At 38.5% G+C, this 72,089-nt stretch overlaps 1 protein-coding gene across 1 annotated transcript; it reads left to right on the top strand.

The window, feature by feature from the left end:
• Positions 1-36,988: 36,988 nt before the first annotated feature.
• On the top strand, positions 36,989-62,467 carry EDNRB (endothelin receptor type B). The gene is made up of 8 exons (XM_068526697.1): positions 36,989-37,088; positions 37,870-38,405; positions 52,926-53,038; positions 53,174-53,378; positions 55,067-55,216; positions 55,619-55,752; positions 56,949-57,057; positions 59,929-62,467. The coding sequence occupies exons 2-8, from the start codon at positions 37,920-37,922 to the stop codon at positions 60,061-60,063; spliced, it is 1,332 nt and encodes a 443-aa protein (XP_068382798.1). The 5' UTR covers positions 36,989-37,088; positions 37,870-37,919; the 3' UTR covers positions 60,064-62,467.
• Positions 62,468-72,089: the final 9,622 nt, after the last annotated feature.

Below are 72,089 nucleotides of genomic sequence, written 5' to 3'. Positions count from 1 at the left end.
GAATCCAAATCGGAAAAGAAGAAGAAAGCTGTCACTGTTTGCAAATGACATGATACTATACATAGAGAATCCTAAAGACTCTACCAGAAAACTACTAGAGCTAATCCATGAATTTGGTAAAGTAGCAGGATACAAAATTAATGCACAGAAATCTCTTGCATTCCTATACACTACTGATGAAAAATCTGAAAGAGAAATCAAGGAAACACTCCCATTTACCATTACAACAAAAAGAGTAAAATACCTAGGAATAAAACTACCTAAAGAGACAAAAGACCTGTATGCAGAAAACTATAAGACACTGATGAAAGAAATTAAAGATGATACAGATGGCGAGATATACCATGTTCTTGGATTGCAAGAATCAACATTGTGAAAATGACTATACTACCCAAAGCAATCTACAGATTCAATGCAATCCCTATCAAACTACTAATGGCATTTTTCACAGAACTAGAACAAAAAATTTCACAATTTGTATGGAAACACAAAAGACCCCGAATAGGCAAAGTAACCTTGGGAAAGAAAAGCGGAGCTGGAGGAATCAGGTACCCTGACCCCAGGCTATACTACAAAGCTACAGTAATCAAGATGTATGGTACTGGCACAAAAACAGAAATATAGATCAATGGGAGAGGATAGAAAGCCCAGAGATAAACCCATGCACATATGGTCACCTTATCTTTGATAAAGGAGGCAAGAATATACAATGGAGAAAAGACAGCCTATTCAATAAGTGGTGCTGGGAAAACTGGACAGCTACATGTAAAAGAATGAAATTAGAACACTTCCTAACACCATACACAAAAATAAACTCAAAATGGATTAAAGACCTAAATGTAAGGCCAGACACTATCAAACTCTTAGAGGAAAACATAGGCAGAACACTCTATGACATAAATCACAACAAGATCCTTTATGACCCACCTCCTAGAGAAATGGAAGTAGAAACAAAAATAAACAAATGGGACCTAATGAAACTTAAAAGTTTTTGCACAGCTTTTAAAGGAAACCATAAACAAGATGAAAAGACAACCCTCAGAATGGGAGAAAATATTTGCAAACGAAGCAACTGACAAAGGATTAATCTCCAAAATATACAAGCAGCTCATACAGCTCAATATCAAAAAAGCAAACAACCCAATCCAAAAATGGGCAGAAGACCTAAACAGACATTTCTCCAAAGAAGATATACAGATTGCCAACAAACACATGAAAGAATGCTCAACATCACTAATCATTAGAAAAATGCAAATCAAAACTACAATGAGGTATCACCTCACACTGGTCAGAATGGCCATCATCAAAAAATCTGTAAACAATAAATGCTGGAGAGGGTGTGGAGAGAAGGGAACCCCTCGGACGCAAGATGGGGGAGATATGGGGATATATGTATATGTATAGCTGATTCACTTTGTTATAAAGCAGAAACTAACACACCGTTGTAAAACAATTATACTCCAATAAAGATGTTAAAACAAAAAAAAAAGATCCACATATAAGTCGACCCATGCAGTTCAAAAAAAAAAACAAGACAAAAACAAAAAGACACATGCACCCCAAAGTTCATTGCAGCACTATTTACAATTGCCAGGTCATGGAAGCAGCCTAAATGCCCATTGACAGGTGAATTGTTAAAGAAGATGTGGTGCATATATACAATGGAATATTACTCAGCCATAAAAAGGAACGAAATTGGGTCATTTGTATTGGCATGGATGGATCTAGAGACTGTCATACAGAGTGAAGTAAGTCAGAAAGAGAAAAACAATTATCGTATATTAATGCATATATGTGGAACCTAGAAAAATGGTACAGATGAACCGGTTTGCAGGGCAGAAATAGAGACACAGATGTAGAGAACAAACGTATGGACACCAAGGGGGGAAAGCAGTGGGGTGGTGGTGGTGGTGGGATGAATTGGGAGATTGGGATTGACATGTATACACTAATATGTATAAAATAGATAACTAATAAGAACCTGCTGTATAAAAAAATAAAATAAAATTCAAAACAAACAAACAAACAGTAATGTCAGTAGTTATATTGCCTTTTGCTTAAACTCAGCCACTACTTGAATTCCACTACCTGACTTTTTCGTTGTCATTTCAACAGTCAATTGAATAAATGTTTACTGAGGGCCTGCACTTACAAGGCAATTTCACTAGTTATAGATGGAAGTTTCTTACCTGTACTTAAGTATTGTGTAAAATAGTGTTTTGGATCCCAAATAGGAGAAACTTAAGCCATTTTCTTGAATTATTCAAAGTTTTTCTGACGTAGCTAGATCTGACTTAACAGGTTTATTAGTTTCTTCATTTCCAATCTTTATTTAAAATGTACCTATGCACCATGAAAAAATTAACTTATTTTATAGCATTAAGTTCCAAAAAATAATAAAAATGCAACTAGATTTTGAAGTAAGCTTAATAAAATTTATCATGACCATTGCTGAATATTAGTATGACAAATGATATATAAAAATAAGGGGAAATAAGTGGGGCTATAGATAGGGGCAGGGTTGGTTTCCTGTTGATTGTTGGGTGCATTTGGGGCTTATTATAATATTGTATCTATTTTTGTATAGGTGTGAAATTCTCCACAATATGAAGTTTAAAAAATACTACACATTAGAAAGGGTTACCATATATTTTTTACTTAATGCCAATTTAAAAGAAAGTCAGAAACAATTTTTTTTCTTTGAATTGATTCTTAACTTTGTCCTCTCCTCTTCATTTTCCTTGTCCCAGCTGCCCTAGTTCAGACATTCATTACCTGGTCCCTGGATTCCTGCAATCAACTCCTACCTAATACCTCTTACCTCAACATCTCCCCAAATTCATCCCTCTTACCATCGTCATGCTATTCTTTATGCCATTCCAACATTCATAAACTATTCAAGGCCATTCTGCATGTAAATTCCTCTGTCTTATTTTTAAATGTTTCCTACCCTTTGGCTCAAACTCTTTATTTCACTTCTGTCTAATCTACTAGATTCTAGAAACCAGTCTCTTCATTCATCTAAAGATGCCATGTTCATCCTTGTTGTATATGAACAATATTTCTCTTCTCCATGTAGTCCGATTCTACAAATCTTTTTAAGATTGATTCATTTCCCTAAATAACTGTTTTATTTTGGGACCTTGAAATAAATAGATTTTGAAAGATATATAACTTTCATAATCTTAAAAAATATACATGTATCTTAAAATACATCTGGTCTTTAAAAACACATATATAATATACATGTTTTTCATCTTAATAAGCCTATGGTGTTTACTTAATTGGACCAACTTGATAGTGTCAATTACAAAGGCGGTGATCGTTTGAATATTCACAATGAAAGTATCTAATAGAATTCTTTGCTTCCTCCAGTCTAGTTTTTGGCTTTAAATCTAAACCAAATTTGAGAAATTCTATCATTTTAAGGTATTACTTAGAGGTAATGTTTTACCTTTTGGTTGGTTCAAAGTATCTCTAAAGATAAACAACCAAATGATAAAGATGATGAAAAATATACGATGGATATTCTTCCTTGTTTTTCTTACAGTTTGGAATCCAGTGCCCTTTTGAGATGCCTTTGCCTGCTGTGGACTAAGGCTGACTAGAAACTGGTGAGCCAGCTGACTCCCTAAGCATTTCCTCTGGGGCCATTGTCCCCCATACAATGATTTCCATAAAGCCCTGTTTGGGTTAACCTCAAAGGAATGCTGTTTGCCTGGGGCCAAGACCTCTACAGAACATCCTTGAAAATCAGCAGTGCAGCAGGGGGTACAATATCAATCTACAGAGCAATACAAGGGCCTCTTGATGGGATAAAAACATCTTAGGTCCAAGGCATCATGAGATTAGGGGTAAAATTGGATTTCTACTTTTAAAAAATGCAATCGTATTATCTAATAGAGGGTCTCTGTTCTCATTTAAACATTTTACTTTGCCCAGAATATTTCTACTCTAAAACACTGAATATTATAGTACTTTAATTTCTATCAGGTTAAATTAGATTTTTGCAGACGGACCTTACCACTCTTTTTGGTTTTCTTGAGGTCTTAGCTACTCAAATAAACAAATATCTAGCAAAATTTGTGGACAGCCTTCCCACTGATGTGTGAGTAGTCCACTTTGAAAACCTCTATGTAGTCCTGGAGTGACTTCTACATGCAATTTAATGACCCCACCGTTCTTAGCCCCCCTTTTGTTTGTAAACTCTTCCTTTAGCGTCCTTGATACTACTCTCCTGGTTCTCCTACCTCTTCGACTTCACAATCCTTTCTCAGTCCACCTATTCATGTTGATTTTTTAAAAATGTAGTCGACACATGCACAACAAACTCTCTCGCTCTGTTCACTTTTAATTACTTTTCTACATCTTCCAGTCACCAGCCTCATTTTCTCCCAACAAGCTCTCTCCTGGTTTCATTCCCTGCAGTGTTCTGTCTGGTCACGTCTGAGATACTCTCTTAGCCTCAACTCTTTTCTCAAAAAAACAACTCTTTCTGGCAAGGATGTGGAGCAAAAGGAACTCTCCTCACTGACTGCTGGTGAAAATGCAAAATGATACAGCCTCTTCAAAGACAGTTTGGCATGAAAATCAACAGGTCAGATCTTGTCAACTTCCTTTCTCACTACCTATAACCGTATTGGCATCTGTTCCCACTCCACCCCCTTATTCCTTCCATCTACATGAAAGAGGGGCCCCTCCTTCTGTCCAAGGTCAGCCTCTCTATCGTACTTTAGGTCCCATCCTCTTTGTCTCCAGTGGCCCTACCCCATCACTCATACTTAGTCTTCTAGTATGTCCTTAGTCTCTCCCTCTCTCAACTGGTTTCCCCTCTTAGCATAAACATGTTCAAATTGTTTCCCATCTTAAAGGAAAAAATCTCATCCTTGACCCCATCACTCTTCCACTGATTGGCAAGCTATAAGCATCATTTGGCTGTAGTGGTCAGGACATTCTAATTGCAAGTGAAAGAAAACTCAAACTGAACTGGCTTAGACAAAAAGGGGAATTTACTTACTCCCATAACACAAGAAAGTGGTGAAACACCAAAGTATGAGAAGAGCAGAGATTCGGCCAAGACTCAGGAACAATCAGAGACTCATTTGTTGCCTGGATTCTCTACCTTGGCTCTACATCTCTCTGCATTTGACTTCATTTTCTCTTAATACAGTTGCACTTTCTTCACATTTTAGGACCTCGGGTCGCTGAATTTTACCACACACAGCTTCTATCATCAGGGAGGGTCTAAACTCTATTGTCTGAATCTCACATTAAAATCCCTAGAAAAGGCACCAGTTGACTTAGTTGGGCTCCAGGACTCAACATGGACAAATCACCGTGGCAAGGGTAATGTCCAGGCAGTCAAGAGCCTGCCTCTAGGTCAGTCAGCTGAGGTCAGGAAGAGGTCATATGCTACCGTGGCAGCCCTGTGGTAGCCATGTGAAAGGTGGCAATTCCAAGTAGGATAAGAGAAATGCCAGCAGACAGTATCACAGATATCCACCAGAGGAACTTGCCCTGAAATATAACCTTCCTTCCCACTCAACTGAAACACTTCTGATGAAACATTACCTCTACATTACTAGTTACAATGGAAAACTTTTCTTCTCTTAGCATATAGCAGCTATCATTTACCATTTATCACTGTTGACAGCCCCTCCCCCTTCCCGAAAGTCACTCATCCCTGATTTATGTGAAACCCTCTCAGGAACCTCAACTCTGGCAATTCCTCCACTCTGTATATTATAGACTTCCTTTCCTCTGCTTGTTCCTCTTTCCCCAATAGTCCCTGGGACATATAAGCCCTTTGGTTTATTGTAATAGCTTCATATGATTTGCTCTGGTTGGATACTAATCTCCCTTAATTTATCTTAATCACTGCTAATAGGGTGAATATTATAGAAATTGGGTCCAAATCTGTGTACTCAGAGAGTTGTTCTCTATAGTTTTTCACATAATACTCAAATTTCTGAGTTCAGCACACTTCATGGTCTGGACCCCGCTTACTGTCTCTTTCGCCCTTTTATTCCTGCCCTTTTTATCGTCACTGACTGCAGTTTTTACACCTCTCTCTTCTCTGGGAACAGAACCTCTCTGCTTCTGCTTCTTTTTTAAAGATTTTCTTCTAACTCCCAGTTTTCCTTCAAAATTTAGTTCAACAGGAATGCATTATTCAACATATGATTTTGGGGGGGAAGACTATATTTAAGGCTGAAAATTAAGTTACATCTTTACCTTTTAAAAATCACTACAATCAATCCCAGATGCACCTAGAAAGATTTTAAAATTTTGAAAACAAAGGAAAATGAGAAAATTAAGAGTTTGTTAGTGAATAGTTACATTTATAAATGTAAAGATATATAAAGATTAATTATGTATAAAATTGATTTTTAAAATTTAAAAAGACAATATTTAAAGATTTAATCAAGTAATAGTTTAGATTTTTGTTAGTTCAAACAAAAAATATTAAAAGGCAAATGACAAACTAGAGAAATATATAAAACAGATCTTCTCTCATTATTCACAATATATAAATAGATTTTGAAAATTAAGGCACTATGACCTAGGAGAAAAAAACTTTCAAAAGACATAAATGAACATAGATATTTTTATTTTGAAAATGAAAATAAATAGACCAAAAATTTAATACCAGTTACCACTAAGTGGCTAAGGTAGAGGTGATTTTTAGTTTTTATTTTATTCTGTTCTGTACTCATTTTTCCATAATTAAATTATATTTTACTGATAAAAATATAAATGTAAACTATGCATAAAATTGTTCTGACTGCAGTATTAAAAAATGGTGAAAAATTGGAAAAAAACCAATGCCCAAGAAGAGTCAAGGACTAAGTCTTCTCAAAAAGGTTTCCATCACATGCTAGATTAGGTTCTAACTTCCCAGCGTGGCTAAAAAAGTACTTCCACTTACATTAATTTTATCTCACCAACTATTTAGCTGTGGTTTTCTTTGTAGTAAAATGTAGAGATGTGACTGCTACAAGTCCTAAGTTTGAATGAAAAAACCAGAGTATCAATACCCTTATAGTGAAGATATCACGTTCATGTAGACAGGGGCACAACAGCTACTCTAAACCTTCATTTCAGTCTGCATCATTAGACAGTCTTGATAAGCTCCCACTTTAGTGAGAAAATAGAAGCCATCAGGTGTGAACTCCATCAGATTAACTCATTATTTATCATCCATTTGATAATCTCCTTAAAAACCACTATATGAAGGCATGGAGAATTGCAGAAGCAGGTTTTGAGCACCTTACCATGTACAAAGCACTGCCCTCTGCAATGATCCCCAAGCTCCAATAAGAACATGGACTTCAGGGAGCTATCTGGGTGTGCAAAGCCAAGTTAAATCCTATTTTTAGAGCAGAGACTTGAAGCCAAATTTCTTTGACTCTCAAAACCCAAGTATGTTATTCCCACAACACCATTGACTCTAGCTTTAAAAATTCTATTTGAAACCAAAAGAAATCTAGTTCAATCAAAGGCAAATCTCTCTTCTGCTTTTCTCAAAGATTTTTGTCTAGCACATCAGAGACTTTTGGGAGAATTAGACTAGTTGATCACTGAAAGCAAAATTGAATGGGTCTTGCAAGACACTATTAAGTAGTCTTGTTAAGGTTTAGATATTTTTAGGACAAAAGCATTTACGTATTCTCTCACAACCAGTACCCATTCCTTTCTAATGGCTATTAAGAAAGTTAGAAATTCACCAGATGTATTTGACAGAGATATGTTTAAAAAGTTTTCTGGAGCTGAAAATGAATTTAATTGACCTTAAAACTTTTGAGGTGGTCATCCAATAGGAAATACAATAATTAAATTAAATTAAATCCACCCCTATTCTTAGATGAATGCAAAGACTGTATAAAATCTATGAAGTTATCATCAGTGTTATTATTACTATACATGTGGTTATTATAATAAAAGCCTCAAATAAATCCCCAGTTTAAATACACATTCTTTACACACATTACACATATTTGTTACACTCAGAGTTGTAAGCGATGTTGAAACTTTAATAAATTTTTTTTTTAAATTTAGAAAAGCTTACTTAGTTATGTTAAGGCTTTTAAAGAATGGTCTTAGATTGTATTCTCCATCCTGTAACCACATAGGACTTGTTTAAACATTTGCTCAAGTAAATGCTCGCTTTAAAGAACCATTTCTCACCCTTGCAAATGTGGAAACAAATCATTTGTATAAACTTGAAACTGCCTAGTGTGATTTTTATGGAAATAACAATGGCAGTTCAACAATGGAGCTGAGGGTGGAGGTGCCGGCAGTTATAAATACATCACTAATAACGTCAGTGTGTTTCCCTTGTCTTCCCCACAGCTATCTCTGGGGAAATAAAAACTCTGCTCCATGCTCACTTGAATTCCTGTCATTGTACTCTACACATTGGTCTCTCTGGTCTCAGGCTTATGACCTGTGGCTGAGGTTATCACTTTGTGTGTCACACACAGCCCCTGACATAGAATTGAAATCAGTGGAGAAGGGATTTTTTTTCTTCTTCTTCTGTAGGAGAGGCAAATGATTCATGAGCTCAGCAATAAATCAGAGTGAACCAAAACAACTGAACAGTAGGACAAATCTTAGCTGGAAAAACTGGAGGTTTCCAGAGGAAACGATATTAAATATAAACGCTTTCCTATGTGTTGATAACTATATTTGCTTCAAGTTCCTAAACCATTGAAAGTGATGACACGTCTAGCTTTACACCATATGCCAAGTGGATCATTTCCTTCCTTCTCCCCTCTGCACCACACCCTCCCTCTGCCTAACATTTAAGAAAAAAGCTGAGGACAGCAAACTCTTCAAGATGATACCCTTGAACTTCAGTCTGACTTATCCTGGGAGATTTTTGCCCTTTTCTTTAGATAACACCTGTTCTAGAGAGAAGCAGGTGTGCAGTTTCTCTGCAGGGCTTCTGAATTTGGTTTCTCTGATGTTTCTACATGGGTATAATAGCTCAGATACTTGTGGCTTTTAAGAGAGTCTTATTTTGTAATTATTAGTGCTTCAGACCTGAGTCAGGATTTGTGGCACGGTAAATCTCAGGAGATGACTAATGGTATAAATCGTGGTAAAGCATGACTCTCTTTCTCAGATCGTTCCAACAGCTGTGTCATATCTGAGTCTGTTTCTGATGCCTGCTTTGCCTCCTCAGATTGTGTTTTTTCTTGGCTTTTTGCATGACTCGTAGTAGTTTGTTGAAAGCTAGACATAATGTACCAGCTAATAGGAACTGAGTGAAAAAGGCCTTTAATGTGAGGTTTTCTATTGATCTGCTTTAGAAGTTGGGCTGTGTTTAATATTTGCTGTAGCTGTGGGTTCCAGAGACTTCAAATTCCTGTAGCATCCTTGATTTTTGTCTCGTCTATTGACTTGGTATTTCCTAAGTACTCTTCTTTAGAGAGTCTGAGCTTTGCAGCTTTCAGCTATAACCCACTGTTGTCATATGAGAGCCCAGTTTATGTGGCTTCTGTTCCAGGAGAACAGGTATTGGCTGCTTCCTCTCTGGATTTGCCTGTCTCTCCAGATTTTGGTGTGATAGTTTGCCCTGTGATTTCAGTTCTCTTATGGGTCCAAGAAAAGGTGTTGGTTTTCAATTTGTTAGGCTTTTTCTTGTTTTAAGGAAGGCAGTAATGACTTCTAAGCTCTTTATAAATGTTCGAGCAGAAAACAGGAGTCCACATTTCTGTCTTAGGAATCAGCAAGTAGGTGTATTTGTTTAATTTGTTTAATCAAAAAGAGCCCAAATGATTGTCCCAAGATCTTCCTGGGGTTTTTCCGTTTTTCTTTTGTTTTTAGCAACATCAGGAAGGATCTATATATTTTTAAAGCTAAAAATTAAGTCAGTTATACAAAACACAAAACGCACACACACATCAATGAAGCCATCAATCCCTGAGATCCAAGATATCAACACAAGACAGTACTACCACAGCCCCCAGCTCTAATGCAGCAGGCTTCTAAGACAAAGAGCATTGAGTTCGCAGTAACCCTAAGGTATTCACTCAGTCATTCAATAGCTGCAACTTCTCCAAGATCTCACACTTGGAAATTTTCCTACCAAATCTCAACCTTCAGTTTACCAACTCCACTTATTTACCCAAGGCAGCTATAGCAAAAGTGGTTTATTCCTGGCTTTTTAAATCCAATCCCACAGCCTAGTAGTTCGGCCAAATTCATCCTAGCTTCTGAGATTGGCTCCCACCCAACTTGCAAGCACCAATCCTCTAAGATCTAGCTTAAGTGGATGACTTGCTGTTCACTAAAATATGCTTTGGCACCTTTATTCATACTGCTTCCACTGCCTGGGAATACTACTCCTTCCACTCTACCTTTTCAAATTCCGTTCATCTTTTAATTAATGAAAGCAACTTCATTAATCTATCAACTGTATGTGAGTTTCTGTCTTTGAAGAACGCAGCCCTTTATTTATACCTCTATTATGCACTTACCATACTCTCTGCCTTTTATGTAAATTTAGGTTCACCTTCTTTATCTCCTCTGGTAAGTGAGCTCTAATTTCTTTTAAAATGTAATTTATATGTGGTGCCTTGTACGTTGTAAAAAATTGTCCATCTAATGCATGAAGGGAGGAGATTAAGTTTGTGCTGGGAGCAGTGAGTTCTTAAAGCCCACTGAATGATATAATCTCAGAGTTGACGGGAATCTCACATGTCCGAGGCAGCATATTAGATGGATGCATTCAGAGAATGGATCCTACTGATAACCAGGCCCCTACTTTAGATTGACTCAATATCCAGGGCCAAGAATTCTCTAACACTTTTTGAATAACACTCCCTTCGGAGCATCACGGCTTATGCTGGGGCTCATTGGACATCTTTCTGCCCACTCATACAACCTGGTAAATATTCCAAAAGTTTACTCCCATAAGATTGGTATTGAGTTTGAAATTTTCTGGGAGTTTGAAATTTTACAGATGTCACTTGCAGTCTGTCCTCCTGACTGTTTAAGTGTGAAGTGAGACAGATCGTTCCATGAGCTTCACTATTTAAATTCTAAGTGGCCATTTAGCCAGAGTTTGACCATCTCCAATGTTAGGGCTTCACTTTCTCAGGTTTTCTGAAATTTCCTGTGTCTCTCCCAAACTTGTTTCGATGTAAAAGGACTGTATTACAGAAATTTAACAAAGTGCTGGTGGCTGTCTCTTTAGAAAACAATTTTCTTAAAATTTTCTAGAGACTTTCTAGAAAAATCTATTTACTTATTCAAAACTCTAGCATCCTAACTCAGGATAGTGGATATATTTCTGATCACTGAAGTCAAGAAATAAATAAATAATGAAACGTAAAACTCCATGGAGGAGAAACTAAGATAATGAAGGGGAAGTTGAGGCTTCCATAAGGAAAGGTCAAAAATAATTAGAGCTCATAAAATCAGGAATGATAAAGCCTGAGAGGAGGATGAGATAAAAATGTATAAAACCATTAAGTTATTGAATAGAGAAAAAAAAAAAAACATGGCTGAGTGACTAAATTTTAGAACAATAAAACTAGGGAACATCCTTTAAAGTTTGATTAAAATCAAAAGCAGTACTATTTATGAAATACTTAAACTGGTAAAACTACATCAATACACCTCCATGAAAAATTAAACAGGCTAAAGAAAAGGAATAGATGAGTTCCATGGATTATAAAGAGAAAAATGAAATCCTTGAGTATGTAAGAAACTTCCATTGTCATGGAAATTACCCGAACAGTAAGACTCCTTTAATGCCATGAGTTTTAACAATAGTCAAGCCTCTACAGAAGATTTAATATGATGAGATATGTATAATCTAATATGTTCAAGTTTGTCTGTATATTAGAGATAATTTAGATAAATCACTGTTTCTCAATTATCATATCTACACAGCAAAATATTGCTCTACAGGACAGGGTTTTGTACATTTTCAGGCAGTTAAATCAAAGAATAGCTTTTGTAAAAGAAAGAGGAATATTTAACTAGAGTGTTAAACTACAATATGTAGCAGTTGCAGAAGTCAGGAATTGATTTCTATTTTAGACTGACTGATGTTGCCTTAAATGGCAGGCAAACCATTTCCAGCAAAAAAAGAACCTTTACCCTAGCAATAACTATTTAAGCAGATTTTTGCAAAAGCGTAATACTCCCTGAACTAATATTATTCATATAATTAGTGTAAAATAATTTAAGAATAATCAAGTCTGTTAGGAAAAAAATTTGTATAATTAGGAGAACAAATAATGTTTCCTTAAATAACAATGTTTCTGAAAACACCTTGATTCTCAATTTCCTTTTTCCACTGATTTCAATTAATAGGAAAAAAACCTTACTGATATTTTTGTTTTTACCTGCATGTTAGATGTGGGTAAACATAGTCATTACTAAGACTGGGTGCATTATTAATTCTTTGTATAGTGATGTCAGTTGGCCTTTATTTGCTGTAAACATTACTGAAAAATTATTCAGATTTTCACCCTTATTAATCAGTGCAATATGATCTAATCAAAGAAAAGGAGAAATATTATGAAAAGCCTGTTTGACTCATCTGAAACATATGTATAACCTAGTGGCTAACAAGTAGGCACTGGACTCAGGTTTCTTGGGTTTTTTTTGTTTGTTTGTTTGTTTAATTTTTATTGGGGTATAGTTGCTTTGCAGTACTGTGTTAGTTTATACTGCACAGCAGAGTGAATCAGCTATATGTATACATATATCCCCTCTTTTTTGGATTTCTTTCTCATTTAGGTCACCACAGAGCATTGAGTAGAGTTCCCTGTGCTATACAGTAGGTTCTCATTAGTTATCTACTTTATGCATAGTATCAATAGTGTATACATGTTAATCCCAACCTCCCACTTCATCCCACCCCACCCCACCCTTGGTATCCATACGTTTGTTCTCTACATCTGTGTCTCTATTTCTGCTTTGTAAATAAAATCGTCTATACCAATTTTTTCAGATTCCACATATATGCATTAATAAATGATATTTGTTTTTCTCTTTCTGACTTACTTCACTCTGTATGACAGTCTCTAGGTCCACCCATGTCTCTACAAATGACCCAATTTCGTTCATTTTTATGGCTGAGTAATATTCCATTGTATATATGTACCACATCTTCTTTATCATTCCTCTGTTGATGGACATTTAGGTTGCTTCCATGTCCTGGCTATTGTAAATAGTGCTGCAGTGAATATTGGGATACATGTGTCTTTTTGAATTATGGTTTTCTCTGGGTATATGCCCAAGAGTCGGATTGCTGGGTCATATGGTAGTTCTATTTTTAGCTTTTTGAGGAATCTCCGTACTGTTCTGCATACTGGCTGTATCAATTTACATTCCCACCAACAATGCATGAGGGTTCCCTTTTCTCCACACCCTCTCCAGTATTTATTATTTGTAGATTTGTACATATGTATAACCTAGTGGCTAAAGAGTAGGCACTGGACTCAGGTTTCTTGGGTTTTTGAAGCCAGCTTTATCTCTGTCCAGCCTTGGGCAAGTTATTTAACCTCCTTTCCCCTGAAATTTCTCATCTGGAATTAGCCATCTCTCAGAGTTGTTGTGAGGATTAAATGAGATAATACAGAACAACAGAAACAGGGCTTGGTTCATTATAAACACAGTAAACATAACTAGTATTATTATAGGCTTTTCCTGTTAATATTACCACACAGTAATGAAGTCCCTTATACAATAATCTTAAAATTGTGTCAAATTGTATCATAACATTGACAAAGTCTTTTATTCTTCAGTCTCTTTTCATGGATGTTCATGAAACCACAACTTAATACTTAACTGACCTTATAACTCTATACTCAAAATGGTATTGTACACAATGATGTTGTATTCCCAGCAAGGATTTTTGCTTTATTTGAGCATGAGTTCAACAAATATTGATTGAGCATTTACCATGTGCCAAATGGATTCCAGGGTGTAAAACAATTGTCCCTGTCCCTACTGTACATACTTAGAAGGCTTCCAATAACCAGCAACTCTTATCCCTTTAAAAAATTTTTAAACCATGGTTCTTGTGCACTGAATTTTTGTGCCCCCTCACCCCCGAAATTCGTATTGAAGTCCCAACCCTCAGTGTGATGGCATTTGGAGATGGAGTCTTTGGTAGGTAATTAGGGTCAGATAAAGTCATGAGGGTGAAGCCCCCATGATGGTATTAGTGCCCTTATAAGAAAAGGAGGAGACACCAGATCTCTCTCCCTCTCTCTCTCTCCTCTCTCCCCCCACTATGTGAGGATTTGGTAAGAAACTAGCCCTCTGCAAGACAAAAAGAAAGCTCTTATCTGAACCCAACCATGCTGGCACCCTGATCTCAGACTTCTAGGCTCCAAACTCCGAAAAATAAATGTCTGTGTTTAAGCCACCTGGCCTATGATATTTTGTTATAGCAGCCTGACCTGACTAAGACATTTCTGTTCCAGCTTTCCTAACCCAGTTCTGGTAACCTGTGCACCCTCATTTAACCTGCTTAAGAGAAACATCCTCATCTATAAAATAGAAATGAGATTGCTAGGAGAAAAATGAACTAGCAAATGTGAAAGAATCTTGTGAACATCATGCAAGTATTAGTTATTTGATATAACACTAAAAGAATTTTGACATTATATAAATTAAACATCAACCAATTAAGATAGTGCAATTCAAACAGTTGTGTCTCCTCGTGAACGTTGGTCGTTTCTAGATATTTATTTTCCTCAGAGAGAATAGACAAACCCACCATGGCACCTCTCTCTCCTAAGAAGTTTTTCTTCCAGAAATAGTGAGTGTCTATAGAGGCTGAAAACAAACTAAATTTTCTCCAATGGACTTTTCAATTACCATTACACTGTGCCTCGGGGCTGCTTCTTCAATGTCTTCCTTCCCTGGTCTTCTCTGACTACTCTCCTTCCTCTCGGGCCATCCCTTCTCAGTCTTTTTGTGGGCTGGCTTCAGCACTCACTTCCCATAGCCACCCTGGATGAAAGCATCCAAATTAAATGCTGATAAGTCTCAAACATTTATCTGCATCTAAGATGTGAGCTCCAGACTCACACCTCCAATTTTCACCCAGACATCACACCTGGATATCTCCCAGACATCTTCAATTAAACTAGTCCAAACCTGAACTTACCATCTTTCCCCCCAAAATTCCTGGGCTTCCTCTCTTAATGAATAATGCTAAACATGCACCCAAGCCAGAATTACCTCCAGACTCCTCATTCCCTTCAACTCACATACAGAGAGCACATCTTGTGAGTTCTGAGTCATAAATGACTTCCTCAATTTCCATCCATCTCCTCTCCAAATATTTGAAGCCAAAGTCTCTTCATCTTGCTCAGGGACTGTGATAATTTTAGCCGAAGTCCTTTCTGTGCATCCTCACTTACCCCCTCACATACACACATCCAATCCGTCCTTTACTTGGCTTGGAATGAGATTTTCTGATACTAATATGCTCATGACACCAACTGTGAGTTCACATGCTCCCCAAGTCTAAAAGGTAAACCATAGTCTTCTTAGGTTGGTGTATTGGAGCCTCCATGATCCTTCAAATCTCACACTTATTGCCCTGAATGCCCCTCTTCTATTCTCTATTCCAACCATACTGACATTGAAGCTCTCCAGGTACCTTTGGAAATTTTATATCTCTGAGAATTTTATCGAGTCTCCATTTTTCTGAAATTTCCTATCTTTCTTTTCTGCCTGGAACTCAGCTCCATTATGATTGTCCCTATTAAAAAAATTCTCATACCTCTTTCTGTTAGAATTAACCATTCTCCCTTTTCTGCCTTCTCTCTGATGTTTCACACCTTTATCACATGCCTACCATGAATCTCTTTTATGGCAATAATAACATCTGATCCCCCTCTGTATGTTCAACCTCTGGTGCCTAGCGTAGTACCCAGAACCTAGAGGTTAATCAATAAGTGTTTGCTTATTCATTGCTGGAGTAAGTTAATGATGAGATAGCTGTAGTAATGGTGAATATCAACATGAAGTGCATTACATAAGAACATGAGTCTGTACACAATTTTAAGTCCAACATGTTACCGTAATTTAAAAGAATGCCTAACAAAGAGAATCATGTATGTTTGTTGAGTGCTCACATTGTGCAAATCCTTTACCATCATCATCTCATTTAATTTGCACAGCAATTCTTTAAGATAGACATTTTGGGGCACCTAAAATATACAAAGCATTTTTTCTCATTCATGACTTTATTTAATCCTCCCAACAAAGTTGTGAAGAAGGTATTATTTTGACAAATATACAAATGATAACATTAAACTCAGAGAGATTAGAAAATTTGCTGAAGGTCATAGAAGTTAAAAGTCCCCAATACAGTATTCCAACCTACTTTTCTACCCACCAGAATAAATGTTCCACAAATTAAATTTTGAAGTTTATCTATCCACGATATCCACGGGTGTTTTGAAATGGGCACAGGAGCTGCTAGCATCTTAAGATCACCACAGAAAAAATATTTCCATAAAAGGACATTTGCAGAACATTTAAAACAGCCCTGTCACCAACACTTCTTAAATATATATAATGCCACTCAAGGGAAATTTGCATGTTTTAATACGTGGCAAAACATCAAAGTTTGCTTCTTTAATGTGATGTATTCTTTAGTTGGTCATGACAGATTTATTACAACTGAATGTTTTCCAGAAGTCATTATGCCTCCTGACTTATTCATTTGCTTTAATCTTGGAGAGATTTGAATTGAACTCTAAATTTGTGTTACTAAAACATTAAAGTTGAGTTCCGCCTACAAAGGGATTAAAAGAAAAACTGCTTTGACCAACACCAATCATTGGAATGATTCACTTAGTATTTTTGGTTTTGATTGTATATATTGTCTTTTTCTATAAGTATGTCAGTGGAAGCTGTGAATAGACCTTGACATGCACTGTCAATATGAGCATGATCAAAACCTTTGGAGAAGAGGGTGGGATTGCAGTCAGATGGACTTAGTCTCAGATTCTCCATCCATCACTTACTTGCACTATGTCTGTAGGCCCAGACTTACTTTCTCTTTGCATTCGTTTCCTCATTTTGAATGCTGGGAAATACCTACTTCACAGGGTTTTTAAATAAGATTTTAATAAAGTCATACACATAGAGAAATTAAGTAACTGATATGTCATTAAGATTTCACTAAATAAATGAAAACTATTGCTACTAGTATTGTTTTAAATAATAAACCTTGTTAAGTAAGTAATAGAGATTGATATTTCTCCTATCTTTTTCACATGCCACTATGTAGATATGTTCTGATAAATTAGATCCAAGGAGAGACACTGAAAAGATTAGGAAATAGGTGAAACTGTCTATGATGTGCACTTTACTTCAGAGACTTTGAGCATCTTCAATCCCCGGAATCCTTGTTTCATCTGTTCATGTTTGTACCTTCTTCAGCCTTCCTTTCTGAGATGGTGTCAAAAATTCAGGACTTCTGTCTCCACCCTTGGGTCTATTCCTTCCCTGTTCTTAACTGACTCTTTCTTCACATTTTTCTGATAATCTAATTTGCCAAGATACTTATGTCTGTGTTATAAAATTGGAATCTGATGTTATTTTGTCTTGTTTTTATCTATACAAACAGAATTGAGTCTTTCAGGAAACAGTTGTATAAAAATTAGTCTGTGAGCTAATGCTTCTTGTTAAAGAGAACTTTTATTATATGATTTGACCTACTCTAGCCAATGTATTTAACCAGAGATAACTATTATTAGATGAAAGGATATTTAACTCCTATGTAATAATAACACAGAGACTACTTCACTTCAAGTAGACATAACTAATCATCTTATATTTTCAGAACAGACAAGCCCCATGTGGTCGATTCATTTTTTTCCTTCAGCTCTTAGGAGAGGAATGGGCAGAGAAGATACTGAGAAAGTAGTACAGATTTCCTAAAGATCAGAAACCTGGAAGTGCAAACAAATATCATCTGTTTAAATAACTCAGACAGTCCAAGAAGGAAAATAAGCTGCTTAGAGTAGCTAAGGGAAGTAGTCTGAAAGTTTGATGCTAACTTGCTCCAAAGACTTGGCAGCTAAATTCTAATCATGACAAAGATTTGGCTCAAAGACATGTTTCGGGATGAGTTAATAAACAAACATCCTGATGGACAGAAAAAAACTAAGATTATGGTTAAGTCTTATTACTAAGCTAGGAATTAGTGACCAAGTTCTAAATACTGCCTACATACTTACTTCTTTAAATATTTGTTTTATAAGATGATATTCTATGCTCTTTATTATTTTCTCCGTTCAGATTTTTAAATGAGTTTATTTTTCAATTTTATAAGCAGAAGACAATTTACTGTTGTATTTTGTATCTGCGAAAAATCACACACCTTGTATTGTGGGTCACAAAACCTGTACAGTGTGTGTACTGAGAATTCAGAATAAAATTCTAAGATGATAAGGAAAATTTCCACCAGAAAATTACTTAATATAACCCTTTGTAGGAATTTTCACAAGAGTTCCCTGACAGTGGAATTCTCAACATCTCACACGCAGACCAGAATTTTCCAAATGTCATTTATATGCTGAAATTTTGTGACAGGTCAGGTCTCTGAACCCTCATCACACCCTAAGTATAGCTACCCACTCTTCAAGGTGGGCCCTGATCAAAGGCACCAAATTTGTGATTAGACAAAGTTTTCCACCACAAGTGAAAAGGAAAGATACAGATAGAACCTTCAAAATCAAAAAATCCAAAGGGAAAGTTTCAAATATAGGACCTAACAAAGAAGTTGTCAAACACAAGGATATTTGGCATCACATAAACTGATTACCTTGGAGATGAACTGACATTTTTCATCAGCATATTTTAGTGAGTAATCAGAGAATACACAGAATTCAGGCCTGGAAGAAATTCTCATTTAAGTCAACATGTACCCAAATTCCATAGCCAACAGTAAGAGATAACTTGCAAGCTAGGTTTTCCCAGATAAGAAATGATTACTCCAAATGACATGGCATATACTCTAACCTAGAACAGGTAGAGAGAAAAAGATGTGAAAGGAAATAGGAAGTAGTATTCAAAGAAGTAGTATTCAATGAAGAACACTTGCATAAATATTTACAGTCTGAAGAGACATTCAGAATGTTGTGGGGTTTTTTTTTAATATATATAAATGAATGGATGAGTGAAATGAATGCATGAATTGTATTCAATTCAACAAGAATTTTATTAGGAATTTAAGCATCAAGGAAAAGAATTATTATATGGAGGAAAAGTTATGAATAAAAAGTGTAGCAAACCATTCCTCCCTCAGATATTAGATGTATTTTAAAAACTAGTAACCAAGCACCATCGCCACTGCACTGCCTGCTGGCCCCTGCCCCCAATCAGGGCAACCCAGCATCAAAGCAAAAAATAAAAACATCTTAAGAAAATATTTTCCCAAATAACAAAGTAACCTGAGCATTCGTTTCTAAAGAGCAAAGTCAGTGTCTCATGACAGAAGTTTCCCTAAATCCTTGTAAAGCAAATTCTTTTCTGGTAATAGATATATTGCTATTGTTTACTAAATGTCTCTTCCCCTTCACCCACATCAGCATCACTGACCAGTTAACGTGGTCCTGTAAGCCAGCTGAAGATGTTTACCCAAAGTACCTTGGTTTTCTATGTATCCAATAAACACTTAGCTGTAAATAGGTGGGTTTTTCTGAATGTAACCACATACTTCCTTAATGAGAAAAACATTAATATATAATGTATTTTCACTGTTTACTATAATTTGGACTTCAGTTTACATTTGATTGTAAACAATCTAATTTCTATTAGCATGTCAATTATGTGTATGTCTATGTTACACACACATATAGATACACAAATGAGTATATATGTTATAAATATTTATATATGGCTATGTAAAAAATAACTCACTTTAAAAAAGGGGTTGCTTTTCTTTGAATCTAAATCAGAATCACTTCAATTTTATAAACAATAGTCTACAACAGTGTTTCTAACCCTTTCAAATATGATATTAATACTTACAATGTTAATATATGTCTTAAACACTTCCTCCATATGACAGCAATTTTGCTTCTCATATCTGTGGATTGAGACCACACATAATGACATAGAACTGCCATGGATTCAATGGGTTTTTGTTTTTTTTTTTTTTTTTTTTTTTTTCCCCCCCGCCAGCCCAGGTCCTGCAAGGCAGGCAGTTTTTTTTGTTTGTTTTTTGTTTTTTTTTAATTTATTCATTTATTATTTATGGCTGGGTTGGGTCTTCGTTTCTGTGCGAGGGCTTTCCCCAGTTGCGGCAAATGGGGACCACTCTTCATCGCGGTGCACGGGCCTCTCATTATCGCGGCCTCTCTTGTTGCAGAGCACAGGCTCCGGACGCGCAGGCTCAGTAATTGTGGCTCACGGGCCTAGTTGCTCCGCGGCATGTGGGATCTTCCCAGACCAGGGCGCGAACCCGTGTCCCCTGCATTGGCAGGCAGATTCTCAACCACTGCGCCACCAGGGAAGCCCGGATTCAATGGTTTTTAAAAGTGGTCTCTCATTCTTTGAATACAATTATATATTTTTTGAAATCAAAGTTAATTCAGGTATTCATTCAATAAGTACTTACTAACTGTATTAGTTATCTATTTCTACGTAACAAATTACCCCAAAGTTTAATAGCTTAAAATATCAAACATTTATTATAGCAAATAGTCTCTGAGACCAAGAATCTAGGAGTGGTACAGCTAGACAGTTATGGCCCAGGGATTTCATCAGCCTGTAGTCAAGCTGTTGACTGGGAAGTTAGTCATCTGAAGCTCGACTAAGTTTATGAGATCCACTCCCAAGCTCTGGCTCATGGCTGTTAATAGACCTCAGCTTCTCATTAGCTACTGGCCAGAGCCTTCAGTTTTTCTATAGGAAGAGCATCTCTACATGAATGCTTGTAACATGACAACTGGCTTTCCTCAGATCAAGTGAGGAGTGAGACAAGAATATGTATGTGTGTGTGTGTGTGTGTGTGTGTGTGTGTGTGTGTGTGTGTGAACACAGAGAGAGCGAAAGAGACATAGAAGAGAGAGAAGAGAGAAGATGCAGGGTCTTTTATAACCTAAACTTGGAAGTCACATACTATGACTTCTGTCACATTCTATTGATAACACAGATCAACACATCAACCCTGGTACAATGTAGGAAAGGACTGCACACAGATTTAACACCAGGAAGCAGAGATCATGGTGGACCATCTTAGAGACTGGCTGCCACAGTAACTAACTGCACACTAATTAAAATATATTCTAAACAACACATACTTCTAAAACCAAAATATAAGAGTCCTTCATAAGCTTTCTACATACTTCACACCCCCAATATAAATATTATAAATGATTTGTTGTCTATAGTTTTAAATTTTTCTTTCTGTTTTCACATATATGCATGTATGTGCATGTGTGCATACACATGTGTGCATATAATTCATAAAAATATTCAGGAGCTATACATTCTGTTCTGAAGCAGACTCTTCCATACAGCAATCTATTGTGAACATCTTTCCATATAGATCTATTGATACTTTATTCAATCATCAATGACTAAACAGTATTTCCTACTATGGATGTAATAAAATTATGTTGTAACCAATTTTTTAATGGTTGCATGTAAGTTGCTTCTAATTTTTTCTCCACTGCAGTTTACTTCAATAAATTTTTGCGTTACATTAATCACAATAGCATTCACATACATTTGAAATAGAAAATCAGAAAATTCAAGTAATATTTCTTCCAAAAGAAAAAACTTCTAGCATTCCATGAAGGGTTTTTTTCAGTTAAGTTTTAGAGACATTAGCCATATATTTCTCTGTTTCCAACCTCTGATACACACCTAAGCATATTTGTTCAAAACCTACCCTGTTTGTATGTATGCACATGGCCCCTGATCTCAAAGGACCTACAATCCTTGGTGATGGTAGTGATGGTGGTGGTGATGACTTGGTGGTGTTGGTGATGGTGGTGGTGATAAGGGTGTGGTGATGGTGATTATGATGGTGGCAGTATTAGAAGTAGAGAAAATTGTTGGATACATTGAGGCAGACAAGCAAACAACAATCTCAATATAGTGTAATAATTGTTGTGATAAGAAAGCCCTTAAGAGGCCTAATCTATTGCAGCTTTGGAAAGTCTTCCTCATTAAAAAATTTCGTATTAACAAAGACATGAAGGAGGTAGGTTAGCCAGGTCATCTGAGTCAGCCATCATTCACTGAAAAACTAATTTCTGTTTCCAATCCTCCTACTATCAGTTCACACACACAAATTCATTCTTCAGTCCCCTAATATTTGACAGAGATAAGCACCTCCTCTCTGCCACCAGGAAAGAGATACGCTGATGGCTAACCATCTTTAAATTTTGGTAATGTATTCACTTACCAATATTCACTGAAAACCTACCATGTGTCTGTCACTGTTTAGGCACAGTGAACATGGTAATGAATAAGAAAGGAAAAGTTCTTGTCTTTGTAGGCTTATATTCTAGTGGAGTGAGATAGACAACTGTCAAACAGAAAAGTGTACAATCTGTCAGAATAAGAGGGGGCAAGTCATAGAATAGAATTTACTTTTGTATCAGTCATAACTATTTTTGACTACTATGCTTCCTGAAAGATGCTCTACTGAACATAATTTGGCAAAAAGAGGAATTTTTTCATGTTCCACTATTTTAACCCTAAGGAAAGGGAAGATTATGGCTAGACCTCAAAAAAAAAAAAAAAAAAAAAAAAAACAACTAAATGGAGGGATTCAAAGTCAGTAGAGCTCTTCCCCACCCTTCTTGGGTAGCTGTGAAATTCTCCAACTGCGCACTGACCCCTGCCATTTGAGAGACACCACTAACATCTGCTGTGAAAAAATGTTTCCCTGACATACTATAAAACAAAAACAAAAAAACTATGAGAAGGACATTGATAGGACAGTAGGACAGCTTGGGTCTGGTACCTCCCCACCAATCGGCTTTGGCCAGCAAGGCTGTCATATGGTACAAACATTGGTCTCATTGCGGGTACAACGCTGCATAATTAAGACAGAGGAAGAAACCTCTATGGGTCAGGAAGCTTCTCCAAGAGTATCATTTATAAGCAGCTTGATTAAAAGTTGTTGTTTAATATAACTTCTTATATAAAATTTGAAAAATTCCTCACCAATATAAGGAAAGGAAGATTTGGGGGCATGACTTTAAACATAAACTCTAATAAAACGGAGCCACTTCGTCAATGGCCTTACAATACTTGAAGTTTCATTTGATTTTAGTGTCAATTATCCATGTAAGTATTTTAGATGTTGTATTAAAAAATAGAAATCTGGCTTTACCTAATGGCTTTAGGAAAACAGGCTGGAATTATCTTAGTCAACAACAACATCAAGACATTGGGCAGCAACTATTTAGATGCTGCTTTTCAAAAATAGCATCTGGAGACTGAATTTCTGTTTATCTTTGGCTTGCAAAAATCAGTATTTTGCTGCTAAATATAGGCCTATGTATAATACACATTTAGAGTTTGGGTCTTTACCTTATAAGGTAAAAATAGGTGTAGAAATGTCATAAAATAGTGCTCCAAATTCCACTGGCACCAATAACAAGACCCAGCTGTGCATGTTAAACTCCTCAAAGACTACACTTTAAGCACTGCCTGCGTTTAGCCAAGTCTCATTATTTCTGAGAACATCTCAGAACTGCTAAAAGTTCTATTTTGGCACATAACAGATGTATCAATAAATGCTGGATTTTTCTATATAGCGTTCTGCATATACTTATGAAAAGTTAGTATGTTACAAACTATCAAAATTTCTGACATGATTTTGGTCTCAGATCTGCACTGATGGATAGTACATGTCCACCAACATGGAAATTTCTACCCGAAACCATTTCTCCATCACAATGCTATTGTCTTCCAGAGAACAAACAGCCAAAGAAAGTAGAAATCATTTATGCTAACTTGTGGTGCCATGTTACAGATGTTTAATAATATTAAATATAAAATGTTAAAGTATTCTGAAGTAAAGCTTAGAACTGACAGCCCAATGAACCAGTTATTTATACACTCCTCTCCAAAAGTAGCTTACTGGAGCACACTTCTTATATGAAAGTACATATTAAGAACTTACTGGAATAAACAAGGCAACTGAATCTATGTAGCTCTAACTCTGTAAGTGATGCAAAATCAGCATCTATATAACTAATTTTCACAGTTTTCAGTTTTCTTGGCCGGTTTTCAAGTGGTTATCATTGAATTGGTCATAAAGACAATGGCCATGTCTTTGAAGACCAGTTAAACTATCACTGAGATGGTCAGACTTGCTCACTTCTGGTCATCATATAGTTGACCATCAAAAGAAAGCAATTCAGCACAACAACCAGGGATTGCATAAACTCAGCTGTCAAGCAATCATACATGTGTCAATTCTGTTAGAAGCAAGCCTCGCCAGAGAGACTCCATCATGCAGTGTCCCCACCTTAATACTTACCTTCAAGCAACCAGAAAATGTATTAATAATAAAAATGATCTCTGATACTTCTAGATGGTCAGTTTATCCCAAGCACTATTCTAAATGCTTTACAAACTGTAGAATTTAAATTTTACAGTGGAGTCACTATTCTTATTCTCCCTTTTACCCAGGAGATACATCGAGGTAAAATGATTCACGTAAGGCTTTTCAGCTAGGTAAATAACCAGGATTCAGAGTTGCCAAGGTCCATGCTCTTTTATCTTTTCCAGGCTACCTCCCGTGTAAGGGGACATGAGTCTCTCCTTTTTCTAATCCAGAGGTTTAAAAAGAAGATTGTTATCAAGAAGGTATTGGAAAATTTGCCTGCCATGTACAAATATGTCTTCAGGTCATTAAGAAACATCTAGCCCATATAAGAATTAAGAGAGTTGACACCTCATGGTTCTAAGATAGATAGATCAATCTCAGCCAAAAAATAATAGCAAATAAACCAAAGAAGGGGAAGTCTTCTAATGTACTTTTTAAAAAATAAAGCCCACCTAAAGAGAACAGGAGCTGTGTTATTAGACCAAGCTGAAGCCAATGTAACATCACTAAGTATCAAAGAATATTCACACATATGTATAGATGAAAGGTACACCTACCATGACCAGATCTTAGATATTTATCTTACCCTTTTTCCCTACATCATATTAGTGACTGTTTAGGGAGATCGAGTCCTGTATATTTTGGTCATCTCACTCATATGCTCTGAGGATTTCTAATAATCAAAACAATTCATGGTACTAGGCCCACATTTCATTTGCTCATGCAAAACAAACACTCCCTTTGCATGATTATTTCCATTGTCAGTCACTTCCAGAAATCTGTTGTAACAAGCAGCATAGTGACAAGTACAGGAAATGAGTCACTCACCTTTTGACCTTCATCAGTGTCTGCACCTAAAATTTCAACCTGATACATGTTTGAATACAACTGAAAATGCTTCAGTCATTATTGCTTTGTATCTTCTGCTAATGGCCTGGGCTTGAAGTAAATTTGATACTTACAGAAATTAATTTAACAGTTGGGGATTGGAAGATGAATATTGTTAAATTAAGCATTAGAAATATTTTAGTTCTTCTTAAATAATTTGGTGAAAATGTTACCAAGACAATGACATTTTGCCTTTGCTTCTTATCCCTCGAGCAAATTCAGCTTATCCCTAGAGTAAAGGTAAGGATCGCATTGTTCTCAGACTTGATCTTCTCTAGACTTCCAAGAAGCTGTATTATGTCTGGAATTCCAAGGGAAGGGGCCATTTTTGTTTTTCAGGCAAATCCATTTGCATTTGTATATTTCAGATTGAATAACTTAAATACGTGTTTTTAGAGCTAGTTTTAAGCCAAACACATTGTTGATGCCTTCAGTGGTAAACCTTTTCAGGAAAAGACATTCCTTTTGGAAACAAAGCTCCTTAAAATATCATGTACTTTAGCTAATTTTACACCAGAAAACACTGTCATGAAAAAAATATATAAAATATTTGGTAACAATACCACCCTGTGGTAAACAAAAGGGATGAAATATTTCCTCAGAATATTTCTTGGTGGTAAAGATCAGGACGTTTTGTTCTTGACATAAGACAGTGGTTAACATTACAGCTTTGAAAATATGATGATATATTATAGTCATATATAATATTAAATCCACACACACATATATATATATATATAATAAAAGTGGTATTTTATTTACCTCCCAAATTTTATAAGACAAAAGATTAATTTAACTGTTGTCTTCTTGCTTGCATATAAAAGACTGAATATACCTGAGTAACAATAACCTTTTTCTACAAATACTTGACTCCTTCACAAGGTATGGATTATTCATTGTGAATATCTAGATGGATGGATGGATGGATAGAGGGATGAATGGATGGATAGATGGATAAAGTTAGAAGAAAAGAAATTGTGAAAGTCTAAAGATGTTATAGCTCTTACTCAGGATAAATTTTATCCAAAGCACCGCAGTGATAATAATCATTTACCTACTTTTTCAACTACCTTGGAATTGGAAAAATATCATGAAAACATTTCTGTGAAGTTCCTGATTGTCTATTTCACCTAAATTCCACGGCTAGTCTCTTACCAAATGGTCAAAAAGGGGAAATTTGTCTTAAATTTGTCTTGAGCACTCCCACCCTTGTTAACTCTTGACCTAGTTTCTAGACACAGACTTCCCCAATCCTCACATCCCCCCAGATGGGTCTGTTAATACCCTTCTTGTGCAATTTCAGGCCTGCCCAGCTTCTACACGAATCCAGAACAAGTTCTGAGTCCAACAATACAGTTCAAGAGTCCAACCCTCAACCTACCTCAACTTGAAAATCTCTGAACTTACTCAAGCTCCCAGATCAAGGACCTGAGGGCTCAGTGCTCCCAAAGTGATCATTGAATCTCTGACTTCTACCACCAGGAATACAGAACTATGCAATTAAGAACAACATTTCTTATGAATGAAATAATGCCATTGGCAGCAACATGGATGGACCTAGAGATGATCACACTAAGCGAAGTAAGTCAGAAAGAGAAAGACGAATACCGTATGATATCATTTATATGTGGAATCTAAAATACGACACAAATGAACATATCTACAAAACAAAAACAGACTTACAGATTTAGAGAACAGACTTGTGGTTGCCAAGGGGGAGAGGGTGTGGGGGAGGGAAGGACTGGGAGTTTGGGATTAGAAGATGCAAACTATTACATATAGGATGGATAAATAACAAGGTCCTACTGTATAGCACAGGGAACTATATTCAATATCTTGTGATAAACCATAATGGAGGATTGGTTCAAGATGGCGGAGTAGAGGGACGTGTGCTCGCTCCCTCCTGCGAGAGCACAGGAATCACAACTAACTGCTGAACAATCATTGACAGAAAGACACTAGAACTCACCAAAAAAGATATGCCACATCCAAAGACAAAGGAGAAACCCCTATGAGATGGTAGGAGGGGCGCAATCACAATAAAATCAAATGCCATAACCACTGGGTGGGTGACTCACAAACTGGAGAACAATTATACCACAGAAGTCCACCCACTGGAGTGAAGGTACTGAGCCCCATGTCAGTCTTCCTAACCTGGGGGTCTGGCAATGGGAGGAGGAATTCCCAGGGAATCAGACTTTGAAGGCCAGCGGGATTTGATTGCAGGACTTCGACAGGACTGGGGGAAACAGAGACTCCACTCTTGGAAGGCACACACAAACTGGTGTGTTCATCAGGACCCAGGGGTAAGGAGCAGTGACCCCATAGGAGACTGAAGCAGACCTACCTGCTAGTGTTGGAGGGTCTCCTGCAGAGGCGGGGGGTGTCTATGGCTCACTGCAGGGACAAGGACACTGGCACACTGGCAGCAGAAGTTCTGGGAAGTACTCCTTGGCATGAGCCCTCCCGGAGTCCACCATTAGCCCCTCCAAAGAGCCTGTAGCCTCCAGTGCTGAGTCGCCTCAGGCCAAACAACCAACAGGGAGGGAACAAAGCCACACCCATCAGCAGACAGGCGGACTAAGTTTTACTGAGCTCTGCCCACCAGAGCAACACCACGCTCTACCCACTACCAGTCCCTCCCATCAGGAAACTTGCAAAAGCCTCTTAGATAGCCTCATCCACCAAAGGGCAGACAGCAGAAGCAAGAACTACAATCCTGCAGCCTGTGGAATGAAAACCACATTCACAGAAAGACAGAAAAAATGAAAAGGCAGAGGGCTATGTACCAGATGAAGGAACAAGGTAAAACCCCAGAAAAACAATTAAATCAAGTGGAGATAGGAAACCTTCCAGAAAAAGAACTCAGAATAATGATAGTGAAGATGATCCAGGACCTCGGAAAAAGAATGGAGGCAAAGATTGAGAAGATGCAAGAAATGTTTAACAGAGACCTAGAAGAATTAAAGAACAAACAAACAGAGATGAACAATACAATAACTGAACTGAAAAATACACTAGGAGGAACCAATAGCAGAATAACTGGGGCAGAAGAACAGATAAGTGAGCTGGAAGACAGAATGGTGGAATTAACTGCTGTGGAACAGAATACAGAAAAAAGAATGAAAAGAAATGAAGACAGTCTAAGGGACCTCTGGGACAACATTAAGTGCACCAACATTTGCATTATAGGGGTACCAGAAGGAGAAGAGAGAGAGAAAGGACCCAAGAAAATATTTGAAGAGACTATAGTCGAAAACTTCCCTAACATGGGAAAAGAAATAGCCACCAAAGTCCAGGAAGCGCAGAGAGTGCCAGGAAGGATAAAGCCAAGGAGAAACACATCAAGACACATAGTAATCAAATTGACACAAATTAAAGATAAAGAAAAATTATTAAAACAACAGGGGAAAAATGAGAAATAACATATAAGGAAACTCCCATAAGGTTAACAGCTGATTTCTCAGCAGAAACTCTACAAACCAGAAGGGAATGGCACAAAATATTTAAAGTGATGAAAGGGAAGAACCTACAGCAAGATTACTCTACTGGGCAAGGATCTCATTCAGATTTGACGGAGAAATCAAAAGCTTTACAGACAAGCAAAAGCTAAGAGAATTCAGCACCACCAAACCAGCTCTACAACAAATGCGAACGGAACTTCTCTAAGTGGGAAACACAAGAGAAGAAAAGGACCTACAAAAACAAACCCATAACAATTAAGAAAATGGTAATAGGAACATACATATCAATAATTACCTTAAACGTGAATGGATTAAATGCTCCAACCAAAAGACACAGGCTCGCTGAATGGATACAAAAACAAGACCCATATATATGGTGTCTACAAGAGACCCACTTCAGACCTAGGGAAACATTCAGACTGAAAGTGAGGGGATGGAAAAAGAGATTCCATGCAAATGGAAATCAAAAGAAAGCTAGAGTAGCAATACTCATATCAGATAAAATAGACTTTAAAATAAAGAATGTTACAAGAGACAAGTTAGGACACTACATAATGATCAAGGGATCAATCCAGGAAGAAGATATAACAATTATAAATGTACATGCACCCAACATAGGAGCACCTCAATACATAAGGCAACTGCTAACAGCTATAAAAGAGGAAATCGACAGTAACACAATAATAGTGGGGGACTTTAACACCTCACTTACACCAATGGACAGATCATCCAGACAGGAAGTTAATAAGGAAACACAAGCTTTAAATGACACAATAGACCAGATAGATTTAACTGATATTTATAGGACATTCCATCCACAAACAGCAGACTACACTTTCTTCTCAAGTGCACACGAAACATTCTCCAGGATTGGTCACATCTTGCGTCGCAAATCAAGCCTTGGTAAATTTAAGAAAATTGAAATCATATCAAGCATCTTTTCCAACCACAGCGCTATGAAATTAGAAATCAATTACAGGGGAAAAAACGTTAAAAACACATACACATGGAGGCTAAACAATACGTTACTAAATAACCAAGAGATCACTGAAGAAATCAAAGAGGAAATCAAAAAATACCTAGAGACAAATTACAACGAACACACGATGATCCAAACCCTATGGGATGCAGCAAAAGCAGTTCTAAGAGGGAAGTTTATAGCAATACAAGCCTACCTCAAGAAACAAGAAAAATCTCAAATAAACAATCTAACCTTACATCTAAAGGAACTAGAGAAAGAACAATCAAAACCCAGAGTTAGTAGAAGGAAAGAAATCATAAAGATCAGAGCATAAATAAATGAAATAGAAACAAAATAATAGCAAAGATCCATAAAACTAAAAGCTGGTTCTTTGAGAAGATAAAATTGGTAAACCTTTAGCCAGACTCATCAAGAAAAAGAGGGAGAGGACAAATCAATAAAATTAGAAACGAAAAAGGAGAAGCTACAACAGACACCACAGAAATACAAAGCATCATAAGAGACTACTACAAGCAACTCTATGCCAAAAAAATGGACAACCTGGAAGAAATGGACAAATTCTTAGAAAAGTACAACCTTCCAAGACTGAACCAAGAAGAAATAGAATATATGAACAGACCAATCACAAGTAATGACATTGAAACTGTGATTAAAAATCTTCCAGCAAACAAAAGTCCAGGACCAGATGGCTTCACAGGTGAATTCTATCAAACATTTAGAGACGAGCTAACACCCATTCTTCTCAAACTCTTCCAAAAAATTGCAGAGGAGGGAACACTCCCAAACTCATTCTATGAGGCCACCATCACCCTGAAACCAAAACCAGACAAAGATACTACAAAAAAAGAAAATTACACACCAATATCACTGATGAATATACATGCAAAAATCCTCAACAAAATACTAGCAAACAGAATCCAACAACACATTAAAAGGATCATACACCATGATCAAGTGAGATTTATCCCAGGGATGCAAGGATTCTTCAATATACGCAAATCAATCAATGTGATACACCACATTAACAAATTAACGAATAAAAACCATATGATCGTCTCAATAGACGCAGAAAAAGCTTTTGACAAAATTCCACACCCATTTATGATAAAAACTCTCCAGAAAGTGAGCATATAGGGGACCTACCTCAACATAATAAACGCCATATACAACAAACCCATAGCAAACATCATTCTCAATGGTCAAAAACTGAAAGCATTTCCTCTAAGATCAGGAGCAAGTAGTTGTGGCTCACGGGCTCTAGAGCGCAGGCTCAGTTGTTGTGGCGCACGGGCTTAGTTGCTCCACAGCATGTGGTATCTTCCGGGACCAGGGCTCGAACCCATGTCCCCTGCATTGGCAGGCGGATTCTTAACCACTGCGCCACCAGGGAAGCCCACAGGTATTGCCTCACAAGGATAAAGGTGGAAGCTTTCACATGGACTGAAACTCAGCTTCAAGTTGTGTGCCCAGCAGCGTGTGTGCAGAACACCCGGGGCTCCCACCCTCAGGAAAGTTTTGCTAAAACCCCAGCATATGGTTCCTGCTCGCCAGTTTTGGCCCAAGGCTTTCTGCTCATCAGTCCCAGCCTGTGTTTTCCTACTTGCCATCACACTGAGGATTAGGTTTCTACATATGAATTTTGGAGGCACACATTCAGTCCACAGCACATATTCATTGCAACGTTATTCACAATAGCCAAGAGGTAGAAGCAACCCAATGTCCATGGACAGAAGAAGGGATATGCAAAATGTGGTATATATATATATGCCTCCCTGCCTATATGTATACAATGGAACATTATTATTATTATTATTCAGCCTAAAAAGGAGAGGAAATCTTGTCACCTGCTACAACATGGATGAACCTTGAGGACATTATGCTAAGTGAAATGAGTCAGTCACAAAAAAGCAATTACTGTATGGCATCTAAAGTAGTCAAATTCATAGAAACATTAGAATGGTGGCTACCAGGGCCTGGGAGGAGAGGGAAAAGGTACAGAGTTTCAATTTTGCAAGATGAAAACTGGAGATCTGTAACAAGGCCTAACAGCAGTGCACTGTACACTTACAAATGATTAAGATGGTAAATTTTATGTTATGTGTTTTTTATCACAGTAAAAAAATAAACTAAGTAGATTTTCAAAGGATGAACCACTCTTTGGATTCCTTATTGCTCTATCCTGCCTGCCTCCCTGCCTATTACTTGGTATCCACTGCCTCTGCAGTGGCCCCTCGAATGCCAGCCTTGCATCTGGACCAGCAGCCCCTGAAGGGATACGTCTTTTGTGCATTTCCTATGAAAGCATGTGAGCGATTTCAATAATCCACAGCTGATAAAACCATTTCAGAATCCCTGTTTCCACAGGTAGAAATAACTGTTCTTCCTCGAAGGCCTGAAAGACAAGAGGCAACTCTCTGCACATCCGTCTCTAAGGGAGATGACCAAAAACAGCCTTATGAAATCGGGCACCGCTTTGAAAGCCCCTGATGATCCCTCACCTTAACAAAGATGCCATAATTCTGAGCTATTTATTTTAGTTTGGACTGGAGATAAAATTATTCATCTTATGTAAGGTGAGTGAACTTTCAGGAAATTCACTGTTTCCCTTTACATTTTAGTTCAGGCAGTTCTATTCTTCTACTACTAGATCTCAACGGATAGGAAACTTTTTAAAGATGTCAACAGAATTTGATTGGAAAGATTTTCATTAAAATCCAGACCTTAATTATTAGCAGAAGTGAAATAAAAGTATCTCATTGATGAAATACAATTTTTTTTAAAAGCCTGCTGTGGAAATTTTTTCTCATCTCCTAGCACACTCTATTCTGTACTGCAAAGAACTTTTCCTTTCTTTAAGAAAATAGCAATTCTCCTTTATTCAACAGGGTATTGTTAAATCCCCAAGTTTCTCTCTCTCCTTTCTTTCTAACTTCCTTTGACTATTTCACATCCTTTTGGACACACCATTAGGATATTAAAAGAATGGAAATAAGGAAAGGTGAAAATTAAAGAGAATAGAGGGCAAGATCCATAAATTCATCATAAATTTTATATCATTGAAATAACAGCCCCCAAAGGAGTTCCTGACACATGATGGGATTATTCTAATATCAGAGAATGGGAGTGTTTTGTCCATGACTGAATGGCCTAAGAATAATTTCCATAAATGTCAAGTGTGCACTGGCAAACTAAGTGAGCCAGGTTGGACTGCTGGCTTAAAAGGAATTTCTAATACATTTTTAAGTTGTGCTAAATAGTTCTTGTGAACAGTTTTAAGGATTTTGTAGACCAGGTTATACTCATTTTTTCTTTTACTGACACTGGTGTTGAAAAAAAATACATCAAAGAAAGGAATATAAAAATTACTTAAGCCACAAGCAAGAGAGCAAATCCTTTAATTAAATCCTTTAATTAAAGTAGACTGTAGCCTAAGGTAGCTGAACTACACTGCTTTTCTCAAACAGAAAAAAAAAAAGGAAGTGTGGCCTTGCTATTTCTCATATTTTCTATAAGCAGAAAAGAACTAATTATGTCTTATTTCTAGTTACTATAAGCCTATCAAATTTTTATTACTTTAGGGGCATTATTAAGCAAACATCAATAAAGTTTCAAATCTTAGGTTCTTTCAATTACAAGCACACCTCTGATTTATGAATCATGTTTCAGTTACAGAAACTGATAATATGTATAAAATAAGTTAATAGAGCAGAAATAATATCTAAATAAAAATTTTAATAGAATAGTATCCAAATCCAAAATATTCAAATGTTGCTACTTTAGAAGAATAAATGCATTTTCAAAAATCCCTGTTAAGTATGGGTCATAGGGAGGCATTCATTTGTCAGAACTCTTCCAAAAGTGCAAACTGTGCATTTAAGCCCTGTCCATTTAGCTATATATGAATTATACCTTAACTTTAAGAGACTTAAAAAAGCATCCTTAGCCAGAAGGCCCAAATAGCTACAGTCACTTAATATATGAGAAAAATCCCAAAATAGAAAGTCTCAGGCTGTTTGCTATTGACTTGTACAGTCACTTTAAATCCTCTATCTGCTTTTCCTTCAACCACTATTTGATCATCATGTGTGGAGAAGCAATTGAACCAACGCTTTCTGTTTTTTACACACCGTGTTCCCCAGCATTCATGATTTAGAGACTGCCAGGTAGATTTCGTAAGGTACATTCATATCAAGGGGATCACATGAAAGTATTAGGGTTTTTTTATGACTAAAAGGGCTTTTCTTTGTTCTCTTACCAGGGAAAAGGTTTGCTTTGGGCAAGCTCCCCATGGCAAACGTCTCTGAGGAATGAATTCTGAAGTGCATTGTTGAATGTGCATGCCCTCAAGACCTTCTAGTTAAAGCATTTCAAAGGATTGTGGGACATTGTTCTTCACCATGCTTTCTGTCTTTGACGGGTGATCTTAGCCAATCTAGGATTTTGATATACTTCCTAGGACACTTCAAATAGTGTCTTCGTAAAAGCAACTTTGTAAAAGTTTCCACATTTACGAAGTCAAAAAAATATCCTTCATCAGTGCTAACAGCAAAATTAGTTCAAACCCAAAAGTTTTCAGGAAAGGGTTATTAAAACTTGATCCAACTTTTTACTCCTATTTACAAATGCCGTTTACACAGCACTTTAACTACTGGCGAATTTACAAATAAAGTTTATCAATAAGGGCTTTTAAGTCATCAGGTGAAAAAAACCTCTTGTATCTGTAGTAGTAGTACTCAAAGCATGAGTAGAGAAAGTACAAAGAAGAAAACTAAGGTCTGGCATATGATCTCGCCTTGCTTCTTTGCTTTTCAGGCCACTTTTACAGGATCAGTTAGCTTATCTGTTAAACTGATGTATTAGAGTGAGACAGCTTTAAAGATCATCTAATCCTTTCCCTCCACTTTACAAGAGGGGAAATTGAGACATTTCTTGTGACTTGATTAAGGTCATTCATGAGGATCAAATAATAAATCTTTCACATGGTTACTTTTACATTTTCACTCAATTTAAGGTTAAACTTCAATTAAATATTCTGATGTCTAAAATACTGCCTCCTCAAATTAGGAGAAAAAAAAATCTGTTTAGACTCTATGTAATTAATCGAAAGCACAGTCTATGTAACCAGATAGGTTCGGATTCAAATCCTAGCTCCAAATCACAGTCTCACAACTAACCAGCTATGTGACCTTACATGCACTTCTAAAGCTCCATTTCACTATCTGTAAAGTCATGAAAAACAATTCCTAACCTAAAGACTACTGGGAGAGAGTAAATGAGATCCTGTGGGTGAGGTGCCTAGTAGGTCCTGTAATAGGTAGCCAGTACTGTATTTTAAATTCCAGATGAGGAATGTGTATGTTTACCTTAAAATTATTTGGCTTTGACCCTGAGACTTATGACTAGAGTTACCAAAATATAATTCAATTGAGTAACCTAAATGTAATTATCACATCTATAAAAATTATTTCTTGAGCTCCCCTTGTGGCAGGTACATTGTGATGGTCCAGAAAGAACCTATCATTCTGTCCCTGTCCTGAAAAAGAAGTGAATACACATGAAATCAATATTGAGCCAAAAAAGCCTCAGTGGGATCAAGTGCTCAGTTGTATTTAACAGTCTTAAAGTGCTAAGAGAAAAGAGGAGAGTGAGATCTCAGTGATGGCCCCATCTGTCGGGCTCTAGGTACGATGGGAAGAAGGGCAGGTTCAAAACAGGGCAGAATATTCATACTCCAAATGCATCCGTGTAATTCCTCATTCACATAACACTCTATATTGTTACTCGGCTCGGCTTTGAAGCGACAGAATGTTGACCTTGTTTCAACCAAGACAAGAAGGATGAGTACTGAGATCAAAATAGCCAGCACTGGAATTAGCACTCATAACCCTAAACCATATTTCTCATTCCTTTAGCATTAGTCCTTAATCATATTCTTTAGACCACATTTCAAACTTAAAGTTCACCTTTTTAAAATAGAAATTGATTTTCTACTTCGACTTTCCCAGAAAGCATTGCATAGAACACAAAAAATCCAAGATGCTTGTCCCACCTATGCCATTAACCAGCTGTGAAGCCAAGAATGACCCACCTGGACTCTACCGTGAATTGCTACAATGAGTGGCTCCTCCTGGCTCTGAAATTTCACAGATCCAACAGGGACTTAGCTGACTGGAGGACAGCAGAGTAATTTCCAGTGTACATGGCGCAGCCTGGATTTCTGACTTCTGTTTTATTCCATCTCTGGCCAAAACTGTCAGGCACTATTATTCTTTCTACCCCTTAAAAATTGAGTTCAAGTATGGATAGGAGGAGTTTACTTTATGGCTCTGCCTCATAAATAAATATTCTAAATTTGAATAGCAGCTCTCTGATGATTTTCATGCCCCCTATAGGTATCGGGTCCTTCGACAGTAATAAAATCCAGAGATAGGCTGACAATAACACTTCAAGAGATCGCAGGAAGAGAGAAGAGCCTCTGCTAGAGAAAAGGAAGGAGGAATTTTAGTTCTCTCCTAGGGCAGTGACAGGGCTTGAGAAGAAAGGATCGTGCTCTTCCGTGTGGGTGGGGGCCGATGCGAACTTGAAACTGAAGGGCAAAAACAAAAGCAGCTTCTCCCCCGCCCTCCCAACAACTAATCAAGGTTTAGGTATCACGGCGGGATACTTAACTTTTCTTTGAAAAGTCCTAGCGGGCTTGAAACACGTTTAATTCAGAGCCCGGGTCTAGTCTGAAGCCTCGAGCGTCGCGGGGTGTGTGAAAACTTGCCCTTGGTTTGGGCTCATCATCTGAAGACCTGAGAAGCATGACAACTCCGCAGCCTCTCAGGACGCGTCGCGGGCCGAGCACTGCCCCCTGGGGCAGCGGGCAGGTCCTGCTGATGCAGTCCAGGCGTCGCTCAAGGGGAAAGGTTGCCGCGCGGTCGCAAGGGGCGGGAGGAGTCTGGCGGTGATTGATGGGGAAGGGACGAATGAATAAAGGTACTTGTCTAGGGACAGCAAGGATCCCGAGCAAGCTGCGGAGGCTACACGGTCAGGCATTCCCTCAGCGTTTCGTCAGAGCCAGATCCGCCCGCAGCTGAAGGGAGGCGCGCTCCGCTCCAGGGTAGCCTGGAGCCCAGCTGCGAGCCAAGTGCGTCCCGGGAAGGAGGTCCCCCTGCGCCTGGTGCGTCCGGTCCGCGAGGTAAAAGTTCTGGCTTGGTGTTGCATTAAAATCAGTGATGGAACCTTATCCTGGGGCTTCAGCTTGGATTACTTGTTTGGGGATTTTTTTTTTTTTTTTAATGGATGGATACAGCGAATTACAATGGAGTTGGAGCGAAGGAGAGCGCGTGAGTGTTTGAAGCCACTTGGAGGGCACAGAAGCTTCCGCGTTAATGCAGATACTCTCCCAATCAGAACTGAGATGTCCCAGAGATTTTCCGAGTCAGCCGGCACACTCGCGGGGGGTCCGGGGGAGCCCGAGCGCAGGCAGCCGGGAAGTAGCTGCCTTCACCCGCGGGGAGGAAGGAGTCTGGGCGTCCAGACACAGGGTATCCCGGGTTCCTGAGGAGTCAAATGCAGAGACTGGCACATCCCTTGGCCTCTAGGTGCCTTGATTTCCCCCCGTCCCCACGCGCGCTTAGCCAGAACGAACACAGGAGCTCAAAGCTTTGCTCTAGGCACCCATCCTTTCCTCCCTGTCACACCCCTTCCAGAATACCCCGCCCCACTGCGAGTCATTTACCCCTCGGGAGACGCAGGGGAGAAAAACCAGCGAAAGCTGGTTCTGGAAGGTCAGGAGACAGGCTCGGGCGGGTCACGCGCGCCAGAGTGTCCCCCCCCCCCCCACTGGCGCGCAAACTTGAGTTACTTTTGCGCGCGGATAGTGCGGGCGCGGCTGCGCTCTGCGCTAGCCGCTTGCAGGGGCGTGGCTGGGGTAGCTGACCCGGGTGTCCCGTCTTCCTTCCCTTGCTGATCTCCAGACTGAAAGCTGAAGAGTGGCCACCCGACTCCCCCCGGAGCAGGCAGCAGCATGCAGCCGCTGCCCAGCCTGTGCGGACGCGCCCTGCTGGCGCTGATCCTTGCCTGCGGCGTGGTGGGGGTCCAGGCTGAAGAGAGGGGATTCCCGCCGGCCGGGGCCACTCCGCCACTTCTGGGGGCCGGAGAGATAATGGCGCCCCCAACTAAGACCTCCTGGCCCAGGGCGTCCAACGCCAGCGTGCAGCGGTCGTCCGCATCTCCGCAGATGCCGAAAGGAGGGAGAATGGCGGGAACCCCACCGCGCACCCTCCCCCTGCCCCCGTGCGAAAGACCCATCGAGATCAAGGAGACTTTCAAGTACATCAACACGGTGGTGTCCTGCCTAGTGTTCGTGCTGGGCATCATCGGAAACTCCACACTGCTGAGAATCATTTACAAGAACAAGTGCATGCGAAACGGCCCTAATATCTTGATAGCCAGCCTGGCCCTGGGAGACCTGCTGCACATCGTCATTGATATCCCCATCAATGTCTACAAGGTAAAGGGTGCCTGCTAATATCGCGATGGGAGGGCATACCGTTAGGAAGGGGGAGATGCCAGAGCCTTTGCAGGAAGTTTAGTCACGAAGATCCCTCCCTTCCTAGAAGTCAGTAATCATTGGAACCAAATTTCCTTCTGGTTTCAGTAGCCCACTGCTAAGCCGGGAAAAAGCATAGTCGCCAGACCAGCAGCATAAACATAATTGGAAACTTGTTAGAAATGACATCTTATAGCCCTACCTCAAACCTACTAATCCAGAAACTCTGGGTGAAGCACAGTAGTTTGTATTTTAACAAGCCCTGCACGTAAGGTTTGAGAACCACTGGTCCTGAAGGACCTTGTCCCTAAATCCAGCTCACAAGGTACATTCTCTCTACTGAGAAACTGATGGTTCATGTACTGGAAGGATTGTTATCACCTGAGAACTTGTTAGAGCTGCAAGTCCAACCCAGACTTATTAAATCAGAATCTGCATCTTAAAATACCTAGGTGATTCAAATGCATACGAACCTTGGGAAGCATTTTCTTAAAGGACCCTAACTGTAGAGGGGCTCGAATAGGTTTTTAGGAGACAAACGGCCTAGAAGAAAGAGACCCAGACAGGAGAGTAGGAAAACACAGTTCACCTGCTGCGAATGACCATACTGTACCTACCCTTTACTGAATGCCTACGATGGGCCAAGCGCTGGGATAGATGTGTTACTTTCCTTTACTCCTTCTGACAACCCATGAGTAGACATTACTCCATTTAACAGATGATAGGATGTTCAAGGTCTCACAGTGAGTAAGTGATGGAGGTGAGGAGAATCAGGCTCAATCTGTCAGGTTCCAAAGTGCAAACTGCACCCCATCAATGACTGTGGACAAAACCAAGGACACTGAACATAAAGTCTCTAACAGTTTCAGTAGCTAACATCATTATGTGATTACCGCAGGCATCAGAGGGAACGGGCTTGAAGAGCTAGGGCAGGACGCAAACCCCTACACTCTTTGACTCCCGCTTTGAAACTCTGGACACTTCCCAACATCTCTGGGCCTCAGTGTCCTCAACTCTACAATAAAGTTTCTAGTGCCCATCGAATGGGGTTTTGTGGTGTTAAGAAAAATAGCCTAAGTGAAAGAGCTGGAAAATTTTAAAGGATGATGCAAATTTGTAAAACTCTGCTTCCCCATCGTAACCAGCAATAGGAAGTCATGCATAAAAACAGAATCAAAAGTGTAAGGGACCGGGAATGTACTTTGGGGATTTGCCTAAAGCTAGTCCTGGGCTCAGTACAAGGGAAGGAAAAGGCATGTTGGTTTAGGAAAGGATTGTGGGAGATACTTTGATCTTTGTGGCAGGAGAAGTCACCAGATGGCATGCCTTTAAATTGCCTTTTATGAATTTCTGGAAATCCTAATCCAACAAGGCATACATTAAGGAATTCTAGAGATTTCTGAGGTTTAGAGACAGGATTTGGATTAGGATCCAGGTCCTAGAAGGCAACACTCCCAGAAATGAGGGATAAATAGATGCAATCCTAAATTCCTGCATGGCTACCAGCTCTTGTGAACTCTGAGGGTTTCCTGGGAGAAGCACAGGCTGAAATGGGTCCTTTAAATGCAGCCACAGCTCCATTAGGGCCAGAAGGAACCCATTTTAGGAGTCCTACAGACTAAGTCTTACCATTCCAATGTGGCAGGAGAATTTCAATTCAATTCCTCAAAACTGACTTGAGAAATTTTAGAGTACAAGGTGTTGTGAGAAATTTTAAATAAGTGATAAGATCCTTCTGAAAAGGGAGATTACATCTAGTTTTGCTCGGCTTGCACAGAGTTTTGTGAAAGATTGTTTAGGAAGGTCCCAGGAAACCCCACATGGTCAGCCCATTTAGAAACCCTCCTAAGTCAGCCAGCAGATGACGTGCTGTATGGAAGGTTGGACTGAGGGCATTTTGCCTCCAGATCAGATGTAAATCAGCTCTTCCAGGACCATCTTACTTTCTCTGTCTGGCTAAATTATTACATTCGATAAGCCAGAGAATATCCTACTCCCAAAGGACACACAGCTTTTCCTTTCCTTTCAAATTCCTTTATGATTTCCCTAGGAAGTTACAACGTTTTGCCTGAAACCATTCAGTCTGTTAAAGCTGTGTTTCTATTTCTGAAATAAACAAACTGAGTCATTACAAATCTGGCCATGTAATCATCCTTTTTGGTCATGAACAAATCCATCACATAGAATTAGGTCCCATCACTAGGTTTGCCATCAGTGAACCCTACATAGTGGCTTTTGGTTTATTTTTATATTGTGCATAAATATGTGTCACTTGAGATATAATATAACAATAATGGCTACCATTTATTATGTACTCAGTACTTGGTTTAGTTCGTTAAATCACTGCAACAAACCCTATGGAAGAAGTATTGTTATCACCCCTGGTTTATGGGGAAACTACATTTTGGAGAGGTAAAGAAGTAAATTGCTCGATGTCACACCACTAGAAGGTCGATGTCACACCACTAGAAAGTGATGAAACTAGGGCTTGAACCCAGGCCTTCTGGCCCTAGAACCCGTGGTCCTCCTGGCCCCCTGCACAGAGTGAGCTGAGCATAGATTGCCCTTCTCCAACCTGGAGTATTGTTAGGACCTCATTTGAGTGCAGCACTGCAATTATGGGACACACTACTACATAGTAGGATACTTGGTAAGCATTTTCAGTTTTAATTTGAGTCATCTGAAGATTTCTATCTCCTGAAATCCCCTTCAGATGATCTGTAATGTATAATATTGATAATATCACTGTTTGTTATTCTAAAGGCTTTATTTACAAAAACACCTAATCCAGAGCTAGTTAAAAGCCATTTTCCCTTAAATAATTGTGACACCATATAAGTTAAAAAAAATGCATTTATAATTTCAGAGTAGTCAAGTATTATACTTCATACAAAGCAATTGAAGTGAATTATGAGTGCCATTTAAATTTATCCTGAAGTGGGGGACTTGAATCTCTAAACTAGCGATTTCTAATTTTGTTTTTATGGGTTGTTATTATTCTCTTGAGAATCCAGTTAATTATCCATATTATATGTTATATATAATTAATATATAAATAGATAATTTATAAATACATTATAATTAATAGATACTATAATGTACATTCACAATTTCTGAGGGTTCATAGAATCCCACAGCTCCTCTGTTGGTTTACCCACAGGCCCAGAAACATCAACGTGAATCTATTACATTAATCTGGACTTCAGTAAATCTAGAGTTCAGTAAAGTTGACAAACCACAAAATGTCATAGATCTGGCTGGGAGCCATGTTCCTTGATGCGGCTGTAGAACGGGATGGGACTTCACAGGGAGAGGCTGCTGTGAGGGCTGACAAACCCCAGAGAATGTGTCTACTCTGCTTTGACTCCCTCAGGGAACTGTTTCTCTGGAAACTTCTAGACAGAGTCTTTTCACCAGGGCTCCTGTGTCAAGGAGGCAATCCTGATAGATCGGTGTTGTGGGAGACTCAGCAAATCGAAGCTCTAAAAGAGCTTCAGATAATCATGAGAACCTGCTGGAAATAAAAGCCTCGTTTCTCCTTCTCAGCAGCGCACACTAGGGCTGTCACTGCATTACATAAGAGCATCCAGATGAAAAATGAAAAAGCAAGCGTCCAAAGAGGATGTTTAAAAATATATATGTATACATACGCATATATAAATATATTAAATGTTATAAGAATGTATAGATGCATAAGTACATAGGTGAATATCATTGGTCGCAGTGCCTGGCACAAAGTAAGCCAGTAATAAATGTTATTAGAATGTGTGTGAGTGTGTGTGTGTGAATAAGAATGGAAACTTGGGGGTTTTTTTTCAGCTTTTGCCGTTATAAGCATGACTACAAATAACATCTTTGTCCATATGGCTTTGCACACATGTGTGACTATATCTGAAGGGTAAATTTCTAGAATTAGAATGATTGAATCAAAGGATATGTGCATTTGTAATTTTGATAGATATTGCCATACTGTACCCCAAAATTATTGTTGTACTCTTAGTTTGAATCACTATTTTATGTAACATCTCCATATACATATATATGTATCAATGTCTATCTTTAATACATACATGGGTCACTATGCCAGTATTTACATGGTCCATGTATGTACCTGACCCCAAAACCAGTGTTTAAGCATCTGATGTGAGGATGAATATCTCCTTATTCACAGGCTACTTATTGTGCCATTCCTGTGTAGACTAAAATGAATGGAATAATCTAGACATTTGTTGCCTATAGGAGCCTAGAGTAAGTTGGAGTAGCACCAATGTCAAAGCTGTATAGGAAGAGCTGGGTATACTTGTAGATGCTGTGAAGTTTTTTATGTTGTTGGTGGTTGGTTGGTTAGTTGGTATGGCTTGCTTTAGTTTAGCAGTGATTTTTAACAAGCCTTGATTGCAGGTTGAAGTTAAAATTTCTTTAACTTCTCTTAACATCTTAAGAAGTTAAAAATGCTTGAGCAAACAATGAGTTTTTAAATTATAACAAGTTCACTCTCTTTGTACTGTATTTGCATGGAATAACTGACTCAATAGATATATAGTTAACATAAATATAATGTAATATAAATATAATAAATAACATAAATATAGCTTCCTTTATGTGTAAGCACATTGAGTTTGAAAACAAATCTCCTTGGAAACTGATATCTACATGGGCAGACTTTGATAAGGATCCAAGTATAATCAGATGTCTAGTGGTGATGGAGAGCTTTCTAAAAATTGAGTTGGTGACCCGTTGGAGTGCCTCTAGATGGTTTTCTTGTTAAGACTTCGTAGGCTACTATTAGAGTCAAAGAGGCTGCCTTCATAGCTCTGAGAAGCAAAACTACTGACCTTTAACGTTTAACTACTTAAGGTGGGGTACGTGTAACATTAAAATGCTGGTATGTCAAAATGGGAATTGCTTCACTGAACCCTCAAATGAGTTTGGAGCGAAGTGACCTTGTCACGTAGTCAGACATTCCTGCTTGTAACACAATCAAAGCTGTCTTTCTGAACAAAATCACCTTTCTCACTATCCAGTCTTAGACTACTTCTAGTTCTTAACAAGTCTGCATATAATTAACTAATTTCATAGTTAGAAGTAAAAGTGAATGAAAGACCAGCAAATTTAACTTTTGAAGTTATACTTTTCTGATTAGTAAATGCAGTTTATGCATATAGAGCCATACAAGAAGTAAAGGTATCATTGGGTAGAGGAGTCTAATTTTGTCTAAGATAATAACACTGTGCATATTTCCAGTTAAGTAACTGAGATATTTTAGTGACATTTTTGTGATGTCTAAAGACATCTGAGTAGCAGAAGCATTTTGTACCCAAAACAGAACCTAGATACCTTTGAGGTTCATTTATTTAAAGCAACAAAATTTTTAAGGAGTGTTAATTAAGCACATTTGAAGTATTAACATTTTAAAAGTGTTAATAAGAGTAAGACTATTAGCATTGAATGACCTTGAGTCAATTAATAAATAAAGCTAACCCCCCAACACCCACGTAGCATAGTGCCTGCAACGATCAATTCCAGACAAATGCTTGTTGACAAAAGATGTTATACTCATATTTTTATAACTGTCCAAAAAAAGGGGGGGAAATTTTGTTCTTTTTTCTGTATGTATGAGGATATTGGCCATAACAGAATAATAGGTCAATAGCAGCAGATGTCAAATAGCCCAGAAACTCAAGACTTCCTATTTCTGATTCACTGCTTCACATGTTGGCTGTGGGTGCCTGTGACAAAATGGTGGGCAAACTCTTGGCCTTGGGCAATGAAATGTTCCCCAGGTTAACTCTAGGGTACTTCCTGTGTTTGCCTTTGATCTGCCACTCGGTCACTCCATAAATCCAAGGTTCTTAAAATGTCAAGGCAATGTTTCTTTCAATGTGGTAAGGCTTATCTATCAAAGGCTTTACATTTTTTTCTTTGCTCATTCTAAATGAATCGTTCAAGATCGAAGGCATTTCCATAGTTGTACAAGAGGATGACACAGCCAAGAGCATGATGTTTCAAGGCCAGGGAGCCAGGGTCTTCATTTTCCAAAGAAAACCATATAAGGTATGGCTAATACGCTATAGCTGATGATTTTTAGAGAAACATGCCAAATGCTAATCAATGATTAAGTGCTCTCAAGGGTGTTGACAGATAAAGCCTGAGCTGAAATAAGATTCTAGAGGTAATTTATGATGTGAAACATTCTCTTTCAGGACTTTGCAAAGTTAAGAAGAGGTTGGTTATGTTTGGGAGGTAGCTGAGCATGGTGTATGGATATACCTTAGTCAGCAATTTCTCTAATTTCAGACTTTTTTCCTTTCCAGTGCTTTTACTTTAGAGATTTATTATTTCTCTTTCCCTATAGATCCTCTGGGGAAAATGTAAAGGAACAAGAAAACGGCCAAATTGGGATGGTAGAAGAGAGAGAGAAAGAGGATTGTTCTTGAGTCAGAAGTGTATTAGCAAAGTTGACAGAAGCATTTATCAAGCAGTGTTCTGTCCCTGAGTCTCCCAGCCGTATTCACACCTCCTAACTCGTGTCCCCTCTCTTTCTCTCCTCCTTAGCTTCATCATTGTTTCCAGAAAGAAGGAAGCCTATTCTCTGGACGTTTACTTTGTACATATCTTCTTCCCCCCCAAAACAGTGTTTTCAAATTATATTAACAGGCTTTTGAATTCCGTGGTAATCAAACGCTTTCTCACCATAGCTTATCCCATAAACCATTCTCTGGATAGAATTAGGTTTAAGTAAGACATGAAAATACTTAATAAGATTTGTTGAATTCTTTAAGTTTGAGAGTCACTTTCTGAGCCATGAGGCCATCAGGTTATAATTCTTTAGTTTCTTCAGGTGTCACAGTGATCTTAGAAGATCCAGCTCAGCTAAGTGAATCTGACCATAAAGCTAGGTTTGTGAATAGCATGTCTTAATGCTCTTAGTTGAATCTTTTCAAAATATGTGACATGTCAATGAAAGGTTTTAAGCACAAACTGTGGATAAGTTTTTAAGTTCAGGTAATAGGAGAGTAGCAATCCATTTATTTATTGGCCTGCTACAGACTTGGAAATAAATTTCACTGTAACAAAAGTAGGGATATATATTTAAGGTGAACTTAAGTTTCTCTAAGACATATTTATTTTTTATCTTTTTTCTATCTCTTTGCTTCCCTTAAAGATTTTGTTTCCAGAAACTTAATTCATTTTAATGGAGTCATTCTTCTATTTCAGCAAGTGATAGGAATCTTTCCAGAGTAGTGGAAAGCCCTCTCTTTGCCACTGTGCACACAACAGATTCCTAGGACAGGGCCTCTACCTTGCACAGCTCCAGGGGGCACTGTTCATATTGTGATATTTAAATGGTACCCCTGGGGGGTAAGCTGACATTATTCCTCATCCGCATATTCTAACCCACATGGCCTAATCTTTAAGTGATTAAGTGCATTCTAATGGACCCAGGAAGGAACTGGTAACTGATATTCGTCCCCAGGGGCAAGGATGCAACGTATGTCAAGAAAATATTTTCTATGCACTTGACCAGCAGCTTAAATTCTCACTGTATGTTTGAATAAAAAAAAAGAAAGGGAGATCCGACATGGGAAATCCTTGAATGAGGGTGTACTATCTTATTAAGACGCCAGTTCAATTGCAGAAAAACTCTTATCTGCTACAGGAAACAGAGATAAAAGCAGAAGAATACACCCTTCCCCAAACCTGTGAAACACAACCACTCCATTATTTCCTTCTTTTGACTCTGACTGTAAAAACATTTCTATAATGCCAGTCATTTGAAAGAAATGTTCACAGTTCATCACGAGATGGAACAGACAGCAATCCGGCAAAGCAGCCCTAGTTGTCATTTTTAATGTGTTGCTCACCTACCTTCTTAAATGACCGTCTCTTACAGAGTCTCTATGCTTCCTGAGTCCATCTCCACCAAATTTACAACGAAAGCACCTCACTGAATCCCATCAGATAGTGAGAAACAGTAGGTTCTGTTTTTTAAAAGTCATTTCCCTGATAGGTTTGAGTAGGGGAGAGAGGGGAGGGGAGGAATTTTGCTTTCCACCTTTTCCGGCCTGCTTGGAAGACAGAAGTCCAAGAGAAGAACCAACGCCTCAATCCCAGAGGCCCTGGCTCTATGTGTCAAGAAGACCTGATCATCTGGAAGGGAGGAGGGCATGGACTAGACAATACAAAAATCAATCAATATATAAAATGCGCAATCATCCCAATTCTCTAAAGAACTTGTTTCAAATATGAGAACTGAAAAGTTCATGACAAAAGTTTTATCACAAGATTTTTTTGCCTTATGATCAAATTCATGTATTCGTCCATGAACTCATTCATTCACTGTTATTCAACAACATTTAACGAGCGGTCACTGTGTGCCAGGCACTGTGCTAGGCACTAAAAATGTTGTAGAATAGTCTGAAACAAAGAAACAGTTAAAGCTCAGTGTATACTGTTAATTTAAAAAAAAAAAATAGGAAAGGAAAATGGTATATATGGTTAATGAGGCAGTTGAACATTTGTTAGTGCAAGATGGTTAACTTTGGCATTTCCTGACTCTACGGGGCTAGATGCCTTTGGGCATTAAGAGTGGCGTGTATTAATAGGATCTTCTCCATTTAATTTCTCGAGAATGTAATTTTTAATTACAAAAATAATTGAAAAATATAAATCCCCCAGTTGGAGAGATTTTGTAGCACTCACTTAATCATACTTTTACAGAAAGGATATTTATTTTCTGTTCATGTTATTTATCCTTTTAGAAGTTTTTAAAAAATTATATAATATATATTTAATATAAAAGTAATTTTTAAATATGATATAAAATAATTTTTCAGATTCTGTTGACTTTTTTCTTTCTCAAACAGCTGTTTCAACATAAAGTTATGAAATCATGGCCATCCTTGTGTAGAAACCTTGTAGTCAGTATGACCAAGTCTTTTTTCAATCTAGTGTCTATTTATTTATTTGTGTTTACTTTACTCATACAAAAGAAATGTGCTAGGGAAGCAGTAGAAGCCTTAGGCGAAAGGGGCCAGCATGAGGACAGGCTATCGTTTGTCAAATGGTCACCACATTGCTCCTAAGGACCAACACTAACAAAAGCTCTTCCTTGGATGAGCCATCACCATGTGAAAACCAGTGTCAGTTATGGGAGTATTTTCTGACTGGCTCACATTTGATAAATGGTAGGTAATACATATTCAAACTTAGTTTTAAACAGGACCTAAAAATTTAATTCACGTGGCAGGGACCTAGAAACAATATGGAACTCTAACATTCTTTTTGGGATCAGAGAGATTTGATTACATGCATGATTTGTCTTCAGTATTCAGATCGTGCCCTTAAATTATCTAATTGAATGGAGAAAACTGCAAATAAGGAATAAGAATATATTATTGCTGGGTTTAAAGTTAGAGTTGCTTCCTCTTGCAATAAAGGAGAATCAATTTCCTCTACCAAGAAGAAAGCTGTATTGTTGGACTTCAAATTATAGATGTTGGATGTCATTATTTTTGTCAAGAAATAGTGAAATAGTTAATTTCCAGGAATTATAAAAATCTCTAAGAACATTCTTTCACCAAATTTTAAAGATGACATCTTGGTTGAGAGTGATTTTTTTTTTTTTTTTAAGTTCACAGCTTTTTCCCTACCCAGGGCTTTGTTTATGATTAAACAAGAAGTTGACGTCTTCTGCATTTTAAATAAGCTCCAAGCCCTAAATTGCCAAGGCCTTGAGGCTGGAGGCCACTCAGACAGACATGAGCCTCGGCAGTAGGCGTGGTCTCTGTCACAGGGTATCAGGCTTCTTGGTGTCTCCACAAAGCCTTCTGATCAGAGAAGCAGAGGTTGCCAAAGTCATCCTTCGGACTGACTGCAAAATAATAGAAGTGGGCACTCCGTCCCCCCACCTTCTGTGGCCTCTCAGGACTGGCAGCATTCAGGTCTGAGTTGAAATGGTGAAGAGTTTTTTTTCAGCCTCTTTCCCTTTGGAAGGGTAGATTAGAAAACTGTAATCTCTCAGTTGTGATTAGGTTTCTGACTATCTCTGTGTTGAACTTGAAGAGAATTGCTACAATTTTCAGTTTGTGTTTCCCTGTCCTCTGTGATAACTTGGGTCAGAGGTTGGGCTGCAGGCCTCCCACTGGTATGAAGAGCAATCATCCAATTTCTAGGCTGAGCCAAAAACAATAGTAACCTCAAAACAGGGCCTGGATTCAGTGCAGAGCTCATTTTCATTGGCCAGACTTCTCTCCCTTCAGTGACCGGACACTCATTCATCTTGATTCATCTGATGGCTGTACCTACGTGATACTAATATTTGCATATTTGGAAATCGTTGAAGACAAGAAAACACTTGACACTATCTAAATTTTTGGACAGTAGATGAATAAAATAGCTGGGGGGTTAGAAGAAATTTTTACTCTACATCTACATACTTTAGCATTGTTTGACACATAGTTGTGGGTTTTAAAATACTGTTATTGATTTAATTCTAAACACTTTTCATCTAAGATCAGCTTCTTCAAAACATTATAGATTCTAGAATCAGACCACGTGGGTTCAAATGTGGATCTATTACTTACTTAAGTGAGTGACCAAGGACAAATATGTTACTTATCTAATGCCGAGTAGCAAATTACCCCCAAACTTAGCAACTTGGAGAATAGCATTTATTACCTGACACTCTGTCTGTGGGTCAGGAATTCAGGAGCTGCTTAGCTGGTGGTTCTGGCTCGGGGTCTCTCATGAGGGTCAAGATGTTGGCAGGGCAGCAGTTATCAGAAGGTTTGCCTGAGGCTGGAGGATCTTTTCATTCACACACTTGGCAAATTAGTGCCAGCTGTTTTTAGGTGGCCTCAGTTCCTTGTCACCTGTTGGAGTCTTCATAGGGGTGCTTGAGTCTTCTCCTGACACGGCAACTCCCCCAGAATGAGTGATCCAAGAGAGAGCAACAAGGAAGCCATAACGCCTTCTATGAACTAGTCTCAGATGTCACGCACCATCACACCCACCACATTCTATTCACTAAAAGCAAATCATTAGGTCCAACCCGTGTTCAAGGGGAGGAAAATGAGGCTTCATCTTTTGAAGGGAGGATTATCAAAGAATTTGTGGGCATATTTAAAATCAACACAGCAAATTAATAAACTTCTAAGTGCCCCTAAGTTTTTTTACCTGTAAAATGGGGGTAATAGTAATACTAACTCATAGGATTGCTTTGGGAATTCAATGATATACCATGTGTAAAGGGCTTAGAATAGTGCCTAGTCCCTTGTAAGTACCATATATGTGTTAGTTTTGCTTCCCACCCCCTGCCCCAATGCATATAAAGGCAATCAGAATGATTAGACAGAATATTACCTGGATAGTTTGTACCAAACTGGGTCTGGCAGTTTTAACTGTTTGGAATCTTTTTATTATGTTTCCAAGGGTAATTGGCAAGTCTTTTAAAGCACCTTGAGTTCGTAGCTGGTTCAGACTTGCAGGACACTGGGTCTTCCCCATTTCAGCCAATGTCTCCACCATTCACATGATCAACCCCTTTGAGTTTCCTGACTCCTCATATCTTATATCCAATCCATCAACAAGTCCTGCTAGCTCTGCTTTCAATACATATCCAGTCTATAACCCATTCTTTTCAGCCCCAGGGCACCACAAGTTTCAGCCCACAATCTCTCATCAAAGCTTCCTTTCCTGACTCTACATTCTAGTCTACATTGAGCTTCCAGAGTGATCTTTTTATATTTATTTTTTAATTAATTAATTAATTTATTTATTTATTTGGCTGCACAGGTCTTAGTTGCGGCACACTGGCTTCTCTAGTTGTGGCGTGCAGGCTCCAAAGCACGCGGGCTCTGTAGATGCGGTGTGCCAGGCTTAGTTGCCCCATGGCACGTGGGATCTTAGTTCCCTGACCAGGGATTGAACCTGCGTCCTCTGCATTGGAAGGCTGATTCTCTGGACCACCAGGGAAGTCCCCAGTGTGATCTTTTAAAAAACATAAATAAGATGATGCCATTTTCCATTTCCCTGTTCAAAATCTTGCAATGCATTTCCTCAAAAAAAACAAAACCAAAAGAAACCATTCAGACTCCTCCCTGTGCAACTACATCTCCTAGACACTTGGCCTGGACCACTCGACCCCAGCCTTGAGAGCCTTCTTGCTGTCCCTTCCTCTCACTAAGCTTCTTTTGACCTCAGGGCCTTTGCATTTGCTCTTTCTTCTTCCTAGAATACTCTTTGCATGGCTTACTTTTTTTAGTCAGGTCCCTACTGCAGGTTGCCTCTTCAGAGAGACCTTGCTGAGAAGCCTATCAAGAAAGCTCCCTAAATTCCACCATAATCTTTCAATATGGTGACACTGCCTGTGTGACACCATATTAAGTATTTTAAGTATTAAGTATTTTAAGTATTAAGTGTTTTGTGTTTGCCTCCCTCACTAGACTGTAAGCTCCATGAGAGCAGGGAGTTTGCCTTGTTCACTGATAGGCACTCTGTACTCCGAATGGTGTATGGCACATAGTGGGTACTCAATAAATGTTCGCTGAATGAATGAATGAACAAGCAGAGTTATAAGTCAGCTCATTAATCCAGAGGTCACAAGTTAGAGGCTGGTCTGACACATAAAAATATTTTGTTCATACAATGTTATCTGATAGTGTTTTTTTTTAAAAAATATGAATTAGTTGACAATTTTTATAAATTGTGAGATTTCATATAAAAATTCCAATTTGGGGCTAAAAATCAAGATACTTTTGTATTGGGGATCTCTTGGTAAAAATCACATCAAGTTTATTAGCAGCAGCTCCTTTTAGACAGGATTTACCCCAGACCCCTCTGTTCCGTATTATTTCCTGACACCAATGACTTTCTTACACCTGGCTTCCTCCACTCTTCTGTTGCCTGCCTGGCCTTGCAGGCTTTCAGACCCTAGAAAAAGCGTATTTGCTGTAAGTATGCCAACATTTGTTCTACATGTCGGTGTAACTTTTCATGTCTACCTTAGAAATGAAATTGGTTCCACGTTGGAGCTCCGAGTCATATTCGTACTGAAACACACATTTCAGCTTTGGGTGCCGCTCTAGTTACAGAACAATCACCCAGCATGACAAACTCCACAAAGAACCTTCACGAGTGAAAGAACGGAAAGACTCAATTGTGTTTCAAAATAGTTTTCACTTTTGGAAGGTTATTTTTTAAAACATTAAAATGCACACACAGACACGTAGATTTGAAATACTTTATTTTCAAAACCCCATGAATGTTCGACCCAGATGTTTACCTAAAGTGATTCATTTACCAGGGTGGGGCACACCCAGTTGTCCTAAAAAAGAAAATCACTGAGTTTAACAATAGATGGTTGCATAGTCTGAAGTCAGATAAACGGAAATATATGTATAGAACTAAGTCTTTTGCTCACTGGATAGCCACTGCCTATATATTTTAGGGGCCTGAATATTTAAGCATCTGCTGTGTGTCAGGAACTGTACTAGGCAATTGCAGTAGTTCTTTTCTGTTTGATGGGCTAGGGGTTCCAGACAGCAAAAACTTAACCAAACAAACAAGTATGTTATAATATATACAATAGGAGTTGATAAGTGCTGTGGCTGAAACGGGAAGTGGAGTAGGATGAGGGAGATGGGGAGGCCTGACCAGTTCCTGTACTTAATAGTGTGGTGAGGGTAGGTCATGTTGAAAAGATGAGATTTGAGTAAGACCTGAAGGAGGTCAAGGAGTTAGCCAAGTGGATCTTTGGGGGAAAAACCTTCCAGGATAAGGAAGAACCTCAAGTGAAGCCCTAAGGAATGAGTGTGCCTGCTGGGTTCAAGGAGCTGTGTGCTGAGTTACAGAGCAGTCAGGTTGACTAGAGTGAAGAATAAGTACACGAACACGCACACTGTTCTCCATAGGAGTCGTCTAGTCTCTCTGACTAAGAGACATTTGTCTTTCTTTTTTTTTTTTTTGGGCCGTGCCACATGGCATGTGAGATCTTAGTTCCCTGACCAGGGATGGAACCCTGCATTGGAAGCGTGGCATTGTAACCACTGGACCACCAGGGAAGTCCCACATCACCTATTTTTAGTTAACCTTATTTTGATTTGGCCACCAGCTGAGTATTTGAGACTCCATAACAGTATGAGAGGCATTTTCAACACTGCAGGCCCAATCTTGTAAGGAGAACTTAAGCAACTGGCCCCAGTTGGCCCTGCAGTGGAGGAGACCTTGACCCTAAGCTACTGTCTGTGTATAGCTAATTCTCCTGAACCGGCTGCCCTTTCATTATTCCCAATCCACTCTCTTGTTCCAGATATCAAACGCAAGTGCTTTTCAAAGGAGTAGTCTATGAGAAAAAGAATAAGAACTAGAGTTTGTTATTTTAACTCTACATGTTCATTTGTCTCCACTAAGTGATGCATACAGTTCAGAGGGCGCCCTGTGAAAATCTCCCTAACAGAGCTTCATGTCTTCTCAATGCAGCTACTTGCCGAGGACTGGCCCTTTGGAGTTGAGATGTGTAAACTGGTGCCTTTCATACAGAAGGCCTCTGTGGGAATCACTGTGCTGAGTCTATGCGCTCTAAGTATTGACAGGTAAGAGCATATATCTAAGCCAGGTATATCCTGACCGCTATCCTAGTGATTGCTATGCTACTTAGAAAATAAACTGTGTAATTCAATAAAACTAGGCTCTGCCAGCTTGGCAAATGATTATGTTTTACTCTTCAGATATCGAGCTGTTGCTTCTTGGAGTCGAATTAAAGGAATCGGGGTTCCAAAATGGACAGCAGTAGAAATTGTTTTAATTTGGGTGGTCTCCGTGGTCCTGGCTGTCCCTGAAGCCGTGGGTTTTGATATGATTACCACTGACTACAAAGGAAGTTATCTGAGAATCTGTTTGCTCCATCCCACTCAGAAAACAGCCTTCATGCAGGTAAATTTTACTTTTTTGTCCCCCTTTCTGTTGTTGCCGTATAAATATTTAGCTATTTTTCCCCTGATCTCCTCTTCTTGGGAAGCTACTGATTTATGACTGTCCTTGGCATGAATTAAGAGTGTATAGGTCCGGGGCTTCCCTGGTGGCGCAGTGGTTGAGAATCCGCCTGCCAATGCAGGCGACACGGGTTCGAGCCCTCGTCTGGGAAGATCCCACATGCCGTGGAGCAACTGGGCCCGTGAGCCACAACTACTGAGCCTGCGCGTCTGGAGCCTGTGCTCCGCAACAAGAGAGGCCGCGGTAGTGAGAGGCCCGCGCACCACGATGAAGAGCGGCCCCCGCTCGCCGCAGCTAGAGAAAGCCCTCGCACAGAAATGAAGACCCAACACAGCCAAAAATAAATAAATTAATTAATTAATTAAAAAAAAAAAAAGAGTGTAGGTCCTAGGGCTGTGGGGTTAACGGTGACTAATGACCCAGGCTGCAAGAAGCTGGGTCACTACTTCTCCAAGAATCCCCTGGTGCTCAGGAATACAGATAAACCAAGTTTACATGAGAGAATCGATTTGAATTTATAGCTTTTCTATCAAATTCCCATGAGGACTGGCAGCTACTACATATTCTGTATGAAGCATCACAGCGGTCATCAGAGGGAGTGTGTGGTCCAGGGAATGATCAAGTAGAAGTCGCCCTGGTATGGATGGTTTGATCGGAATCCCTGTGAATCTGTGAAGCTCGGTATGAATAACAAGCTTGTCCTCTCTCTAAAGGGAAAGCTGCCGTTGCAAAGAACTTCATCTTGGCCATTTATTCAAGAGCTTTTAATCAGGAAATAGGAAAAAATGGTAATACTGGTCATCAGAAGATAGATCCTAAGTGTAAAAGGCTCTTCCCAACAGAATGGGTTAAGAGGAGTTAATACAAAGGGGGCTGGTCCAGATGTCACCAATGACTATTTTCTATTTTACACGTTAAGACGAGATAAAGCTTTAGGAATATATGTATAGATCATGGTAAACAAAAGAATAAAGAAATTGAGAATGAGACTGCTGTTTTCTTGTTTCTTATTAGTTAAAATGGGAAAAGTACTGCATAGATTACATAAATTCTGCTCCAACACAGACATACCTGGAACAACAATTTTAAGAAGGAAAAGGAGCAGAAAAAGAATAAGAGAAAAGGCATGTTGCAAGCAGCTTTGATTTTTAGTTGATAGGTTAGATGTATACATCCCTTAGGTAAATGATTAATATAGACCTCTTCCTACCTGCTTTTCCCATAAACAAACTTGTTAAAAAGTGAAAAACTCCCATAAACACTAAGATATCTTTACCCATTCAGATGTGGTATTTCACACAAAGAATTCCTTAAGGATAACTTGCATGTGTGAAGACAAAAATATTTGAATTACCAAATATTTAAAATTTTGCCCAATTGCTTACATTTTTATATGTAACGATAGCACACTTCCTTAGAGACTTGAAATGCTTTTTAGGAAAAGTTTCTTTCATTTAATTTAATTATTTGTTCAGCAGACGTGGCCTGAAAGATTCTACATAGTATTTATAAAATGGATCAACTTTAGAAGATAATTTCTCCTTGATGAGTATTTTTTAATTTAACATTTGATATGTAAGATTTTCTTACAGAGGAATATTAAGTATAACATTCTCTCTTCCCCATAGTTTTACAAGACAGCTAAAGATTGGTGGCTATTTAGTTTCTATTTCTGCTTGCCATTGGCCATCACTGCATTGTTTTATACCCTGATGACCTGTGAAATGTTGAGAAAGAAGAGTGGCATGCAAATTGCTTTAAATGATCACTTAAAGCAGGTAAGGAACTAGAAATATTTGCTGACTCATGATTACAATCCTGATTATGAATATGAAAATTATCATGGTGATAAGAAACTAAAATTATCACACACCACAGCATACTTCCTTTTTCTTGTGCTGGTATTTTTTAATATACAAAGAGTATTTTTTATATTATCTATCTGGAGATATTCTACATAGTCTAAAAAGATGTAAAAAGAGCCATTACTTTTTAAAGATGAATCTTTAATCATTTTCTGTCTAATCCACATTAGCTATTCAGTTTAAAGCTCAGTGTCCTGAATTTTTACAAATGCCACTGATTTTTTGTAAACGATATTAAATATTTTGTTTGGAAAGCGAGAACGCTGTGATTATAATGAGGCATCTATTCAGTGTCTGACTGTGGTTTTATTTCAGAGACGGGAAGTGGCCAAAACAGTATTTTGCCTGGTCCTTGTCTTTGCCCTGTGTTGGCTTCCTCTTCACCTCAGCAGGATTTTGAAGCTCACTCTTTATGATCGGAACGATCCCAATAGATGTGAACTTTTGAGGTAAGAAAGGTAAAATAGAAATAGTTGTGTAAATAAATGCCATTCAGAAGTTTTTCCATTGATTCCTTTCATTGGCAAGAAGAGAGAGTACCATTTTTCTAATCCTTAGGGAGCAATTAAGATGGCCATTTTTTTTTTACCTTTACTCCTATTTCCAAGGGAGAAGTAAAGGGACTTAGGAGAACACTGGGAATGGAGAGCCAGGGTTGTCCAAATGAGTGAGTAGCACAATTGAAAACATTAGGTCTGATTCTCCTTTGCACTTTGTAAATCCTTTCTTTTTTTTTTTTTGGTAGAGTTGAAGGAAGAAGCCTCTACTCATTTTTTTAAAATTAATTAATTAATTTATTTTTATGTTTGGCTGTGTTGGGTCTTCGTTTCTGTGCGAGGGCTTTCTCCAGTTGCGGCAAGTGGGGGCCACTGTTCATCGCGGTGCGCGGGCCTCTTACCATCGCGGCCTCTCCTGTTGCGGAGCACAGGCTCCAGACGCGCAGGCTCGGCAGCTGTGGCTCACGGGCCTAGTTGCTCCGCGGCATGTGGGATCTTCCCAGACCAGGGCTCGAACCCGTGTCCCCTGCATTGGCAGGCAGATTCTCAACCACTGCGCCACCAAGGAAGCCCATAAATCCTTTCTTTTCATCCAGCCTCAGCGCTTCCAAAAGAGATTTCATTTTTTTAAATTATTAATTTATTTATTTTTGGCTGCGTTGGATCTTCGTTGCTGCACACGGGCTTTCTCTAGTTGTGGCGAGCAGGGGTTACTCTTTGTTGCGGTGCGTGGGCTTCTCATTGCAGTGGCTTCTCTTGTTGCAGAGCACAGGCTCTAGGTGCACAGGCTCAGTAGTTGTGGTGCACGGGCTTAGCTGCTCTGCGGCATACGGGATCTTCCCGGACCAGGACTCGAACCCGTGTCCCCTGCATTGGCAGGCGGATTCTTAACCACTGCGCCACCAGGGAAGTCCCGAGATTTCATTTTAAATGAGAGAATTGGGCATGGGCGGTGGGGCAATGACAGGGACAGAGAACGAGAGAGAGAGAGGCAGAGAGAGAGATCATAATAGGCAAAGACTAGTGATAAAGTGAAAACCATTGTAAATGGCTAATTATTTTGTTCACAAAAACACAAAATTCTGTAAAGAATATATGTTCATAGCAGCATATTTTTTTACAGACATGTCTTGTATTATTTTTTGCAGCTTTTTGTTGGTATTGGACTACATTGGCATCAACATGGCCTCCCTGAATTCCTGTATTAACCCAATAGCTCTGTATTTGGTGAGCAAAAGATTCAAAAACTGCTTTAAGGTAAGAGAGTATTCGAAAATCAAAAGCCCTTTTTAATCTGGCATCAAATATAACCCTTCCAAACTATTAATATTTCTATCCAAAGAGATCTAGTCAATTGTTTTGCAGTTTCCCCTAGTATTACATGATCGACATTTCTTTCTTATTTATTTATTTATTTATTTATTTATTTATTTATTTAATTTTTGGCTGCGTTGGGTCTTTGTTGCTGCGCACGGGCTTTCTCTAGTTGCGGCGAGCGGGGACTGCTCTTCGTTGCGGTGCGCGAGCTTCTCATTGCAGTGGCTTCTCTTGTTGCGGAGCACCGGCGCTAGGCACATGGGCTTCAGTAGTTGTGGCACATGGGCTCAGTAGTTGTGGCTCGGGGGCTCTAGAGGGCAGGCTCAGGAGTTGTGGCACACGGGCTTAGTTGCTCCGCGGCATGTGGGATCTTCCTGGGCCAGGGCTCGAACCCGTGTCCCCTGCCTTGACAGGTGGATTCTTAACCACTGTGCCACCAGGGAAGCCCTAGACGTTTCTTTTTAGATGTGAATTTTGCTCATAAATCACTATAACTGATTTCTGCCTACAAATCCCAGTCAACCATTCCCTGCTGCCTCAACCAATCAATTCTACTCATAGAGTTACGCAGAAAATGAATAAAAATTGCATGCATTGATGTCTGACAAATATCACATGATAAAATAAGAGCTACACATGATTAAAGGCACTGTTCCCATTTTTGGAAGATTTTGGACTATGCAGCACACTGTAGATTATAACTAAGTTAGTTTCTTTTTCATACAGAGGTGACAGTAACGAGTCAAACAAAGCAGTTTAATTCAGGTTTTACCTCCACTTTTCTGCCTTCATTCTATAGCAGAGAAGTGCTCCTTGATGTGGAATATGTGAAATTTTCCTCATTTGCCTGCTTGCATTTGTGTGTAACATCCATCCATCCATTCATTCACTCCTTCAGCAATCTAGCGTACATGAAATATTCCCTTCCCTTATGTGGGAATGACTCACTTGTCCCTGGTGTAACAGAGCCCAGATTCAGCTGCTCACCACTCCTATGCCAATAATTCGAGAGGCAAGTGTCAGTAGAAAAGAAAGGTGCTTTAATCAGAAAAGCCAGCAGTCTGGGGATATGGTGGACTCGTGTCCAGAGACCAACACCAAAGATTCTGCTCAGCCATGACAGTTTTTAAAGGGAAAAATGGAAGGGGAAGAATGTCAATGAATCATCAAGGCAGGAGGTTGGGTTCTGCCTCTCCCCTGCGGACAGACTGGCTGGCTCTCTCTTCAGATGTTATCTTGCCCCAGCGGTCTGCATGCAGGCTTGCTTAGCGGGGGCTACTGTGGGTAGAGAGCTAGTCTTACTTCTTTTTATCTAGGAAGAGAATCAACAGGTTAGACAAGGCATGGTGTGCATTCAGGAGAGCATAAGTCAGGAATTAGTTTCAATTGCTTAGTGATCTCATTCCTATAATTAAGTTCTTTCAAGGTTAGAGGGGAACAGAAATGGGCAAACAAGAAAGGGGCAAAAGAGCTGCTTTCAGTTCCCCACTGTCAAACACCATTCCATTTCTATGGGATTAGGGGCAAAGGTCTATCTTCTGTAACTTCTTCATGCTGACATGGGACGCCATATTCTCAGAGTGGAAGATGTCAGCATGGGTCTGTAACATCTCTTTGCTGACAATTTTATTGTAGTTGCGTGCTTACATATACAGGCAGAGCAAGCTACAATTATTTTGCTGCCCACCAAGATACAGATTATTATGAGCAGTAATGTTAATCCCATTCTCTTGAGGCTCGTTCTTGGACTTGTGCTAGCCATAGATTCAATACTGCTCAGGATGGCGCAGCTTATGTCACGGTTACAGTCTGGTCATCATGGAGTTAGCTTTTTCCCTCTGGTGGCAGTTACCGTACCTGTAAAACAACTCGGGAATGTGCATCAGACACTGAGTCTGTGGCTCTATTGTCCTAATTATTAACTGCTCGGTTTTGTACTGGAGGGCGTGGTGCCTTGGTTCTGCTTGGTTCCACTGGAAGTTCATTATTGGAAAACCGAGAACTTAGCTTCCTTGTAAAATCAAAGGCAGTCTATAAAATTCTTTGCTCATAAACTCATAGATTTTAGAGCTAGAAGAGAACGTCACCAGATCAGGTCCCTCATTTTACAGAACAGAAAGCAATGGAACTCACATTTTCTTATACATATAAATTCTCAGAAAACAAACAGAATGAACAGGATTTTTAAAAATCCAAGAAAAAATTTGGATGACTAAAAACTGAGACACATAGACTTTATAACCTTATTGTGTAACAGTATTGAAAAGTCACATGAGATTAAACACGTGGCTGAAAAAAATGGTGATGTAATATTAAGTTTATTGACATGGAAAGATGTTTATGTCACTGTCAAGGCCATGGAATAGTATGTATAGTCCAGTTTTATTAACATAATTATACACACATGTCCACAAACATGCACATATACAGTCATGTGTATATATGTGTGCGGTAATATTTCCATTTGCATAGCAAAAAGTCTTGAGTTATGTATTTATCAAATATTAAAAGTATTTCTCAAGTAATCAAGAGTAAGTATCAAGAATTAAGAGTGGCTTTCTCTTTCAATTTTAATTAAAAGATGAGGAAGTTTAATTATGTACATTTTTTTCTTCTCTGTATTTTCTAGTTTAAAAACATTATCATATGCTACTTATGTAATTATATGTTTTTAAGGGGAAAATAAGAGGGCATGGAAAGAAACTGGCAGAATTGCGTATCATGCAAAGAAAGCCAGAATTCTGGAGAGTAGGAAGGGCTGTGATAGTGTAACTGATGTAAACTTATAACGAGTTACTTTGTTTTGTACAGTCATGCTTATGCTGTTGGTGCCAGTCATTTGAAGAAAAGCAGTCCTTGGAGGAAAAGCAGTCGTGCTTAAAGTTCAAAGCTAATGATCACGGATATGACAACTTCCGTTCCAGTAATAAATACAGCTCATCTTGAAAGAAGGAATATTCATTTTCTTTACTTTGGACAGAAATCATTAAAACAATGAGGCATCCGCCAAACAAAACAAAACAACTGTGTGTTTGCACAAAACAATGTAAAAATGTAAGAGTGATTATTTTCTTAACACTCAGAGTTACTCATGACATTTTATGAGCTGTTTACAGCCTGAGAAGAAAAGCGATGAGAATTAAGAAAGCCTCATTGTGAAAGCACTTAATCCTTTACAGTCAGCACTTCAATGTGGCTCTTCAGAACTTCTGGTATATTCATACACCACTTAAAGTTTAAATTGAGCTCACTCAGAATTCCTATTAAAGATGTTTATTTTTTAAATTAAGGTGAATCTGATGCAAAGGAAAAATGTGTTGCTGCGAAACAGAATTTTTAAATGAAATTTAAATTACTCAATTTAAAATTTTAAAAATCTTTTAAAGGAACTTTTCTATTAATAGCCTCACACCATTGGTTGGACTATAATTGGAGACAAAATATGAAAGCAGTTCAGCCGGTGTATTTGTTTGATGTTAGAGACATATTTAAATGATCAGGAGGGAGTATCAGAGAGATTGAAGTTTTTGAAAATATTCAACTTTACATTCAGATAAGATCAAATGTCACAAAGGGACAGAGAGAGAAGGTTTGGAATGCCATCCCAAAACACTGCTTTGAAATCTCCTATTCGTGTACTCTGCAAAGAAAATACTACCTACAATTTTTTTGAGGATTATTAAAACATTCTTCTTCTTTCACTATTGTAGTTTAAATGCTATTTGTTTAGTTTTGTCGTCTGTAAATACTTACCTACAATACACAACGTGTAGATGATTAAATGAAGGGCAGGCCCCAGTGTTCATACCTTTACAATGGAGAGATGCCAGGAACCCCATAATGGACAGAATGTGAGTTGCCTGTAGCAGTGTCCACATGGCAAAGGAGAAAGCAGGATCTTTTCTCACCCCTGCTGCAGTTAAGATGGTCTCTGGCAATGTATCATACGATAGTTAAAATACTATTTTTAAGATCATAGATATTAGAGTCAATGTAACAGTTACCTGTAAAGCTTATTACTAATTTTTATATTATTTGTGTAAATAACTAATAGAAAAGAATTCTGGATGTGGTGCTTTCCTGTCACTTACAGGCAAAACTGCTTTTTGAGACTGTTAAGAACCTCTTACTTTGTGCATTCTTGCCTAATTCTTTCATCTCCCCAGCAAAGTGCCTCAGGTTAACTTGCATGAGATGTGTGTGAAAGTATGTACAAGAGAAAACGGAAGACAGAGGAAATGAGATGGGGTGGGAGGAAACCCATGGGGACAGATTCCCTTCCTTAGCCTGATGTTCGTCACTGCCCGTCACATCAATGCAAAAGGTCCTGATTCTGTTCCAGCAAAACAGTGCAATGTTCTCACAGTGGCTTCAGGAACAAATTGGGCCCAAGAGCTTTAACTCTGTCTTAAAATATAACAGAGTTTCTACCCTTGTTTTTTGTTTTTTTTGTGTGGTTTTTTTTTTTGGTAACCCAGGGCCACAGCCACATGTTGAGAATAAGCGAGCAATGTTGTTTTCTGCCAGCATCTAACGTGATGCTACCAAAACCCCAATAATGGGGCCAGAAGGAAAGGACAGTAATTAATTCACGTGCCACATGGAATCTATTTACAAATCCCAGGCTTATTTATTAATTTCTTCCCAATCACTTTTTCAGATGCTTGTCATCACAAAAGACATTTCAAACTTTGGATTTTAAATGAACTTTGGGTTACTACTGTTTTCAGTTCGTTAATATATTTTTTATTCCTATTTAAATTTGAGCTCATTTTACTACCATTCATTTTGTTTCTCATCTGCATCATAATGCCCTTTCCTTCTCCCTGTCAGAGTTGTGGTCTGTAATCATCTTGCCAAATTTTAAACTGCACACAAATAGTATATACATGCATTATTTATAATGAAATTGTGTTCAGTAGCTTTTCTAAAAATGTTTGATTCAAAATTTTAACATACTGACAAAGGTTGGTAAGAAACAAGCATGATTTCTTAGCATAACTAAAATCAATATGGGAAAAGGTGCTACTGTTTAACTTTAAAACATACTTTCTAGTATTAAGGACTGTATAATATAACAATGGATAAAAATAATGTTAACATGGATGTAAAACTTAAAAGATTTATAAGCGATTTTAGACTGTTTTCTCCTTTATATTTGCTAATAGGGGTGCGTGTTAGTATTGACAGCTTACAACATATGGCCAAAGGAATACAGTTTATAACAAAGCATGGGTATGCTGTAGCTAACTTTATAAAATTGTAATATAACCATGTAAAATAATTATATATTTTGTTTTTCTGGGGTCACTTAAAGTGGCAACTACTGTAGTTGCTAATTCTATGTTGTGTAAACAAAATCAATAAAAATTTAAATTGCTTTAAAAAAAGACCAGCTTGTTTTTCACTGTGCAGGCAATAACTAATACTAATTTATTATTAAGTGTTTAAAGGAAATATAAATGTTACAAATGGACATGATTTATGTTAAACACACAATTAGCAAGGAAATATGAAAGCTGTTACGTTAAAATGCCAAGTTTCTATTATGTTTTATTGTGGTGAGTAACCAGAGATATATACATTCAGTTTGCAGAGGTTGATTATCTGATTGATTGTTTCCAATGGCACCTTGTGTCTTTCCATCTCTGGTGTCCTGCCTTTGGAGCAATTTCATTGTTTAATCATTATTGTACCATAGGTGAAAGTTGATAGGCTGAAATGAGATTTTGGAATCACTCATTTCAGTTCATAAGCTCCTTTTGAGTGCAAGATGGGATGAAATTAATAAGATGAGAGGTTCCTACTTGACAGGAGATAGAAATGATAACAAAATTTAATACAAGGCAAAATGAAGTGACCACTAAATAACTGTGTACTGACTGCTCTTGAGGTTCACATGTCTGTATCTCTTAGCACATAATCCCTTTCTTTCCCTGACAAAAATAATCTAGAATTAGCATTTACTCTTTTCCCATATCATTATCTTAAACTCAGCCTAGTGTTTCAGAGGTTTCTATGAGTTATCCCTCACCTTTGCTGGATTTCAGCTGCCTAATCTGAGCTGCGTATTTTGAGATATAGGTGTTCTGAATTCAGGAGCTATATGAGAAGTACAAGAGAGCAAAACCCAGGCAGAACCCTCTCTCAGGAGTCACCAAAAAGAGCCTACCTTCTCTTGAACTGTTAGTTGTCAAGTTACAAAAATAATAAGCATGCCCACATAATTCATTATAGTAAATGTAGGCAGAATAAATACAATTTAGATTCTTGGAAGAAAACCAAAAGATGTGGCAGCTCTAAGATGGAAATATCCCGAAATCCAAAGAGTGCAGAGGCCAAGCTTGTGAAGAACAATGTAACTGGCTGGACAGACTTGCTTTCAGTCATTAGTCAGCCTCAGAAGTGACAACGTTAAATAATCAACGGATCGAATGTGTATACTCAAATCAGAAAATCTCACTGAACACTTTCAGGATTCAAGGCTCGCTTAAGCACAGGGAATAACTCCATCATGGTAGGAAGGCAGCACGTGTAATGGAAAAAGCATCAAAAGTCAAAAAACAATATGATATCCTTGATTGTTTCATCAATATGGTTGACCTCAAACAAGTCAGTTAATATCTTAGAGTTCCAGTCAAATTATCTATAAAATGTAGATATTAATATTCCCAACCTAATTCTTACATGGAATCAACAAATTTTTAGCGTACTTACTACATAATTTTATTATCGCCTCTAAAACGTAGGTATACTCAAATGCAGAAGACATAGTTCCTGCCCTCCAGCAACTCACAATCACAATAGACAAATTAAACAAATTAAAGCAATTAATTTGTTATAGATACTAGAATATAGATACATATGCAGTAAGAATCAAGAGTTCAGGGAAACTCATCAGAGGGGTTGGGCCTTAAAGGAAGTTTTGAATTGAGCTTTAAAGGAAGTTTTCCCAGCAGACCAGGAGTTACTGACATTACCGGCAAAATGACCATCTAATAGGGAAACTGAAGGGGTGAACCAGCACGGCCAGTTCAGGAAAAGGGCTGACCCGCAACACGTTAAAGGAGGGGTTGTGAGAGGTGGGGCTGGAGAGATCACAGGGCCTGTGTTCCACACAGAAGGGTTTGTCCTTTTCCACGGCCAGTGTCTCTCAAATATCTGAGGACTGCCTGCTGCAGACTCATCTGGATGCTTGTTTAAAATGCAGATTCCTGACCTTCAACTCTGATTCACATCATCAGAACCTCTGGGGTGGGACCCAGAAGTCTTTAACAAAGACTTCAAGTAGCTCTTATACATCTAAAATTGGGGAAGCCCTGCAGTGTAGAGATTTGAAGAACACTAAGTATTTTAAACAAGAAATAACAGAGTAAATTCTGTTCTCATGAGACACTGCTTTGGAAGCAATGTGGAGCACGATTGCGAGATGGAAAGCAAGGCGGTGGGTTAAACAGCTACTGCAATTGACGGGCGAGAGAGATGCGGGTCTGAGGGAGGAAAGTGTGTGAAGATGGTGGAGGCCAGATCTGGAAAGACACAGTCATCGTAACCCACGAAGCAGATAGATGTGTAAGGTAAAGTTCTTAAGAGGTTTCTGGCTGGATGGCCATTAATCTGGATCAGGGATCAGCATACTATAGGCCAAGCCAAAGCCAGCCTACTGGCCAACTTTCGTAAATAAAGTCTTGGGAAGAGAACCACATTCATTTGTTTACATGTTGACTATAGCTGCCCTTCACTACAACAGCACAACTGTGACAGAAACTGCACGGCCCGCAAAGCCTAAAGTATTTACTATCTGGCCTTTGCAGAAAACATTTGCCAGCCCCTGACTTAGATAAACAGCATTAAGGGAAAAGAGAGGTAGCAATTGAATTGGAGGAGAAAAAAAGAAATCTGGAGATGATATGAAGTCTGTTTGGGGTAGAATGAGCTTACGGTACCATGGAGCAACCGCGGAGAAACTTAGGAGCTCTATCGGAATGCAAGACGAAAATGTGTTTATCGTGGTTTAGAGATGCTAATTAAAGGGAGGAAATGTTCAAGGAGAAACCGAAAAAGTAGAAAAAAAGAATAAAATAACGGGAGTCACAAATGCATGAGGAGTGAACAGAGAAGAGAAATTCAGAAGACACTGTAAGAAACAAGGAAGGCTGGTGTCCCCAGAGTCATGGGAAGGTAATGCAAAAACAAAGAAGTAGGCTGTCAATCAGAGTAAAATGAGAATGTTCAAAGGAACCTTTGAAATTGGCAATTTGAGAAACATCAGAGAACTCATCTGGAGCAGTTTGTGTGCGTGTGTGTGTGTGTGTGTGTGTGAGAGAGAGAGAGAGAGAGATGATGATGATAACATATCTCTATTTTCTCATCTCCTATTAACTCATTAATACACATTTTATATATATGTCATATAGCATGTCACCTTAGCAACAGAGAAGGATTAAGCATTTGGTTAAAGATAGCGTATTAAAAATATATGCTTTTTTCCTCATGCTCCTTCCAAAACTCCTCTAAAATGACAGGAAAAAAATGTTTAAAGGTATAATCCCACAAAGACAGAGATGAAAGAGGAGATAGCAGCTGACTAGAAATGTTAACGGTATTGTGTAAGATGAAAACCAGAGAGATGAGGGACCACAGAGTCAGATTTGGGCTGCCTCTACACAGTGTCTGCCAGGGAGGCAGCCGACCTGTTTCACAGCCCAGAAGAGGCTCAGGAGTTGGAGGAGCAGGTGTCTTTGAAGACAAGGGACGGAAGTGAAGCAAGAAACAAAAGATTCTATTAAAATTCTAAGAGATCAGACTCAAGCATCCATCTCCAGCCTGTACAACCAGTGATTGCTCCGAGTCAGCTGAAGACATGTAGCTTATCTTCCAGAGAGGTTGTGCCTGATATCCGTGGACTTGGTCACACAATGAGGACAGCTGAAGGTGAGAAGGGACGGAGGCCCCTTACTGGAATCAGAAGGATTAAGCAAAGACCTGCCTTATAGACAGTGAGAGCTTCAGCCCTCATCCCCCACTAGACACACCAGAAGAGTGACGGCAGCCTTCTACATCCCGGCAAAAGACTGAAGATTCTGTTCTGGGGAAATAACCAGCTCAACTCAAGGAAAAGAATACCTACAGGTATCAATATTGAGGGTGAGCAAGGTTCTCACTGAAATGGGTTTTCTGCCCCACCACACACATAGAATTTCCAATCTGCCCCTTGGTGCCACAGGTTGAAATCTGAACAAGCAGGCAAAGACCAATAGACATTTTAGGAAAATGTCTGAAGTGAAAGAACCTGAAACAAAGAGAAAAAAGTGGGGAGACTGAGGAAACAAAAGTGCAGAGAGCACAAGAAAAAAATACAACAAAATTGTAATTGATTTTCCCAGAGCAATAAACAACAAACAGCAAAAACTGGATGCTGTATAAATAAAAGGGACGTTCAAAGATGGAAAAAATGCTCCCAGAAAATGAAAATATGATGGGAGAAATAAAATAAAATCAAATTAAAGGATTTCAGAGATGAAGTTGAGGGAAAGTAGAATGTAAAGCTATTCTCCCAAAATGTGCTTAAGCTAAACTGAGGAAGGAAATTAAGGAATCCAGGAAACAGGTGAATCCAACACAGGAAAGACTCAAAAACTATTCCCAGGATGATTGAGGGGGAAAAAATACTGTTTAACCTGTCTACAATGCAGTTAATCTAGTTAGGAGCTGAAGACCAGAGGAAGTATCTCTCCAAGAAAAAGTAGAACAGAGAGATTGCTTTTTATGTTTGACCATATTTACAGGAGTTTATAAGTCTATGAAAGCATCTAAGGATAAATGGATAACAGTTACATAGAATGTAAGCAAACAAAAAAAGTAATTATACAATTATTCATCTCCAAAATTTTTTCTTGCAGGGAAAAATAATCATAATAGGTACATGACTTGGATATAAGTTAATTTATGTTGTCAATATGAACACCAAAGACTGTTTTAAATAGTCTTGTGACACAAATAAAATTGTGATCTAAATAAATTGGAAGAAAAGGGGAAGAAAAGTGTATATGATGGTTATGGTGCAACAAAGGTAAATCTTGATTTTCTATGGTAAAAACCTAACACCCAACTTGGGAAAACAATTTGCAGACTATCTAGAAAAGTTGAAGATATGCTTATCCTATGACCAAAATTTCTACTTGTAGAGAAACTGCTTATGTGACCAGGATACAAATATCAGAATGTTCATAGAAGTATTGTCTGTTTAGGCCTAAAATGGAAAAACTCTAACTCCATCTATGATAATTTCTATGATAATTTTCTGTGGCTAGAGTTTTTGGTATAGCCATACAATGAAATACTCTACTACAGTTTTCTCAACCTCAGCACTATTTATATTACACATGTGTTATACATTATATTATATAAGTACTATATAAAATTACATTTTTATGCATATATTATTTATTATATACATATGACATAAAATATGATGCACTTTATATACTACTAAATTTGTATAATTATTTCTTTAAGTATACATGCCTTATGCCCTTTTCTATAGTTGTGTTATAGTTTATAATTTAAGAAGTAAAAAAAACAGGAAAAATATAGATAACACCTAATTGAAAAATTGAGAATAGCAGTAAAAGTATGTTATTTAGGAATATGAAAGGAAAAGCCTGAAAAGGCTAGGAAAAAAAGAAAGTTATTATTTAAGGGTACAGAATTCACAAAAGCAAAGGATATGGGGAAGGGGCAGGAAGCAGCTATTACTCATTATAAACCTTCTTACAGTAAACTAGGTGCATATGTTAGTTTAATAAATATAAAAATTAATTTTGAAAAATGGAATAGTGGTAGAGTGAGGCATGTGAATGCATTTCCTGGGTCATACGCTCTGTAATCATTCTTGCTAGATTTTTTTATGCTGCTTATTAATCACAGTGGTGTTTATTATTTGCGGAGTGTCTGTATTCCTTGGAGTTGGCAGAAGTATGACAAGGTTATTTTACTAAACAGATACTATAGAAGCATTTTGTAATGTTGACTAAAGATTAAGTGAATAAATTCCAAAGGGGATTTTAAAACTATAATACATTCAATATAATAAGCAGGTAAATTCGAATGCCTTACTAAATTAATTCTTGAAAATATAAGCTTTTTGGCAAATCAAAGGAAACAGGGGAAAAGGAAAACAATGGCTGAAAGTGAAGTTCATTTTAATATGTTGTAGGTGGTGCTAGAAAAATGATCTTTGCCAAGAGGTCGAAACATAGTATAATCAACAAGACATGAATAAGCATTATCGTAGTCACTTTTAGACTAGGAAAGTTTTTATTATTTCAGTTGTTTAAATTGACATTGTAGTCGTTTGGAAACTCGCTGTTCAGTACATTTTAAAAAGATTGTGGAGAAAGCCAAGTTATAAATCTGAGATAAGCAACACTATTTATTCCTATCAGCAGCCCCAAAATCAATCACACAACATGGAGCTCAGTAAGAACTCTGACAGGAAAAGCGCAGAGGAGCCCAGACTCTATGGCACTCAGGGAAGGCTTCCTAGGGCAGGTGACATTTAGGCTGAAGTCTGAGCATGAGTGAGAGTTAGCTAGACAGAGGTCATAAACACAGAAATTTCTCCCAGGAGAGAAGACAGCACCGCATAGCCTAGAGATGAGCGAGAACACGATCTCTGAAGATGTGTATGTGTGTCTCTATGTACGCACATGCATGTGCATGGGTGTGTATGTCTCTGTGCATGTGTACGTGCGTGTGTATCTGAACTGTGTGTATGTCTCTGTGTGTACGTGTGTTTGTGTATGTGTGTGTAGCATCAGGGCAAGAGAACAGTGACAGGCAGGTGAACAAATCTAGTTCAGAAAGGCTCTTCAAAGATAAGAGGTTCAGATTTGACCTGGGTAGCGATGGGGAGACACTAAATACTTTTAATCCAGGGATGTGTACTTAGAAAGATCACCATGGATACACTGTAGACAGTTAAAGAGAGCAAAACTGGAATTCCAGAAACCAGTTAAAAGGTCATAGGTGATTTAGGTGACAGATATGGTGCCCTAGACTAGGATAATAGTCCTGGAAAGATGTAGCTGGACTAAAGAGATATTTAGAAGATATGTCAACAGGACCTCACCTAGTGATGAATGAAAAGTGAGGGTCAGGTAATTAAAGAGTCAACGACACATCCCAGGTGTCTGGCTTGGGTGATGTCGTTCACGGAGAGGGGGAATCACAAGGGAAAGGAAGCCTGAAATTATTTTGAAGGGTGTGTGTGTGTATGTGTGTGTGTGTGTGTGTGTACATGCCAGGAGTGAGGGGAGAACATGTATTTGAGTTGGCATCTCCTAAACTTGAGGAGCTTGTAAATCATTTGTCTTTTTTTATACGTGAGAATCTTGAGCGTTTACATAATGATGGGGGTAAACTGCTGGAGAGGGAGAGGTAAAAGATACAGAAGATTTGGGGGATATTGTAAAGAAGAAAACCCTGAGAAAGTGTGAGGAGATGGGATTGGAGTTCTACAAGGACAGATTGGGTTTAGACTGGAAGAGAGAGAGAGAAACAACTTTTTTTTAAAAAATTGAGATGTAATTGGCATATAACATTATACTAGAAACAACTCTTCTGATTAATCTTGGTTCGAGTCTCTGTTTTCTCCTCCACTTCTAAAAAGTTGTTGTTGAGACACACATAACCATATATCTACAAAATACATTCTGGAATACTGAAATAGATGATATTTAATTCGTTAATTGTACAGAAAATCTTCCTTATTCATAATAAACCATGGTGGGGACAACAGGACTTGGTTGAGATTATTATGAGAGAAAGTTGCTTAATTGTTTTCTATAAATATTGGGCCACAGCTTGAGTTGAAATTGTAAATTCCTTGGAACTTTGTGATTATGCCTCTGCCTCTTTTGTAACCCCCCAGGTGCTTTACATGATACTTTGTTCACTGTGGATATTCAGAAATGCTGACCACCAGCTTATAGTCATTTAAGTGCAGATTTAAATTTTTGTTTATTAGATGACTTGGGTAAGCAGGAAAACTCAAAAAATAGTGATTGATGACAAATTTTAAATTCTATTTCAGATAACACAATAAATATTGGTAGCTAGACTACCATTAAGCATTCTGGATATATCAAGAACTGTGGAGCTTTAAAATGCTTTCAAAGAAGGAGAGAGTCTACATTTCTTTTAAAGAGGAAATCAATTTTGACTGTCATAAAATTATTCCTAAATCACCAGTGTTGGATGCATGGTTGAGTCTTAAGCACGTAGGACGGAAGGTTACCTTTCATGTCCTTCTTTCCCATTTTAGTTCTTTACCCTAATGCATATGGTCTTCCAGCCTTACCATCCAAGGAAACGCCTGGGTCAAGATCACCCAAAACTTCATGTTGTCAAACTCAATAGGCATTAGTTACTCTGTCCTCAGACCTCTAAGAAGCAATTGGCACAACTGACTGCTCTCCCCTCCTTTAAACACTCTCTTCATGACTCCCATGCCCCGTGTGCTGGTTTTCTTTCTGCTTCATCGACCGTCTCTCCTTAGATTCCTCTGTCTCTTGACCCAGCCTCTGTCATGCTCATGGAGGCTGGGTTCCTCGCCTGTTCTTTTCTCTCCCTCCATTCTCTTCATAGCTGATTGCATCCATTCCTACAGCCTTGAGTTAGCTGTTGACTTCCACATTGGTATCATTAACCCAGGCCTCTTCTGACACTCCATACTTCTCTTTAAAACATCCCTTTGGCTTCTCCACTTGGGAGTCCCATGAACATAGGAAACATGACATATCTAAAACAAAATTCTTGATTTTCTCATCAAATCTCTTTTCCACCTCACCACTCTCAGTATGCCTCTGTTAAGCCAAGTGTACTACCAGCCACCGCCCCACCCCCCAAAAAATAGAAATGTTGATTCCTTCCTTTTCCGTACTTGTCATGTCCAATGCAATAGAAAGTTCTGCCTCTGGGTTCTATTCCAAGATGTCTCTCAAATCCATGCACTTTTCTCTTTCTCTGCCTCTGCAAGGCAGGTAAAGCTATCATCACCTGGGTATTGTAACTGCCTACTGATTGGTCTCTCCACTTCCATATTTGTAAAATTATAATATTTTAAAATGTTTATTGGATCATGTCACTACCTCAGTTTAACCCCTCAATAAACTCACCTGGTGCTTGGAATAAAATCCAAAGTCTTTAACATGACCTATGAAGCCTACATGATGTTGACTTCTCCTATCTCTCCACTACATCTTGAGTCACTCTCTTTTTCTTCCCATCACCTAAGCATAAGGGTCTTCCAGGAGATCCTCAAAGCCTACCACTTTTCTGCCTCAGGGCCTTTGCACATACAAAATCGTTAGAACACTCTTCCTCCTCCCCACTGTTTGCCATGCATGGCTAGCTCCTTTTTTTCTTTCAGATCTCAGCTTAAATGCCATCTCTCCTAAATGTGATATCTCCTCTAAAGGGAATATTTAAGCTGAGACAGGAAAGAAAAGACTTTCCTATCTAAAGTAGATTCTTTTTTAATTTTTTGTCTGAGCCCTTTGCATGCTTCCTTCATAGCCCTTATCACAATTTGTGATTCCTTTATCTTTTGTTCACTTACTTGATTTGTGGGAGGGGCTCTCTCCCAGGCAAAACTCCTTACGGGCAGGGTCTTACCCTCATTGGTGAGTAAGGGTCTTACCTTACTCACCATTGTACACTTGGCACAAGTGCCCAAGAACTATTTATTAAATGAGTAAAACATCCTCTATAAAAAATACTCTCTGAAATAATTTTAAGATAATTGTTTACTCAGCCTTAAACTTTCTCTTGTTCTGGACAAATAATTCAACTACATGAAATCTTTCAAAGATTTTTTGTCCTCTAATAAATTGCTTGGTTTTATAATTCTTTCCTGAATTGAGTTAATTCTTTTCTTCTGTTCATTTACTCTGGTCCGGGAGAGAGCG

This window comes from Eschrichtius robustus, chromosome 18, assembly GCF_028021215.1.
Source record: "Eschrichtius robustus isolate mEscRob2 chromosome 18, mEscRob2.pri, whole genome shotgun sequence".
In the NCBI taxonomy this organism is placed as follows: Eukaryota; Metazoa; Chordata; class Mammalia; order Artiodactyla; family Eschrichtiidae; genus Eschrichtius; species Eschrichtius robustus.
The sequence above is the reverse complement of the archived record's forward strand: the minus strand, read 5'-3'. Positions and strand labels throughout refer to the sequence as shown.

Excerpts from the sequence above, each read along its gene's own strand:
- EDNRB (XM_068526697.1), top strand. The coding sequence starts at position 37,920 with ATGCAGCCGCTGCCCAGCCTGTGCGGACGCGCCCTGCTGGCGCTGATC. Across the intron at positions 38,406-52,925 it reads TCCCCATCAATGTCTACAAG|CTACTTGCCGAGGACTGGCC; the intron begins GTAAAGGGTGCC and ends TTCTCAATGCAG. Across the intron at positions 57,058-59,928 it reads GATTCAAAAACTGCTTTAAG|TCATGCTTATGCTGTTGGTG; the intron begins GTAAGAGAGTAT and ends TGTTTTGTACAG.